General features: G+C 52.5%; 1 protein-coding gene and 1 long non-coding RNA gene across 2 annotated transcripts; one reads left to right on the top strand and one right to left on the bottom strand.

The window, feature by feature from the left end:
- Positions 1 to 36,365: 36,365 nt before the first annotated feature.
- LOC138391829 (uncharacterized) lies at positions 36,366 to 62,015 on the bottom strand. The gene is made up of 2 exons (XR_011234864.1): positions 61,918 to 62,015; positions 36,366 to 36,907 (listed from the first exon to the last, which is right to left on the bottom strand). It is a non-coding gene; the product is annotated as an uncharacterized lncRNA (long non-coding RNA).
- Positions 62,016 to 62,835: 820 nt separating this feature from the next.
- On the top strand, positions 62,836 to 69,967 carry LHX1 (LIM homeobox 1). Its single transcript, XM_069481061.1, has 5 exons — positions 62,836 to 63,705; positions 65,620 to 65,846; positions 65,942 to 66,219; positions 67,561 to 67,726; positions 68,095 to 69,967. Exons 1-5 carry the CDS (start codon positions 63,536 to 63,538, stop codon positions 68,472 to 68,474), a joined length of 1,221 nt encoding a protein of 406 aa, XP_069337162.1. The 5' UTR covers positions 62,836 to 63,535; the 3' UTR covers positions 68,475 to 69,967.
- Positions 69,968 to 70,541: the final 574 nt, after the last annotated feature.

The raw sequence follows: 70,541 nt of genomic DNA, 5'->3' as shown, positions 1-70,541 counted from the left end.
GCTGACTGTCCCCTTTGTTTCTGTTTTACGAGAAAGACAACTGAAGCTCAGAAGGCCACCACACAACTGGTAAGTGAAACTGGAATTGAAGGCCACATTTGGAGGCTCCGAACCCTGTTGTGCTCTTGCCTTCTGCACCCTGTCCCCAAGGCCTGCCCCTTTCTGGGGCATGGAAAGGAAACAAGTGGCTGATCTCCTGGGCACAGAAAAGCCAGAGCCACAGCTGGACGCTGGCTTTGGGCCAGAGCTGGGATGCTGGGCTGGGAATCTGCGCTCGGAGGAGTCCTGATGGCTCCTCAACTCCAGGGTCTTCACCTCTTAGATGGCCTTGGAGGTCATCTAGAGCAAAAGTCTCACCGGACAGATGGGCAGCTGAGAGGAAGAGTAGGGATGTGATGTGCCAGCTAGTGAATTTGTGCTCAGCTGGAAGACCTGGCTCCACGGGATCCCAACTCACTGATTTTACAGATGAGGAAACCGAGGCCCAGAGAGGAAAATGACTTGGCAAAAGGCTACACAGCTAATTGAAGTAGAGCTGGGCATCGAACCCAGGCATCTTGACTTGCGGTGCAGGGCTGTTTCCACTCTCCCATGTTAGATAGGCACCACCAGGTATAGACACTCAGAAGCACAAGTAAGGGGCCACCCAGGTGGGCCTGACTTGTGCACACTTCCAGCCTGCGTGCTCACATGGACCCTCCCACGACATTGTGCGGGACCCACTGTCCACCTCCCCACCCCAGCACCTGAAGGAGACATTGCTTGACTTGCTCTCTCTCCTCTCCCCCTCCCCCACCCCCCAGCCCCCCACCTCCAGAACAGCGCCAAGCCAGGGAGCTCCACGCTGTGCTTAAAAAGGGCACTTAATTTTTCATTCTTAAATGCTGGGATGCTCTTGTCTTCCCGCTTCACCCAAACCCCTCGGTGGAGATGGATGGGGGCGCAGAACACAGTTATCAGAAAGATTAAGCCAGGACTTGTCATTTTTTTATATCACAGAGCAGTCAGCCCGACGAGTGATGTCCTCCACTCTGCCAGGATGAGTCCAGAACCTTTAGTGCCAGTAGTAAAAAAGACTATAAAAAACACCATCGGAGAAAGGGTAATGATGAAATTTAACTGCTCCCGATCACACACCTGGGGTCTGCTCGCCGCAGAACCGGGGGGTTCGGCCACATCATCCTTTATTGCCGTGTCCTTGTCTCTGCATTTAAGGTCCTTCCACTGAACCAGAACATGTGTCCACTGCGGGAGCCTGAGGCCATCTGCCCCGCCCCACCCTTCAGGGAGCACAGAGAGAGGGAGGGAGCAGGACAGATTCGGTTCTGGGAGACCTTGGGGTCTGTGGGGCCTGGCAAAGGGGTCCAGGGGCTGGATGTCCCAGGAGTCCTGCTGAGTTGCAGCATTATGGAGGAGCTCCGGCTACAGGTGCTGTTGAAAACGGGTGGGGCTAGGCTGAGGTTGGCTGGAATTTTAGTCGCCCTCCCCATCTCACTTTTCTATGCCAGGTGCCATGTTACCTACATAATCACCACCTGAATCTTCTCATCACTCTTAGGATACAGCCCTCTGCTGACCTAATTGCTAGCCGTTTCTCCCAACTCCAGCCTCTTCTGCCCCACGAGCCTACCCCACACTGACGCTTCCACCCTCCTCTTGCTCTGTTCTAACTCTATTGGAATTCCTCAAAATAATTTGTGCTCCCCAGCCTCTGGCATTTTGCACATGCTGTTCCCTCTGCCTGGAAGCCTCATCTGGCTAACTCAGCAGGTCTCAGCCACAGCTTCCTCCGGGAAGCCCTCCCTGCCATTCTCCAAGTCTGCTTCTTTGCCAAGAGCTCCCTGCTTTCCCCTCTGATATATGTTTCATCACAGTGTATTGTCATCATTTGTTTCACTGTCTGTGAGGTGCGTGAGGGCCCTTGTTGAGAATACTATTTGGGGTCTGGGGATTTAGCAATGAACAAAAGAGATAAAATCCCTGGCCTTCGTGAAGCTTATATTCCTAAGAGGTGGGCAGACAAAGCCCATTGGCCCTGTTCAACCTTTGTGGACATGTCACTAAAGGCCTGAAAAGGACCTGTGAGATAGTGGTATTAGCCTGACTGTACAAGAGCCCATAAGTCGCCAGTTAGGGAATAGCAGGACTGGGATTCGAACCCAGACAGCCCAGGCCCAGTGGTCACTCGAGCTGTGGGGTTTCCATTGCATGACACTGCCTCCTCCTTGTGCAGCCTGCTCCAGCCTCACTGGCCTCCTCGCCATTCCTAACATGCCAGGCATGCTCTGGCCTCCAAGCCTCGGACCGTGCTGTTCCCTGTGCCTGGCACCCTCTTCCCCTTGATAACCTTAGCCCTCCCCAACCCCCACCTCCTTTAAGTCTTTGCTCAAATGTCATTTTCTCAATAATGTCTTTCCTGACACAACTCTACATGCACACTCACACTCCTCTGTGCCCCGTATTCTATATTTTACCTATTTTATTGTGTCTCCCCTTACTAGAGATCAGTTCCCTAAGGGCAGGGATTTTGCCTTTTCTGTTCATTGTCATATGGCCACTGTCCCTAATAGGTGCTCAGTAAATATTTGCTGGATGAATAGATGCACACAAGAGACACAGCTGTATCAGGCTGGGTCCCTGCCCTGAAAGCCCTCGAAGTCCTGCCAAGGGAGACGGACATTGTCATCTGAGTGAGAAGCATGTTCTAACAGAGGCATGTGCAGAAAAAGAGCAACCTCCCCCAAACACTTGTCCCCTTGGGGGGGACCTCTCCCAAGACTCACCCTTTCTCTGAACACCCTGGCCGTCTGTCTGGGGCAGAGAGTGCCCCTATCAGCCCAGGGAGGGCGAGCTGGGAGGGGAGGCACAAGCTGGGCACACGGTGGCTGACTGTGGCACAGTCACATCAGTTCTGGAGCAGCCATGGCGGAGCTGGGAGAGGAAATGGAGCCCCAGCCCCAGCCCTCTGGTGGCATCTGCTCCCATGCCCACCGTGCTCTACAGGGTTGTTCCCCTGGACTCAGGAGACCTGAATGCCAGTCCAAGACCCCACCCCTGACCCACCAAGGGACTTTGAGCAAGTCACCTTCCCTCTCTGAGCCCTATGAAACCAGAAGATTGGAACTACACAAACGGCTCCAAACCTTTTCAGCTATGAGGACCCCCTTACATTTTTTTTAATCAAAGCATCATATACATACAGAAAAGTACATCACATTCAATGATTTTTCACAAAGTAAACATGTTCATATAACCAGCATCCTGGCCAAAAAGTAAAACATTACCAGCTACCCAGAAGCCCCCTTATGGCCCTTCGCCATCCCTACCTCCCCCCTACCTCCCCTAAAGGTACAGATTATCCTGAATTTTAACACTATAGATTATTTTACCTGTGTTTTTTAACTTTGAGGATCCCTTTGTAACCTCTACAAAATGCTCTTTTGATTTTAGTATCTATGGTAGCCAGCCTCCCAGATGACTCCTGATGGTGCCCTCCTGCTGGCATTTGTGCCCCTGGGTAGTGCCCTCCCATGTTGAGTCAAGGTGGTCTTTGTGATCAATAAAGTATGGCCGAGAAGACAGCGTATGGCTAGCTGTCATAAAGGGCATGTGGCGTCTGCCTTGCTCTATTGGATCACTGGCTCTGGGGAAGCAGTTGCCATATTGTGAGCCAGCCCATGGAGGGGTCCCCATGGAGAGGAACTGAGGCCTCCCGCCAACAGCCGGCGCCAATGTGCCAGCCGTGTGCGTGCGCCATCTTGGAAGCAGATCTCCCAGCCCCAGTCAAGCCTTCAGATGGCTGTAGCCCCTGCCAACATTTGACTGTAACTTCACCGCAGATCCTGAGCCAGAGCTGCCAGCCAAGTCACTCCTCAATTCCTGACCCATAGAAACTGTGAGAGATAATAAATATTTATTGTTATTCTAAGCTACTAAGTTTAACTAAGTAATTTGTTACACAGTAATAGATAAGTAATACAGTATTCATTGATTGAGCAAATACTCAATGAGCCAAACCTCCTAGGCATTCGGTAATCCTTTAAGGGAATTCATTTTAAAAACTATCTTGATAGTTTCTACTCACACCTGATAAAAGGGCTTCCATTTTGGTTCACGACAAAGATTTGGGTCAGGCTAAGGACTGGCAGTGACTTCGAGGGCCCTGCAGCATATGAGGCCCCAGGTCTGGGCCACGGTGGGGAGATACTCAACTGCTCTCGAAGGCTCTTTTCATAGGAAAACCCTGGAATCAGAGACTTTCAGGGACCTGCCTCCCTGTCCTCACTCCTTCCATATTGTTGGGCAGTAGCACACGTTAGCAGGGAAGCAGGTTTTGGGATCAAGCAGGCCTGCGTTCAAATCCCGACTCCTCCTCTCCCAAATCATTGTAACCTCCTCAAACATGTAGCTATACTTCTCTGAATCTCAGTTTCCTCATCTGAACAACTGGAGATCAGATGCCTAGCTCATAGCTTGTCATATGAAGAGGAAACAACATGCACCTCATCCTTGTGACACTTTGGAGACCCTCGTGTCACTTTGGAGACACTTTGGAGAGAGGGCAGCTGTGAGGATCATCAGATCACAGCCTGGCTGGGCGCTCTCAGGGGCATGGGTGGGGGGCTGTGGTCCCCCTCTCACGGGGGCTGCTCCACGCGCTGCCGCACCCTCCCCTGCACTCACGTCCTGACAGTGAGTTTGAAGGGCCAGGTGAGCATATGGCCACTCGGCAGAACTTGGTTGGAGACGGGGCTGCCTCCTCTCCCTCGTTAGCGTCGCCCGGGGGCCTGCTCTCTCCTTAGCAAAGGCCTGGATAACGAAGGCCACAGCCTATTAATTGCGGTGACAGTGATGAAGGAAGAGGGGGAGGCTGTTATTTGTCTTGCCCGTAACCTCTCGCATCATTCCAAGATGAATGAAAACTCATTTTCTGCTTTGATTCAGTCTAATTTCTCTGGGCCCCCTGGGCCTCAGCGGGGGAAGGGACTCACAGCCCCTGCTGGGGAGGAATTGAGGGGAGGAGGGGGATGGGTCAGAGGTCACAGACGGAGGAGGACGGTTCCACCAGGGAACCCAGAACTTGTGGGGGCTGTGATTAGAGCATTCATTCATTAAGCACCGCCCCAGTCTGGGCTTGCCCAGGTGCCAGCTGATGGGATCCACAAACTAATCCAGTGAAGGAGGGACTCTGCTACCCATTTCACGGATGAGACAAAGGTGGTGGCTTAGAGAGATGGCTTGCACAAGGTCCCACAGTGAGTGAGGGCCGAAGCCCAGATTCAGCAGGGAGGAGAGTCCACCTAGGGCCATGGCTGGCGCTTTCCCATCACTCACGACATTGCCTCCTGCCTGCATGAACAGCTTCCGTGGAAGGGAAGGGACCATGCAGATGGGGAAGCCACCGCACTATCCATCCGCTCTCTCTCGGGGGACTGGGAAAGGGATGGGGGATGGACCTTTTTAACCATCATGGAACAAAGACTGGCCAAGGAGGGCCTTGTTGGAACAGCCATTTTCTCATTTGTAAGACGAAGCCAACAGTCCCTGCCTCCCAGGGCCACATGGCAGCTGGAAAGGGGTGATGAGAACATGCTTGAAGGTACTTCATACCTGGCCCTTCCTCTCTGTAGAGAGGGAGAAGCGAGGCAGTAGCCCCCAACCACTTGAGCTGCTTTGTCCCAGGTAAATCTTTGTCCCAAGTTAACTGTGTGTCCAGGGCTCATCTGCCTTTGAGCCCCGGTACTCGCCTGCCTGGTCACTCACTGCATCACCTCAGTCCCCTCTGATGGTCCAGCGGTCCCAGGAAACCCGGACCTTGGGAGGGGCCCAGGCCCGTGCCCTGCCTGCTAGGGTGGCCTAGCAGCTGCAGGGGAGCTGCGTGGACATGAAGAAGGTGGGAGACACCCCCGGGTCTGCTGCGGGCTCGAAGAAGAAAATCAGCAAAGCATGTTGAACACGCTTCATGTAACATCCTCCCAGGGCTTTGGGGCAAGAAGTGAAGGGGCCGCAATTGGGAGGAAGTCATAGGTGGTGCCATGCATGAATAAGGGTGTGGGCTCTGGAACCAGCAGCCTGATGTGATTCACAGCTCTGCTGGGTGACCTTGGGCAAGTTACTTTGCCTCTCTGGACCTCCCCCTTATCCCTAAAATAATCTTCCCCATGTGATTATCAGTTAACTTATGTAAGGCACTTGGAGCATGTGCTCTGCATGGGTTGGGTACAGGTGGGAGCCTGGGTTGTGCCCTGAGGGGCTACAGCCAGGCTGAGAAGGGCTGGTCCAGGGTCCTCCTGTGAGAAGTAAGGCAGCTGACTCGGCCCTGCCCCCCACCAAACTACGGAGTCCTCCCATCTGCCCCAGATCTGAATTGCAAATGGCCTTCCTTTCCCCACCACCCTAGCTGGAGACAGCTGAGTTCAGAGATGTGTCCCTGCCCCTGTAGGGTGCCTGCAGCCTTGCTCTGTCTCAAAGGGTCTGTAGGCAGAGCCCCCAGACCAGAACCCCTTTCCGGGATCTGGGGAAAGAGGAAGCAAGGCCCAGTTAGAACCACCTAGTCCGGCATTCCAGGCCTTCACAGCCTGGTCCTAGGCCTACCTTCTCTCTCTGCTTCTGCAAGAAACCGCAGCTCCCTCCTTACCCCTCCACCTCCTGCCCCACCCCTTCCTCCATAGGCTCAGTCCAAGTCCTGCACTAATGTAGGGAAGGTAGGTGACCTTTGTTGAGTGCTTATAGGTGCCAGCACTATGCTATAAGTGTCTTGGCCACACCTCCTGCAACCCCATGAGGTGTGTGCTGTTGACAGTCCCATTCTACAGATGGAGGAACAGAAACTCAGAGAGGTCACATGGCTAGCAGCGCGCAGAGCTGGGTTGCACAACCACATCCTCCATGCTCCCTCCAGAGCCCAGCTCTCAACCCTCATTCTATCCTGCCACAAAGCACACGCTGCACACAAAATACAGGCGACATGAAGTCAGGGAGCCAGGAACTGCAGTGAAGGTGTAAAAGGAGCTTCTAGAGGAAGTCATTCATTCACTGATTTGCTAGTTACCAAGTGCCTACCAGGTGCTAGGCACTCAGATAATAATCATGATGATGAGAACAGCATCAGTGATAATAACATTAGTGACAGTAATGATGTAAAGACGGTTGCTGAGCTCCTACCGTGTGTTCAGCTAGGTATTTTGTATGCAAAACTCTAATCCTGGTAGTAGCCCTGCAAGGCAGTTGTTACTATTATTGCCACTTTATAGATGAGTTAGTTGAGGCTCAGAAAGCCTAAGCGTCTCAAGTAACTTGGATTTCAAGCACCTGAGTGAGAATTTGAACCCCGCCCCCCAGCCTGTCTTTGAATAACCGCAGCAATGATGATACTGTCTAGCATTTATTGGGTACTTTCTGTGTGCCAGACAGTCTGCTAAATTCTCAAAATGACCACATAAGCCAGGTGTCCTTAGCATCTCCGTCTTACTGATGAGGAAACTGTGGCTTGGAGGTCAAGTAAACTGCTCAAGGTAAACGGGTCTACTAGCCTGTCTAGAATTAGCAGTTTAAGTACAAGGACTTGATTCTCTCTCTCTGGGCACTGCAACAGCCTCCTACTGCGACTTCTCTAGTCTCTTCTCCTCCAAACCTTCATTCATGGCCCATCGTTACTCTGCTGACAGAGGTACTGTCCAAAAACTCAATCTGTGACAGAGGCAGCTAGCTGTCCACCAAAAGATCATGCTCCACTCTCCAAAGGGAGCAGTTATCACTGGATGGCACTGCCCTGCCAGGTCCTACACTTCTCAGAGCCCTTTGCACCTGCTTGAGGCCATTGGTTACTCACCAATGGAATTCGAGCAGAAGTGAGGTGTGTTGCGCCTGGGCTAAGTGATTAAGTAGTAGTTGTACCTTCTCCTCCCTCTCTCTTTCCCTGTCTGTCAGCGGGAAGTGGGGGATTCCAAGACCTTGCAAGATTCCTCACCCTTAGAAGTTGTTATGGACTGAAGTGTGTGTCCCCCTCAAAATTCGTATGTTGAAATCCTAACCTAATGTGAAGGTATCTGGAGGTGGGCCCTTTGGGAGGTAATTAGGGTTAAATTAGGTCATGAAGGTGGGGCCCTCATGAATGGAATTAATGCCTTTATATACAGAGGAGACAGGATCTCTCTCTTTCTCTGCTCTCTGCCATGTGAAGATACAATGAGAAGACAGCAATCTGCCCAGCTATTTTTAGTTGCCCAGCTAATTTTTTTTCTGTTTTTTAGTAGAGATGGGGTCTTGCTTTTGCTCAGGCTGATCTTGAACTCCTGACCTCAAGAATTCCGCCACCTCAGCCTCTCAGAGTGCCAGGATTACAGGTGTAAGCCACCGCCCCCAGAGAAGACAGCTATCTGCAAACCAAGAAATGAGCCCTCACCAGACACCAGCTCTTCAATGCCTTGATCTTGGACTTCTAGAACTCTGAGGAGTAAACATTTGTTGTTTAAGTCACACACTCTATGGTAATTTGTTATAGCTGCCCAAACTAAGTTGAGGGTGAAAGGAGCCTGGTGACTCCTGAATCACCATATGGCAGAAGTGACCCACCAACCTGGAGCACCCATAGTAGACTGCTGTATACACAAGAAATACATGTTTTGGATGACGCCACTGAAATTTGGGGGTTTATGTATTACAGCATCCAGACTTACCCTAACAGATAATATATTCACTCCTGGTTCATACTTCTAAATATTTTCCTCTACTGGAAGAATAAAATCCAAACTTCTTACTATTGTCTACAAGACCTTTAGCAATCTGGGTTCCATCACCTTTCCAGACTCATCTCCCGCCCCACGTTGAAAAAGAAAATTTGTTCAGTCACAGAGTTTTGCTATTCCCCAGAGAACAGCATGTGTTCTTCACACTTGTGGGTGTTTGTACGTGCTGATCCTGCTGTCTAAAACACCATCCTTCTTCTCTCTTTCGAAAATTTCTATTCATCCTTCAAGACCTGTTTCATATATTGCCTCCGTATTGAAGTCTTCTCTTTCTGTAGCAGAGGAAGTTGCAACTGCAGAAACCTCCACAACTGTACTTATCAGCATGCACTGTAATTAGTTGTGCCTATATCTTCTTCTTCTTTTTTTTTTTTTGAGACAGTCTCACTCTGTTGCCTGAAGTAGAGTGCCATGGTGTCAGCCTAGCTCACAGCAACCTCAAACTCCCGGGCTCAATCAATCCTCCTGCCTCAGCCTCCCGAGTAGCTGGAACTACAGGCACGCACCACGACACCCAGCTAATATTTTCTATTTTTAGTAGAGATGGGGTCTCAGTCTTGCTCAGGCTGGTCTTGAACTCCTGAGCTCAAGCGATCCTCCTGCCTTGGCCTCCCAGAGTGCTAGGGTTACCGGCGTGAGCCACTGCGCCCAACCCAGTTGTTCCTATATTTGCCTCTGACCAGACTGTGGACTCCTCCAAGGCTGGACTTGTACCCCAACAATTTTTATATTACCAATGTCTCCTAAGACGCTTCCAACATAGAAGGTGCTCAGCAAAGAAATGAAGGTGTGGATAAACCAACAAACAACTTGAAGGGTAAGGTTTATGCTGCCAGCTGTGCAGGGTTTAGCCTCAGGCATAAATCCTCCCTCAGGGTGAAACTGGGAATTCTGCTTTCTGCCCTTCAAAGACAAAGTGATACAAGCCCAGGAGCCTAGAGGGAAAATCAACCCTGTGTCCTCTCTTATCGAAAGTCCCTGAAACCTCTTCCCACGGCCTGAACCCAGATGACCCCTTGGTGCTCATTCCTGAGACAGAGGAGAGAATGAGGAGAAATGACAAGTTCTAGACTAAAGCTGATTCATTTACCTGCTGTAAGGCCTACTGGGAGCTGAAGGCCTGGCCTTAGTCTCTTCCTGGATAGTCAGGGCTGTCTCCAGGGTTAGACGGGCCTGGGTTTGAATCCTGAACCTGCCACTACTCATGGGACGTGGACATGTTGCTCATGTCCCTGTCTGTAAAATGGGAAAATGCCGCCCGACTCACAGGATTGCTGTGGAAACCTGAAACACTCCTTCTCAGGTAGGGTTGACATTTTCTAACCTGAGAATGGGCCTCCCAGTCAGGGCCTGGGAACAGGACATCACTGGTCCCCCCGCATCCTGTCCTCCTCCCTCCCGTCCCCATCTCCACACCTGGTGGGGCCCTCTGGCTCCCTGAGAATCTCAGCTGCTTCTGCAATGAGTCCATACTGGGGGTATTTTTTTCTTCCAACAAGTTGTGAGTGGCGGACACAGCAGAGACACTTGGGGTTTCTAGTAAAGAGAGAGTCTGCGACTTGGAGAGATGGGGAGGGGAGAAGGGGGCAGAAACCAAGAAGGAAAGGAAACTAAGGTAAAACAGGAAAATAAAAGAAAAAACCAGAACCAAATGACCAAGACACTAAGGGACACAGAGACAGAAAGGCAGGAACAAAACAGAGAGAGAGAGAGAAGCAGCAAGGTGGAAAGGGGCAGCCATGGAGAAAGGGGGTCAGAGGGGAGGGGCCCTCGGCCAGCTAGGCAAGGACGGGGACAAAGCTAAGCCCCCTCGACCCCCAGCCGAGCAAGGCTTTCAGCCCCAGAGTGTTCTGCTGCTGAGAGAGAAAAGCCTCTTCTCCCACACCCGAATGAATTTGATATTCAATCAATGAAGATTAACTCGCTCAAGGTAAGGGGGTTTTTACATCCGTAAGGAAGTCAAATATGATTATGCAGATGAGGAAATTATCCTGAGACAGGAGCGTCTCATATATGATAATGACGTGGAAGGGTGGACTCCCACGCTGATTAGCATATCTCCCAGACCAGACCGAGGTGCAGGGCAGAGGTGACCAGGAGTCGCACTCAGGGCGGCTGGTCAGAGGTGTCTTCATCCTGGATGTCCCTTTCTGGAGGAGAGGACACTTCATTTAAGTCAGTCGAGACCCTAGATCCTGCCGTGTGTGTTGAAGCTGCCTGGGCCACTTGCTCATCTCTCAAATGAGCGGGCTTCTCAAACTTTGGGTCGGAGTCACCTGGAGACCCTCGTCAGCTGTAGGCCGCACGTTAGAGGGCCGGGCTCGGTGGTTCGCAGCCCTGGTTGCAATCAGAGTCACCTGGGGGCATAAAAAACCTACTAATGCCTGGGGCCTACCCCAGACCAATTAACCTAGAATCTCTGGGAGAAGAGCCTGGACGCTGGTATTTTTTAAAAAATGATTCCAATGTATAACCCGGGTTACTAACCCCTGACCTGACTGATGCCTGGAATCCTGAGAAGTCCATGGATCTATCCAGAATCCAGGGATCCCCAGAAGCCAGAGAGCCAGGCTGGGGCCAGTACAGGGGCTGTGGGAGAGGCAGGGAAGAGCAGGAAATGGGGTGAGTGCCCCACAGTGGGAGTGGGCACTGCCCTGGGTCTGCTGGGAAGCTACAAAAAACAGCTCTCGTGTATTAAATGCCTACGATGGACTAAGCCATGCATGTGTATTTTTTCCGACTTTTTAAAGAGACAGAGTCTCGCTTTGTCACTCAGACTGGAGTGCAGTGGTATGATCATAGCTCACTGTGGCCTCCAACTCCCAGGCTCAAGCAATCCTTCTGGCTCAGTCTCCTGAGTAGCTGGGACTCCAGGTGTGCACCCCCCATGCCCGGCTAATTTTTTCATTTTTTTGTAAAGATGGGGTCTCACTCTGTTGCTCAGGCTGGTCTCAAGCTCCTAGGTTCAAGTGATCCGCCTGCCTCAGCCTCCCAAAGTGCTGGGAGTACAGGTGTGAGCCATCTCACCCAGCCCTTCCTTTGACTCTTCAGTGGAGATGTTATCATCTCTATTTGACCATGAGGAAATCAGGCTCAGAGAGGCCATTTCCCTGAGGTTGTATAGTCAGGATTTGAATCTAGCTGGGTCTGACCCCCATGTGACAAAGCTCATGCTCTTTCCACTCTAGCCACTGCTCCCCACCCCCTGAGGAGGGGCCCTTGCTCAAGAAAGCTAGTGGCTGGGCCTGGGCCCTAAGGCCTGACTGAGCTGGGCGCCGCCCCTGCCTGTTACGCCCTCTCAGGTGATGGGGGGAGTGAGCGAGGGCTTGGAAGTCAAACAATCCTGGGCTCAAATCCTGTCTCTTCACAGCTGTGTGATCTTGAGCAAGTTATTACCCTCTCTGAGTGTCTATAGGCTCCTCCTGGCCAATAGAGATGAAAAGACCAATTTCACAGGGTTGCTGACACAAGGAAGTGAGGTCAGGTACCTCACGTGTGTGCCATGGAGTTGGACAGGGTAGATTTTCTTCTTTTGGGGGCGTGGAGGTTGGCCAACCTCAGAGGTCCTAGGACTCGTAACGCTCCAGTCCCACCCTCAGAGGCCCAGAGCCCCCTCTCTCTGGGGCTTTGGCAGGGTTGCCGCAGGCTCCTCCCCGACTCCGGTGCTACACCAGCATTGACCCAGTGCTCCCCAAGCCACGTCCCGGGGCTGGACCCGGGCCTGTCTGAGCTGGGTCTGTGCCCATAACCGCCACCTGCCCCACACACACAGCACTGGGACTGGTCCCTCTGCCCAGGAGCAGGAGCCCAGGGAAAATCTTGGGGTGCAGCTTCCAGCACCTCTCTCATAGCAGGTGCCCCGTTACTTGGTGGGCGGGGAGGGGTCAGCTCTGGCCCTTGAGTTCCCCTTCTGTAAGGAAAGGCAGTGGGCCTGGGCTATCCCAGGGAACCTTCCAGCACTAACCAGCCTTCTTTCCCTCTCCTAGGAACTCACCTCAGAGAACCATCCTGTGTCCCAGCTGCTGAGTAAGTCTGCACCCTACGCGCATGACCAGGTGGGGCCGAAAGTCAGCTCCGAGCCACTCACCAACCTATGCACTCCGCCCAAAAGGGGCTGCTTTTGCTAATTGTCACAAAATCACCCCGTGTGTCACCAGGGAAGAACTTTGCTTCCGAGGGCCTCCGTCTCCAGCTCTGTGAAATGGAGACAGCAATGGGTGCTCAGTGCAGGTGAAATCCCTGCCCACGTGCCTTCCCCTTTGTGAACACACGGCCTCCCCCCGCTGCCAGCCCCACCCCGCACCCCTTTGGCGACCAGTCACTCTAACAAACAGAAACCTGGGGCTGGGGTGCTGGGCACCCAGCGGCGGGGGTGTCCCCGTCCTCACCCTACCTATGTTTCTATTTCCCTGCCACTCCCCGGGATGTCCCCTGTCCAGCCAGGGCAATGGAGGATGGGGGTGAGGAGGGAGAGGCAGAAGGGAAAAGGGCGCTACGGCGGTGCCTGCTGCTCCTTGCCCGAGTGCCGAGTGCCTCCGCGATGCATTTCTCTGTCTTACCTGTTTACATCTCTGTTTTGTCTCTCTTTCCCTCCCCTCTCTTCCTTTCCTCCTCTTTCTCTCTGTCTCTCTGTCCATGTATATGGTGTTGTACTTGTGTGGACACCTGGGTGTGTGTACAAGTGTATCTCTGTAACTTTGTGCCCGTGCCTGCTGTAGAGTTCTGTCTCTTGCTCTGTGCGAGTGTGTGGTGTGTGCACCCCTGTTTCTGTGTGGGACGTGTGTGAAGCAGGGAGTTGTCTCTGTGTACATGTGTGTCTGGAGGGGAGTCTGTCCAAGCAGGGCGTGTGTATCTGTGTGTATACTTGAGTGGGTGGGTGTCAGCATGTTTGGGTGTATCTGAACGTGTCTGCATGGCTGCATATCAACGTGTGTGGAGATCTGAGTGTGTACCAGCATGGAGGGAGAGTCTGAGTGGGGATGAGTTAGCAGCGTGTACGCCTATCTGTATGCATCTGTGTGGGTGTGAGTGTGTAGGTGGATGTGTGTCTGTGTGGGTGTGTTGGCGTGTGCAGTGTGTGTGTGTGTGTGTCTCTGTGAGGGTCTAAAAGGGTGTGTTTCAGCTTACGAGGAGTGTGCATATCTGTGCACGAATTGCTTGGAGTCTCTGTCCATCAAGTAGGGCAGGCGCGTGTCTGTGTGGGCTGTACCAGCGAGTGCGGATGCGAGTGTCGGCCGTGTCTATGTATCTGTGCGTCTGTGCAAGTCTGCACCTCTCCAGCTTGGCTGGGCCCTGGCACTGTAAATCCATCAACTCCACATGATTTTGTCAATTCTGACAGCTAACTTCAACATGACGACAAATCTGGCCCCAGAGGATATTAAGCAAAGACACATGAGCCTATAATTTTCTGCTTCCACGTGTGAGATGCTATAATAATCAAAAGAAAATGAGTTTCTAACTACCCCGGCTCTTTGTGCTGTTGCCTTCATGCCGGCTGCACTAATTGAATCACCCAGCACCACTGTATCAATGGTAACTTGGGTATTGGGGGGTAATCAGGCGTGTGGGGGGGACCAGCTTGGAGAGGTGCGGGGGCTTTTGTGAAGGTCCCATCTGCCTCATGCACCAAAGCCGCCCGCCGCCCGCCTGCGTTTGGCTGGACAAGGGAGTGACTGAAGGGCAGCCCCTTACCCAGGGGAACCCGGGGAGGGGCCGCCTGCGGGAGGGGCACCTGTGCCCAGATGCTGCAGCTCAGGCCCCTCGGTCCCGGAAGGAGAACTGCAAAAGTAATAAAGATGCAGACGTCGGAGGTGGGCCTACCGGGGTTCCCTCCTGACTGACGACCCTTGTGTCATTTGATTTCTGAGGGGTACAAACACAGATTAAGCACCTTCAGGTGCCTTGAAGAGAGGAGGCGCTTGGAAGCTGTGATGATGTTTGCCTGTACCGAGTGTTCAGAGTGCTTTACCAGGCTCATCTGCGTGTCTCTTCACAGCGGGAGATATGGCTTGTCATGCCATTTGATAGCTGAAGAGACTGAGGCCCAGAGAGAGCAAGGAACTTGGTCACTTGGGTGAGGCACAGCGCTCTCTATGTATACGATCGTGGGGGCTTGAAGCAGGAAGAGAGTGTGTGTGTGTGTGTGTGTGTGTGTGTTCAAAGACCCCGATGACTTCTAGGGGTCCCCCCAACAGTCCTGTGACACAAAAATAACAATGCTCACCCCGATATAGCACTTACCACGGGCACTTACTGTGTGTTAGCATGTGTAACCCTAGCACGAGTGAGGCCACAAGGTAGACACGCAGTGATTCCTGTCTTACTGGTGCGAAGACCGGAGCACAGAGAGGCTAAGTAACTCGCCCATGGTCGTGTGGTTGGGAGAGGGTAGGATTGGGCTTTCCAGCTCAGGAAGTCTGTTTCCACAGTCCTCATTTTCATCCATCATCTGTTCTTCTTAAAGATCCAGCTGTGCCCCACATCCCTGTTGCCCCTAAAGGTTTTCTAAATTGAATCCCTCATTTTTCTCTAAGAGACATGCTCTCTGCACCCAAGGGACCATTCCCCCTGAAGCAACGCTCCAGAGTGGGTTGGAGACTCCTCTATCCGCACCCTCACTGTGCACCCCCGTGTCACTCTCCAGCTCACGCCTCCACCACTTCTAATCAGATACCACGTTTTCACCAAGTAGCTGTTACGTTCCCAGAACTGGGTGGAGAACTGAGGGCTTCAAAGAGAAGATTAATATAACTCCATACTTTTGTATAGCAAAGCTTGAAGCAGCAGAAAGAACACAGGCTTTAGAGCCAGGCAGATCTGGGTTCTGGTTCTGGCACTGTCACTGACTAGCTTATTGTTAAACATCTCTGTGGCTCAATTTTCTCAACTATAAAGTGGAGACTTTCTCCCTCTAAATCAGGAAAAGGGCAAGGATATCTGCTCTTACCACTGCTATTCCATAATGCCCTGGAGATCCTGGCCAGTGCAATAAGACAAGAAAGAGAAATAAATGACATATAGATTGGAAAGGTAAAAGAAAAAAAAAATCTTTATTCATAGACATTATCATCTTCATAGAAAGCCCTATGGATCAATCAAAAAAATACTAGAACTATTAAGTTTAGCAAAATTTCAGAATAGGAAGTCAAGGTACAAAAATCAATTGTATTCCTGCATGCTAACAATAAACAATTGGAAGTTGAAATTAAAATAGAAATGTTAATCCCACCTCACAAAATTCTTGGAAAGAGTGAAATGAAGTAATATTTAGAAGTGTCTAGCTCGCATGCTTCCTGATAAGCTTTCTTGACAAGGGAAGAAAGAGCTGAAAGAGAATCACACCCACCATCTATCCCCTCCTGTCTGCACCAAAACCACAGAGAGGGAGTGTTTCTGATATGTCCTCAATAGTTGTGCCAATTATAAATCTTAGGGCTTTATCCACAATTTGAGGGGAGCAGGAGGTGGGGAGGTGGTTCATCAAAATCCGTGACTCCCTGGAAAATGAGTTGCCATGAACACGTGAACATTGTCCATCATGTGGGCTGCCCAGAGAAGAAACTGAGAGCCACAGCCTGTGTGAGCATCTCCTCCTCTCTTTCCACCTGCTCTTTTCATCTTTATATTATTCTGCACACCTGATGAACTGGGCCCAAAACATACAACGCAACCTGAACAAATCTTAGGCCAGTCAAAGCTTGGGTCATATCCAAAAGAAACCCTAATATCCTCCAAAAGCATTGATTTGCAATGAAACCTTTACAAAACTCTTGAGCAAGCAGCAAGGCGCGGAAGGAAACTACATCATACAACAGACAGCAAAACTCTCTCAAAATCCTCTTCAGTCCTGTCTTTCCCCAAAGTGTCATAGGTCTCCACACCCCCCACCCCCTTTTTCCTTTGTCTTTCCTAAAACTCCAGCTCTGCTCTCTTGCATCCACCACTTGCTAACTGGATTGATTCTATTCTGATCCAGGTTTTGCTGCTGATGACTTTATATTCTTTCTTGGGTGGAACTTCTTCAAGTCTGTATCCGTACCTGTCACCTTGATCAGCTCAGGTGTGGGAATGTGGGGTGGGGGAAAAGGCTGTAAATATTTACACCTTAATATTTCAGCTCCTGCCTCAGCAGAAGCCTCCAAGTTGCTCACAGCCTTGTAGAGGGAAGACAAGCATAGATGGCTACACCACACCATGGTGACACTCTCCTTGAGGCTGGTCCAAAGCACTATGGATGCAAAGAAGAGACCCAGCTCCTTCAGCAGGAAGGCTTCGGCAGGAGGTGATTTTGAATCAGGGTTTAAAGGATGAGTGGGCATTCACTGATGGGGGATGGAGAGGAAAAGGGTGAAGAATGAGCAGTTACACTTCACCTCCTGGCACTTTGCATCTGGTATCTTCTTTATTACCCACCCACCCCTGATAGTCTTGTGAGATGGGTGTACACTAATAGTCCCATTTTACTGAACTGAGGGTTGAGGCCCAAGAGGAAAATGAACTTGTCAAGGTCACCCAGAGAGTAGTTGGCACAGGTAGGACTTGAATTCCAGTCTCTCTGGCTTCAGAACCCTTATGGGCAGGTGGAGGGAGAGGAGAGAGAACTTCAAATCGCCCCTGGGTGTGGAGTGGGGGGTGGAAGGAGGAGACTGTGGTCACCAGGACACAGGGATCAATGTGTACAGTGCACACCATTTATGGAAGAGATGGGAAAGACTATACATATTTGCTTATTTGTTTGCATAAAAAAATCTCTGGAAGGACACCCAAGAACGTGGGAGCGTTGGTTGCCCTTGGAATGAAACTGGGGAGCTGGGGATGACTGGGGGACTGAGGCAGGAGTGGAGGGAGACCTTTTGCTCCCCCTTTTATGCTTTTTGAAATTTGATTCATGTGAATGTGCTACCCATTCTAAAAAGATAAACTAAATTGTTCTTAAAATAAAAGAATAAGCATTGCACAGTCACATTGAAATTCAAAATGAAACAGTACCCAGCCTGGACCATACACTTGCGGGTCACCTTGGGGTCCAGGCTTGGCCCACACTGGGGCTTGGCAGGCGGTAAGGCCTGCCAAGGGGTGGAAGTCAGCGGTAAGGCCCTCTCGGCTGGCTGCCACTGCTGCCACCTTGGACGCTCCCTCTCTAGTCTGATGGGTGAGGGGCTGTCAGACAGGGGGCGGGGGGCTGCAAGAGAGACGTCCGAGATAGGACGGGACATTTGGGCAGTTGGGGCCGATTTGTCGCCATTTTCACGGGCAGACTTGCGAATTAAATGGCATGAAATTGAGCACAGACCAGGTTCCCCCCAAGAGACGGGGCAGCTCCCGCCCAGGAGGGGAGAATGCGCCAGGCGGGAGGGGTGGCGGGCTACACGCTCCGCTGCTCCTGGGTGCAGATGGAGAGAGAATGGAAGGGGGCTGGGCTCGGCTCCTCCTCCCAGGCCCTCCCTGCCTTCCGCTGTCTTCAGACAAGCCGAGGGTCTGCTGGACCCCAGCCGCGGGCTGAGCCTGGGCTGGCTCCCTTGTACCCAAGTACCCCTGGGAGTCAAGGCTGGCGGTGGTGAGCAGGCTGGAGCCCCATTCAGGGATCCCTCAGACCCTTTTGCTTGTCTCAGCATCCCTGGGGCCATTTTTGCTCCCTACCCAGGAATGAGGACTAAAAGGAGGCCCAGTGCTTCCCTGGGTGGAGAAGGGAGCTTCTATGCCGGGAAGAGGTGCCTGGGGCACAGCATCTACTGGGAGATATTAGGAACCTGGGTTCCAGTTGGGTTCTAACTGGGTGGCTCTGAGTGAGTTATCCTTTTCTGAGCCTCCCTCTGTTTATCTGTAATAATGATGACAACCACGTGCCCGGTGCTGTTCTAAGTGTCTTGTGTACTTTGTAGCAATTCATTTGATCTTGCTGATACCTTATCAGGTAGGACTGTTATCAATTACACCCCCATTTTTCAGATGAGAAAACAGATCATCTGGCCAGTGAGTGGTGAAAATGGGATTCGTATTTAACATGCCACTCCCTTGGGGAGGCAAGGGTGAGATGAAATGAGATGATGAACATTTACAGTTTTACACACGGTATGTGTGTAACCAGCATGGGCTGCTGTCATCACTGCTCCATTTGCCCTTTGGCAGAGGACGGGAAGTTTGAATGCAGAATGTTAGAACTGGAAGGAATAGTCCAGACCGTGTAGTTCACGCTCATGGACTTGACAGGTGGAAAGCAAAGGCCCAGGGTAGGGAAGTGACTTGCACAAGGTCACCTGGGCTGGGCCAGGACTGAATGGGTCAGTGACCCAAGCCCTTGCTCTCCAGGCCCCTGAGGATGTCCTGGGGCTCTGGGGAGGGCAGCCCACTTTGCTTTTCCACAAGGAGAGGCACAGCCTGCAATTTCAATTCCCGTGGGCTGTGAGTTCTCCCTCCCCAGGTGGGAGGGAAACCTAGCTCCAGCCTGGGTGGGGATGAGGGGAGAAGACAGCGTTGATTTGCCAACCTGGGCACCCCCTCCTGGGCTCAGCTTTGCCCCACAATTAGGAAGGATGTGTCTGCCTCAGCGCCAGGCCCAGCGAGCCCATGAAAGCCATGAAGAGCCCTGCAGGTGGCCAGGGGGAGGACAGGCCCCATGGTGCTTAATAGGACCTAATCTCCGCCAGTGTTGTCGGAAATGAAAATGAAAAACAGCCGCGATTTTGTGGTTTAAAAATTAGCATGTGTGCCTACATCATAAGCCCCTGGCCTGCATTACCATGCAGATTCATCCCAGGCCCAGCACGCGGCCAAAATATGTAATTACACACAGGCTCAGGCTGGAAAAGTTGCTCTCCTCTTTGCTATCTGTATAATATGGATTTTTAAAAATGAGAGCTAGATCTGGACTTTTGTGAGGGACCTACTTCATAAGGGAGGCTACCCATGGCATTTGGGGAGAGGAAGGTCTCAGCCCCCATAGCAGAATGTGATGGGGCCACATGGATATGCCCCCTTAAGAGCCATCTCCCTAGGCTGGGGGGAAGAGGGCAGGAAAGGGAAAGGCTTGCTGTAAAGTACTGTGCTCACCACACTCCAGTCCCCTTCGGTGTTCCCATATGCATTCTCTCCTCTAGTCTGCACTGGAAACCTAAAAAGTAGGTAACTTTATCCCCATTTGAAAGATGAGGAAACTGAGGCCGGTAAGTGGTGAAGCCTGGAATCTGAACTCGTGACTCCAAAGACTGTGCTCCCAACTTCACTAGGCTCTCCTCGTCTGACTGATGAACAGACACTTTAGCTCAAGTCACTGGGGGAGGAAGAACGGCGGGATGGATGCAGAGGGTGTGTATCAGTGTTCAAACATGAAGATTGAAGGGAATCAAAGTCTTTACACGGGGACGCCTGATGGTAGAAAGTGAAAGAAAAAGAGATCCCAACCATTAACACAAAAGCTGACACATAGTAGCTGTAACAAATGGGTGATTGGTGGCATGAATGGAACAAAGCCCTGAAATAAGTCAGTGCTGTTATTCAGGGTTGGGTGGTGGAGAATGTCCAGATACCGAGAGAGATGAATAAATCAATGTCCCACTGTGGGATCAATGTCCCAATCCAGAGTTGGATGGGAAAGGGAGTCAACACTCCAATGTAGGAATCAATAGCCCAGAGAAGATCTGGGTGAGGTCATCAGCATCCCATGTAGGGGATCAATGTCCCAGTATAGAGTTGGTTGAGAGGAATCAACGTCCCACCATAGGGATGGGTAAGAAAGTCAACATCCCAATGGAGAGATCAATGCCCCAATTCGGAGTTGGGTTATGGGAATTCAATGTCCCAATGTGGGAATCAATGTCCCCAATATTGGGATCAATGGCAGTCAATGATCTACAAGTATGGGTATAGCAGTCAATGTCCCAGTGTGAGATTAATGGTAGCCAAAGTCCCACGATAGGGATAGGTGGGGGTTCATGTCCCAACGTAGACACCAGCTTGCCAGTACGGAGAACAATAGGACACCTATCCATGAATTCTAGGCTTCCATGGGTGCTTTTCCTTCCATTATGTGCTCTAACGGGACAGTTCCCAGCTCCCTGCCCTTTTAATCCACTGGCTAAATTCTGAATGGCAGAAAATGTGGGGAGGGGTCAGTGTTCTTCCCCAACATGCCCTAGCCTGGTTATCCACAGTCGATCCCCCTGGAGTTCTCCTATTCTGTAGTCCATCTCCAGAGACAGCTTGCAAGTGAGTCCAGAAGGTCCCTCCAGCCCAGGAGATGCTAGTAACTTTCCAGGGATTATTTTCTGCAGGAAGACCATGCCTGGGCTCCTTCAGGCTTAGCCCCAACCAATGGCAGGCGAGATGCAGTCACACCCAGGTACATTCTTACCCTGTCGCTCTGATCGGTGTCTAAAAACCACAGCCATCCATGTTATTTAACATTGCATCTGCCATTTGAGTGATTGCCTTCCCATGTCTTACCACTGAGACAAGCAAGGCCCAGAAGAGTGAACTAGTTGGCCACAGAGAAGTGGCAGAGATGACACTAGAAGCCTAATCCCTGCCTGCCAGCTCAGCCCTTTCCCAGCAGATAATGGGTGGCATAACCCTCCCACCCCCACCAGCCTGACCTACATGGGTGCTGGGAGTGCACTGCGCAGTTTGGGCAAAGGGGTTCAAAGCATCTCTCCCCCAAACCTCCACTTTGCTGACTCCCATTGCCCCTCACATCCCCCCAAAGTTGGGAGACAGGATAAAGGCCCCTGTTGCTTTCCAGATTTGGAGATAGAGTTGGAGGGCGAGATGGCTGAAGCCTCCCAGCCTCAGCTGCCCCAGGGGCTCCAGGGGAGAGTGTGATTTTTCTCTTGCTCAGACAAAGGCTGGGGCCGTGGCATCTGTCGGCTGACTCTTGTGTCTCGCAGCTGCTCTGACAGTCAGACCCAAGGCAGGTGCCAGTTTGGGGAGGGAGGGGAACGCCCACGCACACACTCACTCTCCCGTTCTTCCCCTCATCCCCCACATGTACACGTGATGTCTCCTGTTGTCCATCCCCACCCCAACAAGCTCCCCTGTACACCTAAGACCTAGAGCTTTGGGGACAAGACCCCCATCCCACGTGGTTCCACTGCCCCTCCCCCATGTGCTTGTTCGGCCAAGCTCTGCTGCCAGCGCCCTTGGGCACCTTTGCCCAGCCAAGGAGGAGCTAGGAGGGGAGGGGGTGGCTGGCAAGAGACAGGACTCTGTGCCTTGTGGGATGTATCTTACTCGAGCTTCTCTTACTAGGGCCAGAGGGCTTTCTGGAGACCTCCTCAGAGGCTGGAGCCCCCAGTTCTCCAGACTGGGAGAAGGGGAGAGGCAAGATACACAAGCTCGCAGAGATGGGCAGACATTGCTGGTAGGCAGAGAGAGAGCGTGGTGTGTTACCAGACTAGGGGTGTTTGTGCATATGTAAGGGAACATGAGAACACACCCAAACACACAGGCATATTCATGCACATGTTCGTGTACATACAGCACATGTGCATGCATGCACACACACACACACACACACACACACACACACGGAGCCATGTGACAAGTTCGAAAAGTGTTTCAAATACCCAAACAGTCAGAACTCTGTGCTCCATCTTTCCAAAAATACTTATTTATTTATGTACTTATTTATTTAAGTCACATGACCAGCCCATTCCCCCTCTGAAAAGCAAAATTTTAAGGCAGCTGAGACTCCTCCGTTTAGGTGGCTAATTGTAAAATCTATTATTGTCCGAGTATTTTAGTTTTTATTCTATGATCAGGGAGAATATGGTAAGGGCAGCAGTGGGGTGGGGGGTGCAGGAGATGGGGGTGGTGGTGAGAGTTTCCCTGTTAAGAAGATGATGTAGGAGCAGAATATTTCTGCGAGAGCTCCTTGGTGGGAAAAAAAAAGGTATGCATTTTATCCAAAGATGCTTCTGAGCCCCTCCCCGGTGCAGTCCTCTAGACCTCTCCCTCCCCACTCCCCATCTCCCAGCCGCCTCCCTGCCTGTCCCAGGCCTCTCCTTCCCTCCCTCCCTGCAGCCCCCGCCCCTCCCCAGGGCCCCCTCCTCAGATGCAATCCCCCTGCTGTAATTTCTGGGGGAATTGCTTCATCTCGGGTGCAGATATATTTGTGTCAAGGTGCAGCTGCACAGATAGCCTTCCTCTATGCATAGTAAGAGGGTTTCAGAGAGAGAGGTTGTGCCCAGAGCAAGGCCTTATCAGAGCAAGCTGCCTGCCATTTATCTGATTCCCCATCAAATAGGAAAACGGGCCTCAGGCTGCTGCTTCCACTTTCCTTGGGAAAGCCATGGGGGGAATAATAATTTACTCCAATCTTTTTGTTTCCAGCACTCACCTTCAGCCTGACACAGCCCCGGGTCTCTCCACCAGCCCCCCACCCTGCTCCCAGCAATGCCAGCCCAGGGGTACAAGGTTGAGCCCCAGCCCCCCAGGGCCCACCCCGGGGACACCCCCCAGAAATGCCCTTGCTGGTTGAATGGACCTTCATCATGGATCAGCACAAGCTGGAGAAAATACTCTTTGGCATCAGGCAGTGTAGACACTAGGGAAAGTAGGCAGGGACCCAGTGGGGAGTGGGGGTTGGGGGGGGGAGGCTTGGCCTGGCTGCAGGGGGCCTGGCTTCCTTCCCAGCCCTCACACACATGCAGATCCCCCTGAGCACTCACTCTGTGTGTGTGTGCACTCACGCACCCTGATGCACTTGCGTTTGTCAGACTTGGCCCTGTGAGCACCCTATCGGTACTGCACAAGGACCTATCAGTGCCTTTATCTGTGTGTCTGTCCATCTGTCTGTCTATCTGTGTCTGGGGTGGAGATGAATGGAAGACTGGCGGCGGTTTCTGTTCTGTGTCACAGTCTGTGACCTCCCATCTCAGTTCACAATCCCAACAGCCAAGAACAAGCCCAAGACAGGATGACAGGGACAGTCTGAAAGGGAGTGAGCAGTGGGTGAGGGAGGGGTCCCAGCCAGGCCTGGTGGCCGGTCATCTTGCGTCACCCTCCCTGGCAGAGGAGCTGCTCCAGGGAGCAGGAGGCAGCCCATCTGGTGCAGGAGCTGCGGAGAGGTGGGGGGGGGGTTCCCCACAGGCCTGCCATAAATCACAGTTATGTGGCCAGGGGCAGGGGGCAGGCAGGGGGCAGGGGGCAGCCGCAGCAGCACAAACGCAGGCCGAGGCAGAGAGGCCAGGGTCAGGTGCGGCTGTAAATCGTCACCTAAATGCTTCCAAGCGAAGGCTAATCAGGGTGCAATGACAGAACACACCCAGCCCCACCCTGCCCCCGTGGGCACACGCATGTCTGTGCAAGCACATGCACACCCACAGACACAAAGGCATGCCCAGACATGTCTGCATACAGAGCTGTGCACACAAAGGTGTCCTGTCCCTACCTGGATGCGCGAAGACACACGTGCTTACTACTGCCACGTGGGCATGTGTTCACACACACACGCTCCCAGGAGCTCTGTACCCGTCCATGCTCATTCAGACCCGGGAGCACAAAGATCTACCTAACACACCTGGGTGTAAGCACACCCCCACAGGTGGGCATGCGGAGCGCTGAGCACACGCCGTCCAATGCCCAGAGCAAACCCTTGGCAGGAAAGACACCAGAATGAAAAGGGGTAGACATGCTTAGGGGGACCGTGCCACCCCAGCCCTGGAACCCAGTGCCCGTGTTCTCCTCCCGACCTCCCCCTGGCTGGGCCTTTGTCCTGTTCAGTAGCCTTTGTCTAGAAGTTCGTCCTTCATCTATGATGAGCTCGCACTGCTGTTCCATCTCTCCCTGCACCCATGTTGGAGTAAGGCTCACGCATTCATTCGTTTGCCAGCATCTATTAAGCACCCACTCTGCTAGGCTCTGGCAAACTTAAAGCCTAGCAGAGAAGAGAGAGACAACTGAGCAGATGGTTACAGCACATGGGGATCCTTGCAACAGGAGAGGCTAGCCCAGGGCAGTGGTGGCACAGCAGAAGGGGACAAGGAAAGCTTTCGGGAGGAAGCTATGTCCAAGCTGAGGCCTGAGGACAAGTGGAGCCGGCCAGGTGGAGAAGCGGAATGAGAGAGAGGAAGCGCCCAACCCTACTACAGAGTGTCCGTGGCAGCGGGCAAAGGCTGGAGGGGATGCATCCGGCCCTTGCCTATGGTGGTGCACCCCACGAGGCACCCACCTTTGAGCCTTGACACCAGCAGTGAGACCGACTGCACTCCCTCACCTGGACCCCCCACCAAGGGACACCCAGCTTGCACTTCCCAGGGCTCCCCTGGTGACCCTTGCACCCTGCTCCTCTCCGTGCAAAGGCAGCTGTCTGTCCAGGGAGAGAGCTGATAGCTGGACCAAGACTTTCCAGCAGATGCCACGATCAGTTGTAAATGGAACAAGGATGAGGGGCCCCAAGGGAGAGTGAGGGCAGGGCCCACCCAGCCTGAGGACAAGACCACTGAGCCCTCTCCCCCAGCCTCTTCTCTCAGGCCTCCTAGAACTTGGCAGAAATTCAGCTGGGTCTTCTCTGATTCATTCTCACTTCACAGGCTTTTCAAATGTGCTCAGTGTAGCCCTAGGACTTCCATGGAGGGCCTAGGATTGGGGTGGTGGAGGAAGGGTTCAAAAGCAGGACGTCAGGACCACCCCCTGCCTCCCACCTCAGTTCAAGACTATCTGCTTGCCTTCTCAGGATCCCTAACCTCCTTTGAACAAAGGACTCCATGTGTGAAAACCATTCATCCATAGGACAAAGTCAAAGTCAGCTTGGCACTTAGCACCCTCCCACACCTCTCCCTCCTGTGCCTTGGCCTGACAGTCTCTCGTCCCCACCACCCCTTCCACACACAGCAGCCTGGCCTCCCCCATGCTCCCACTCACCCCGACCCTTGCCCCCAGCCTAACTCATCGTTCCCATTTTTCAACGCTCCTTGAGGAGCTGCCGCAGAGCAGTACACACACTGTCTCGCTGACGTCTCCCTTATAGAAGTCTGGGAGGTGCAGCCTCATTGAGGAAACTGAGGCCCAGAGGACTTAAATGATCTGCTCAAGGTCACTGTCACCTTGGGAAAGCTACATGAAAGCTCATTCTGGGTCCAACCTGAGCCTCCGGGCACAGAATCGGTCCCAGAACGACAGTGAAACAGGGGCTTTGCCATCCTCATTCTTGCACCAAGGCTTTGAAGAAGGTGTGGGTTTCTGAGGGTCAGTGACCAGAGGAAGAAGAGGGCCCAGGCATCTCAGAAGCAGAGAATAGGGGCAGGGAGTTCTGGCCAAGGACCGGAGGCCCCCTGTGTGTCACATGCTCATAAGTGGGGGTCTGGCCTGGCCGCTGTTTACACCTTCAGACATGAGCGTCTGTGTCCTCCCTGGAGGCGGTGGCCCCCTGCTGTCAGGCAGAGCAGGAGAGAAGAGAGCAGAGGCTCGGGGCTCTCAGACGTGTTTCTGAAACCCTGGGGGCCCCAGCTTTCTTCTCATCGCTCAAGTGGGGATGATAATAGTGTCTGCCCAGGATTGTTGAGAGAATCAGCGTGACTGCGCCAGGAGCCTGCACAGAGCAGACCCTCCGCGGATGTTGGTGGCTCCTGCCTGCCTGAGCACGGGGTGGGCTATGTGCTTACGGACTGTAGAAATGGCTGGGGTGGGGATGTCACATCTTGGGGTATCTGGGGCTGTAAAGGGCTTCTTCTCTGGGCCTGGCTTGCAGGTGACATGGAGGAAGTGTGGGCAGTAGCTCCTTTTCTCCTTCCCTTACCCTCTGGCTGTCCTCTCTTGCCCTGGGAAAGGACCAGCCCCCTCGGAGTTTAAGCAGATAAAGAAGATAAGAAACATTGGAGCCGCCCCTTCCCAGTGGCGCTCAGCTGGTCAAATGTCTGCCATCTCACGCAGGGCTGTTCCTGGGCCCACACCCCAGCTGCACAGAGGCCTCTGATCCCCCTCACTGTGAGCGGGGCCAGCACCCTCCGTCACCATCACCGTCACCACCGCAGACAACAGCTGGATACAAACCGGCAGGCAGAGGAGGGAGCAGTGGACGTGGATTAGAAGGAAGGGCTCCCCTGGCCTGGGGCCCCATCCATTAGCTTCTTCAGCAAGGCCTGCGGGCACCCAGGCGGAGGCCACGGCCTCAGCCCACCACTTAACCCAGCCACAGAGCCCTGAAGGACTGAGGGATCCCAAAGCGACCGAGAAGAGAAAGTCAAGGTGGCAGGGGAGCAGAGAAGCCGGCAGCCCAGCCTCAGGCCCAGCCAGCTTTGCACCCCCAGCAGAGCCAGTTTTCTTGGTGTTGAGAAAATGGTCAGCAGCTTGTCACAGTCCACTGACTCCAAACAGCCCTCTGGAAACCTTGTTGCATTTAAATCCAAATGCAGAGATACCCACATACACGCCGGCCACTCCCCCTGCCCGTACCTTAAACACAAACAGTTATCTCCCGGCTCCGTACACGCCATGTGATTCAATTCAGCTCCGAAGCATTTATTGAGTACCTACGTGTGCCAGGCACCACAACTACAGACAGCTTCATGCCCTAAGGAAACAAAATATTCTACCAGGAGAGACAAACATGGGAAGAGGCCAGCACAGGGCTGGGAAAAGGTGCAATTACAGGAGTCCAAGCAACGTACAGAGGAAGGAGTGATGTTAGGGAGGGCACTTCGCAGAGGAGGTGATAGCTCAGCAGGGTTTCTAAGGATGAACAGGAGTTCGCCAGGTGGGTGGGGTGGCAAGGGGATTGTCATTGCCTGCCTCCTACTGACATCTCTGACCACACATCGGGCTCCTCTCCTTTGCTGACTACGCACTTTCCATGATGAGTTTCTTTCCCCCACAACACTCTGTGCTGTTCCAGTTGCCTGGAATATTCTTCCCTTTCTTCCCTGACTATTCCCTACTCAACCTAGGCTCACCTTAAAGAACTATCCTTCCTCAGAGAGAGCAACAATATCCTCTATGTCCCATTTCTAACTCTAGCACACTTAAGAACTGACTATGTGGTACCTATAGTACCTCGGACAGGGCCTTACATATTCCAGGAGCTCATTGGTTGGTTGGTTGGTTGGTTGGTTGGATGGTTGGTTGAGTGGATGGGTGGATGGGTGGATGGATAGATGGTTTGTTCAAGGCGCTAAAGGAAAGAGAACTTAGAACCACAGAGATATAGAGTACAAGGAAGTAGGATGGGAAAACTGCGGGAGAGAAAACTGAAGAGGCTGGCAGGGGTGAGATCATGGAAGGCCCTGTAGCCATGCCCAGTGCACACTGGCATACAGAGTGGATTCTAGAACATTAGCAGTGCTAAGCCTGTTTGCGATAATACAGCCCTACACTTTGGAGGGGTGGAAAGGCTGTGATACCTTCCCTTCCCACCGTAAGGGGCACAGCGGACACTCCTGTAACAAAAGACAGCTTAACAAGAGAAAAGCATGACAAATTTATTTAATCAAAGTTTTATATGACACAGAAGACTTCAAAAATAAAGACCCAAAGACTCGGGGAAAACTGTGTTTTTCTGCTTGGGTTCAGTGAAGAATGGACAGCCACGTAGGAATGTGATTGGACAGCAGGGTGATAGACTGAGGGGAAACCCAGCAAGGCCTGTGTGTCCAGATTCTTCTGGCTTCTCTGTGCAGCATTCCTTCCCCCCCTTCCACCCCAGGGGTAAGACCCTTCTGGAATGAGGGTCTTATGACCTACCAACAGACAAGGCAGGTCAGAGAATTCCTTTATGGCCAGCTCCTACACAGAAAGGTGGGGAAGTGTGGGAGAAATATTTCTAGTTTCTGTGGCCTACCTTGGGGGAGAAAAGAGAGCAGAAGGAAAAAGGGCAAAGGTCAGAGAGAGACTTTTCTTCTGAAGTCCTTCCAATGTCCTTCAGTTCAAAGGACTCAACCTGCCAAAGCACCAGATTTTGGGGAATTGTTTTCTGAGCCCCAACAGCTTCATTTTGCAAATGAGGAAGCTGAGGTCCAGAGAAGCAGGCTTGCTTCAAGTCACCCAGAGGGCAGAATGGATGGCTCCCCTGGGAGTATACCCCTGGGCTTGACCTCCTGGCCCAGGGCCCGTTCCCTGGGCACACTCTGCCCCTCCATTCCCGGAGGGGCTAGGATGTGATGAGTCACACCTTACTCTCCAAGGGTCTCCTGGGTTGAGGCTGACTCTCTGGGTAGACTGCCAAAGGCCATGTGCTGTGCCCCACCCACCCACCCAAACAGCACCTGTCCCCATAAGAACAAGTCACTGAAACCCAACTTAATCTTGTTTAATCCCAAAGGGGAGATTATTGGCCTGCGTAACCAGGAAGGGCAGGTGGGGCGGATTTCAGGTGCAGCTGGCCCAGGCACTCAAGCAATATGGCCAAATATTACAATGCTGTGTCTCTCTGTGAGTCAGTCACATACTCTGCTCCAATGGGCTTCCTCCGTGTGGGGTGGGCACATGGTGGGAAAGGATGGGGCATGGCCTGGAGGAGCTGGTAAGGCTGAGAGGGGGAAACTCGCCTCACTCAGAGTCTGTACATAAAATCCCAGATAAATATTGCAGTGGTTCCAGCTCAGGTTCAGTCCCTGAGCTCAGAAAAATGGGGAACTATGATTGGGCAATCCTGGCTCTCAGGTGCACACTAGAGGCCAGGAGGGCATGGTACAGTGATTGACAGCTCATCGAGTGAAATGGAAAGGGAGGGCGTCACTCCAGAGGAAAGGGGTGAGGGATGCTGGGAGGGATACAGCATACAGGGGAGGGATGCTGAGGAGTTGGAATGGCCGATGACCACAGCAGGCCCATCCTCGTGCTGCTGGGTGACTAGGGCAGCCCTTGGATGAGTACTTGAATATTATAATTATAATAATAGCTTTTGGAGTATGCCATGTATGTACATTTAATCTCATTTAAACTTGGAGTGATCCTAGCACTCTGGAAGGCCAAGGTGGGAGGACTGCTTGAGCTCAGGAGTTCGAGACCAGCCTGAGCAAGAGCGAGATCCTGTCTCTACTAAAAAAAGTAGAAAGAAATTATCTGGCCAACTAAAAATATATAGAAAAAATTAGCCAGGCATGGTGGTGCATGCCTATAGTCCCAGCTACTCGGGAGGCTAAGGCAGAAGGATCGCTTAAGCCCAGGAATTTGAGGTTGCTGTGAGCTAGGCTGACACCATGGCACTCTAGCCTGGGCAAAAGAGCAAGACTCTGTCTCAAAAAAAAAAAAAAAAAAAAAAAAAACTTGGAGTGAGGAGACTCAAGTTTGAGTCTCAGCTCTGCCATTTATCAGACCCTGGGCTAGTCACTGAAACCTTTTGAACCCATCTGTGCAATGGGAAGAATATAGCCCATCTTCCCAGAGCTGTCGGCAGGGTTCTCTGACAGTGCGAAGGATACACAACGTTGGGAGTAGGAAACGCTCACAGCAGCATTCCCTGATTCTGGGTGGACACAGGGAACAAGGAGCTGCTTTCAGCAAACCAAACGGTGTTCAGGCCAAAGAAGCTGTAGCAGGCTCGACCTCCAGTCTGAGCTTGACCTCCTGGTCCAGGGCCCGCAGGAAGCCCCAGGCTGGGCCCCTCCTGGCCTGGCCACTCTGCACACAGGCTAAAGAGGGGGAAAGAGGAGTTCTTGGTTTACAGGGCTGGGCAGGAGGAAGAGAAGATTTTTCATTTTAAAATGTTCTGAAATAATTCATATTTGCTTAGCAGGATGGCGTTGTGCACTGTCAGCTCTGTAATAACTTCTAGGCCTTTATTTATTGTTTTGCCTTAATGATTTCGTGTTGCTCCAGTGTCGAGAATTCTCAGTATCTTGTAACACATAATGGCAGAGAAGGCTCGGGCCGTGGAAGGCATGGGGGAGGGGGTCACGCTCCCGCACAGACCCTGCTGGTCCCTCTGAGATGACAGAGCCTAGAGCGGGAAGTGGAGGTGGTCAAGCCCTGTGCAAGGTTATCTGTGAGCACCAATTCTCAAAACACCCTATGGAGCTGATACTATTATCCCATTTCACAGAAGCATAAACTGAGCTTTGAGGCAATCACAATCACAGGCCCGATGGACACCAGGCCTGATGCACTTCTGCATACTGGTCTGTCTTCAGCTTTGGCATATATAGGAATTACCCATCCTAGAGAGACTCTAAAAGATGAGTCCCGAGGACCCAACTCCAGAGAATGGAATTTAGTAGGTCTAGGATGGCACCAGAAGCTCTGTATTTAACAAGGTGCCCAGATAAGTCACAGCCATGTTTGGGAACTCAACTGGTGGCTGAGACCACCCTAACCACATCCCCAGTTGGACCCAGCCCCTCAAGAATCATGGCCCCACAATCGATCCATATCTCTCACAAATGTCCCATCAGCTACTGCTATTCTGCTGTCGTTCTCCACCCTGTATCGCTGAGGGCTCAGACTTCCCCCAGACCTCTAGCCCCTTCTGTGAAGCCAGGGAGAGGAAGGGGAGGGCAGGGAAGGGAGGCTTTCTCGGTTGCCATGGTGATTCTCCACCTCCCAGTCTGTGGGGGGAGGCAACTTCATTGTGAGCCTCCAGCCAAGGCCTGGAGGGAAGCAAGCTGTCCTGGGCAGGGAGGAGGCAGAGGGGTGGGAAGAGGATTCTAGTCACTGGGGAGAGGGGAACAGGGGAAGATGGGCTGGGGAACAGGGAGGGGACCCCGGGCCCAGGGCAGCCGGAGCAGAGAGCCAGCCCCTCCAGATGCTGGGGCTGCCAGCCTACAGCCCAGGAGGCGGAGAAGGCTGTGTGCAGGAGCTGAGGCTGACAGGGCCTGATGCTCCCTAAGCCCAGAGCTGGCAGGAGACCCAGGGCAGGTGGTGGCAGAGATGCAGGGATGGGCGAGACAGCCAGAGAGGCTGGCGCAGGACAGAGTCAGAGCCATGGGACTGAGAAAGATCAGAGCTCAGAAGGCAAAGAAGAAAGAAAGAAAAATTTAAAAAACCAGGAGAACCCTTTGCAGACCCCAGGCCGTGGCCCGCTCCCACCCCCAGCAGGGCCCAGGCTGGCATGGCCTAGGGTCCCAGCCTGCTGGGCTGGGCTGCGCTGGGCTGGCAAACCGGATGGCACAGGCTGCAGCAGAGGCAGATGGAGCAGGGAGGGGGCCTGACCCCCAGCCCACCGGGGAATGGCTGGGATTGTCTGTTCTTTGGAGCCCTCCCACTGCCCCCCAAACCTCCTGCCTCTGGGAGCATGGCTGGGGAAACGGGAAAAAAGGGAAAAAAAAAAGAAGCAACATTTCAGAGCCAGCGTCTCCACCTCCTCCTGCTCCCTTTTGGCTTTCTTTCCCTGCCAGTGGCACGTGCTGCCGGCTCCCAGCCTGGCTCTGGCAAAGACCAGGACGCTTCTGGGGGGCGGGGGGCATGCAGGGTGATGCAGGGGAGAAGAGGAGAGGAGGGACAGACTCTGGGAGGCAACATCTTAGAGGGGAGTTAGAGGAAGGTGACGAGCATCCCCCTCCATCCGCGTGTTTTAAGCAAGCACTTACTTCGTCCCAAACCCCACTGAGCACTTTACAGGTTTTAACTCATTTAATCCTCCCAACGGTCCTAATCAGCGGGTGCTATTGTTCTAATCTCCATTTTATAGATGAGAAACTGAGGCACAGAGAGGTTGAGTGACTGGCCAAGGTGACAAGCTACTTGGCAGGGAGAGGATTTGAACACAGGACAAGTTCAAAGTTTGTGCTCTTAGCCACCACATCCCACTGTCTTTCACACACCTTGCCCACATTTTGCGCCTTTAAATTTCTTTTTCCTTTTTTGCCCCATCTTTTCTCAGCACCATGGCAGGAATGGCCACGTGCAAACACATACATGTGTGAACAGATGAACAGTCACACGCGTGACCGTTGGGGGGTCCACATGCCTGTGAAGGTATTACATACCTGTACACAAGAAGCATGCACATCCAGGCGTCCGTGTATATGTGCGCAGGCCCATTCACACGTGTGAGGCCACGGTACACACCATACCCTGGGTAGGTCTTGAGTTCTCACCTACAGAGCATTAACTGTGGCAAAATAATCCCAAACAATAGTGGAGCCAAAAAAAATCTGTTTGGCTTTGCAATAAAGTGCTGCTTGGCATATGGGGTTTCTGGCAAGACAGTTACCTTTCTAGGTTTAGCTCGGGCTGATGTGGCCTCCTGCGTGTCTCCAGCTTCCAGGAGAATGAATCTCTGAGAACGCGCCAGACGCCAGGCCCCAGCACGGCACTCTGCAGACATCCTCTCCACTCCTGCACTTGAGGCGGGTCTTGCCGTCCCATTTTACAGATGAGGACCCTGAGACGCGGAGAGTTGCCCCGTGTGCAGAGTCATACAGGGACAGTGAGGATTCGAACCCCAGGGAAGCCCGAGGGTCTGTAAAGCTTGAGTGCCTGCAGGTGGGTTGGCGAGCCAGACATGTGACTTCCCAGGCGTGCCTCATCCGTCTGGAATGTGGCTGCCTCACCGTCTGGTCACGTCTGGCCCCCGCTCTGCGGCCAGGCTGGTGGGTGTGGACGGACCGCAGCAGGCTCGTGCTGACATAGTCTCCAGAAGGCCCCACACAGGGCCAGGGCAGCGAGGTATGAAAAAGCCTTTTCCCCAGTGATGATGAATTCGATGGTGACGGCTAGGACTGCACAAAGGCCAGAGGGACGTGTCACCTGCCACCTAGACTTAGGCATCGCCATTCCTTCCGCATTTCTCCAGTACCTACTATGTGCCTGGCGTCTATTGGGCTTTGAGGACAATACAAACGAGAATCAAGCTTGGACCCTGCCTTCTTTCCAATAGCTTAGGAGAACAACTTTCAGGTATGGAAGTAGCCTTAATACAAGGTTAAAAGAAACCTAAACGCTGTTAGAGAAATGCAGATGAAAAGTGAGAGGCTATTTCCAGTTGGGAGCATCACGGCTGGAGAAAGAGGCTTGTAATGGGCTTTGGAGAGCGGGTGTGACTCGATGTGGTGATGGAAGAGAAGCGGTTCTCAGTTTTCCGAAGAGCACAGTTCAAGGCACAGGATGGGATATTGGCAGGTGGGCACAGGAAGATCAAGGAGCTCCATTGTTCTGTGGCAAGACCACATGAAGGGAGTGGTGGGAGGGGGGTTGGGGACAGATGACAGAAGATCTTGAGACCCAGGACAAGGAACTTGGACTTTATAGACGATAGGGAGCCACTGAAGATTGTTGAGCAGGGGAAGGCCTTGGGAACTGTGTTTCATTTAATCTACACTAATCTGCAGTTGTGAACAAAGTAGTGGATTGGAATATACATGCCTGCATGCATACACATACAGGTATATCCTCAGAAATGCGCAGGACACATGTGTACACAAGTGTACATCCCAAAAGCATAGGGTTAATTCCTGAGCCCTGCTATTTTAAAATTTTGAATTATATTTGTTTATTTGAATAGGTAATACACTTGTGGTATCTAAAATTTAAATGGACCATAAGAGAATACACTGAAAGGTAAAGCTACTTCCTACTCTATGCTCCAGGCCCCCAGCTCCCCTGTCTAAAAGCAAGCACAGTGGCCAGTTTGAAGGCTTCCTTTCAGAGATGTTCTGGGCTTAGATAAGCAAATATCCAGCTGGAATTTTATTATATACATTTTTCTGCGCCTTGCTTTTCTCATTTAATTAATACCTTGGAGATCCTACACATCAGTACATGGAGAGCGGCCTCGATCTTTTTAACAGCAGTATCCTACTCCATTATAGTTGGACATTTCCATTATTTCTGCTCTTCGCTCTTACCAAAAATGTTGCAGTGAATAACCTTGACCATATGTCATTTTGCATATTCATCTATTCATTAATTCAACAGGCATTTATCAAGCACCTACCATATGCTGGGCATTGTTCCAGGTGCCAGAGATAGAACAGTGAACAAAACAGGCAAAAGTCTCTGCCCTCGTGCGGCATACCTCCTAGCGTGCACGCGTGGGTATGTCTTCAGGGTACATTCCTAGAGGTAGAATCGCCAAATCACTGTGTCCGTGCATTTTTAAAGTTTAGTAGATAAAGCCAAATCCAACCCCCTAGAGAGACTGCACCAATTTCCCCTTGCAATGGATGAGAGTGCCTGTTTCCTCCGAGCTTTTACCAACAAAGTGTTATCAAACATTTTGATCTTTGCCAATGTAACAGGCGAAAGACGATTGTAATTTGAATTTGCATTTCTCTTATGATGAGTGAGGTTAAGCATCTTTTCACATATTTAAGAGCAATTTTCAGGCCCTTTCCTGTCAACTTTCTGATATCCTTTGCTCCTATTTCTGTTAGGTTGTGGATCTTTTCCATACTGATTTGTGGATTCTTTATCTATTAAGGAAATTAGCCTTTTGCTCGCAATATGGATTGCAAATATTGTTTCCCTAGCTTGTGATGTGTTTTTGGGACTTTGCTTATGGTGTTTTTTTTTTTTTTTTTTTTTTAGTGCAGACTTTTAAAATGTGAAGTAAAATTTAAGAGGAATTCTGTGGATTCTCAGCTTTGCCTCCTGATGGTGAAATGTTTGCTAGGTTGAGAGAGATACAGTCACAGGAATGTGATCTTGGATTCCACTAACAGGAGCACAGATTCTAGGCAAAGGAAGGTGACAGTCCTACCCTTTTCTGGTGCCCTGTCTTAAAAGGTCCTTGGACAAAGGACAGCAATCTCAGAGGAGGGCAACCAAGATGGTGACTAGGCTTTAAATAGAGTTACATAAGAACTGGTGTGTTTGAGCCTAGAGCAAATCACTGTCTATGAATATCATCTAGGCTATGGGACTAGCCTCATGATGCAAAACCAGCACCTATGATATAGATTCTGAGAAGCCAGGTGCCAGGTAATGGGGCTCTTTCCCAGGCACAGCTGTCTGAGGTAAAATGGCCTGCTCTGTGAAGAGGTAAGCTCCTCATCACTAGAGACGTACAATCCAGAACTGGATGACCACCTCGAAGATGCCAGGGGTCAGCCCAGATGCCTTTCAAAACTCCTTCCAATCCCGAGAGCCCAGCATTCTACAAGACCACAAGGAATCTTTATATTCCTCACAGATAAAGAAAAGGGGGTGAGAAATTGGCATGCATTGTATATCTACTTTGTCCCAGGCACTTCAACACATATGACCTGATTTAAAAGGATGAGGACCAGGGAGATTGAGTGATTCACCTAAGGCTGCACAGCAATCAAGAACTGGGACCCAGATCCCTAGACTCCAAATCTAGAGCTCTCTCCTTGGACCCACCTATCCCTATTGAATAATTAATCACATGTTTAGTACATACCCATTGCATTCCTACTCTGAATGAACACTAGTGTGGACAACGAGAACACATTATATGCAGATTATTAGTAAGGTCACAGGATCTTTGCTCTGTGGAAGGTCGCTGCCTAGTGTGTAAGTATGGGTACCATCTCTGCATTGCTTGACTCACTGTGAATGGTGCCACTGGAGTTGTACAGTGTGGTAGCCTTGGGTAGACCAGTAATGAAAGATGAAGCAATTCAGTAAGTACTATAATAAAATCATGCACAAGGTGTCATGGCAACACAGAAGGCATGATTAATTCTACCAGGGAAGGAAATCCAGGAAAGCTGCACAGAGGAGGTGATGTCTGAGCAGGGCCTTGAAGGATATGGAAAAGAACAAAGGGCAGAGGAGACTGATGTATATATTCATCCCACAAACAATTATTGAGCAGCCCCAGCTTGCCAAGAATTGATGAGTAATTCCTAGTCCAGTAGGGGAGACAGACAAATCACCAATAAATTGCCATGAGTGTAAGCGCAACCACGGAAACATGCTCACGGTACAAAACTGGTGATAACTTTTTCTGGAATAAAGTGAGGGGTCTGGGAAAGCTCCTGGAGAAGTGATGCCTGAGATTTTTGGAAGAAAAACAGAAATTTTCCAGGCTGATAATGAGGAGTTGGGAGAGAGGGAAAAGCATTCCAAGCAAAGGGAACGGCATGTGCAAAATTTCTGAGTCTTGAGAGATCATTCATTCTATCTTCAGGTACCCAAAGCAGATCTGAAAGGCTTCAGTGTAAAATGTTGGAGTGGTGGGCAGCCAGGCAGGAGGTGGAATTGACATTCAGGCTTTTGGGCAGGACCTACCAGGTTTCCAGATGAATGGGAAAACCGCATCGGTGTGCGTCGGGATTTAGCAGGCTTAGCCACCTTCCTTTCAAAGCCATGCCCCAGATTGAAAGCTGGAAGAGAGAAAAGTGTGAGCCACAAATCCCCATCTCCTCCCCACCGGCTCTCCAGTCCCACCGCTGCGACCCCGGCTAATCCAGCCTCCTGGCCCATCTGACACACACTTCCACTTAACATTTTGTTAGCGACTCTATAAACGAGCTCTCCCTGACCTTCAATCCCTGGCTAATTGCTGGTTTCATGTACAAGACTAGCTTAATTTTACGTGATAATTACCTGAGAGTGGCAATACATATGGCATTGCATGTTTGAAATGTCAGGCCTGGAAAACCACCAAGTGGCCATAGTCAGGGGCAAAGGGAGGAGGCACTTGGAGGCGGCAAGGGGATACAGGAAGCACCCAGTGCAGACAGAGCTCCGGAGAACTGGGGCCCTGGCCTGCAGTAGGGCCCAGAATCCTTGACGGGCATGGTATACCCAGGGACACAGGCCAGACAAGCAACACATGAATTTCACAGTCACACGCGCACATGTACACATCTTGGAGAAACACGGACCAGGTCAAAGTTATGGCTCATATATGTTCTTCCTTACCCTTTCAACAAATGCTCACTGAGCCCCTACTATGTGCCAGGCAGTGTGTAGGAACTTGCACTGGTTTCAAACCCCCACCCCACCCAGGGAGGGCAGAAACATGTGGAGGGCATTGTTGGGTTATCTCGGTTATTTGGAGGGATGCTATTGGCACTGCATAAGCAAGGCCCAGGAATCCTAAATGGCCTGCCAATTCCCAGCAATAAAGAATTGGACACCCTAAATTATTATTATTATTATTTTTTTTGAGACAGAGTCTCACTCTGTTGCCCAGGCTAGAGTGCAGTGGCATCATTGTAGCTCACAGCAACCTCAAACTCTTGGGCTCAAGCCATCCTCCTGCCTCAGCCTCCCCAGAAGCTGGGACTACAGGCACATGCCACCATGCCTGGCTAGTTTTTTCTATTTTTAGTTGCCTGACTAATTTTTTTTCCATTTTTAGTAGAGATGGGGTGTCGCTAATGATCAGGCTGGTCCCAAACTCCTGACCTCAAGCAATCCTCCCACCTCAGCCTCTCAGAGTGCTAAGATTACAGGTGTGAGCCACTGCGCCCAGCCTGGCCACCCTAAATCCCTGTGCTGGCTCTGTTAGGAAACCCTCATAGCTAAGCCAGGGCCATGGCCTTGAAGAAGCTGGGTGGCCTCTGCAGTCTTGGAGCTCACAGCTGGGGAAGGACGGACAGTAAGGGCAAGGGATTGTGATGTGTGAGAAGACAGTAATGAGAGGGGACCCGGGAACATGCAGCAGCTGAAGTGACAGAGTCCAGGGTTCAGAAAAGACCTCTCTTAAAAAGTGCCATTTCATCGATCTGGCACACGTGGGCAAAAAAGAAAAAAGAAAACAACAACAACAACAAAAAAAAAAACGTGCCATTACAGAAATAAGCAAAACACAAAAAGAACTAATACGTTTTGATTCCATCATGTGCCAGAGCAGTCAAATTCATAGAGACAGAAGCAGAATGGTGGTTGCCAGGGCTGCGGGTAGGGGAGGGAAGAATGGGGAGTTATTGCTTAATGGGTACGGGGTTTCAGTTGGGATGATTAGAAAGTTCTGGAAATGGATGGTAGTGATAGTTGCACAACAATATAAATGTACCTAATACCACCGAACTGTACGCTTAACAGTGGCAAACATGGTAAATTTTATGTTATGTGTATTTTACCCCAATTTTTAAAAAGTGTCATTTCAGCTGCGTCCCGAGGGCTGGTCAGGACACGGCGCATTCGTTCATTCCCTACGCAATGCTTGAGCAGCACGGTCAGGCGCAGGGCTGGAAGAACTCCCAGCCCCTGCACCGCGGGTTGGATGCACAAGGCCAGGTCTCCGCCTCATGTGCTGCAGTCCAGCAGGCACGAGAAGCACATTTCTCTGCCACACGGTAGAATGAGTCCAAAGAGTGGGACCGATAAACTGAGCAGAAACATGCCAGGGAGGGAGGCTGCATATCCGGGAGGACTCAGGGAGTGAAAACTGTGTGGAGAAGTGGCCGTGACACAATCTTGAGAGGCTGGCAGCACTTGCACAGGCCTAGATGGCAGTCCAGAAACTGCCTCTGTCCCCAAGGCAATTGGGGGGAAAAGAGCTGTTTACTGTAGGGATGGAAGACCCATGTTCCCCCACCCCCAGCATCTCCAGTGTCTGCAACGGTGCTTGGTACGAAGATGAATGAATACAAAACAGTATCTGTGTGTATCTACGCCACGTGCCACACACCTGGGTGTGCACATGCCCTGCAGACGGACGGCTCAGGTTCATGTTTTCCTCCCCACTCCAGGGAACAGGACAAGGCAGGCAGAGTCCAGGGCCCCATGGAGCATAGGCAAAGAAGGAGAAAAGGGTGTCCCTGGCCACCTAGGAGGACCCTTCCATGGGTCCTCAAATGCACACAAGCCACAGGATAAGGTAAGAAGCACAATCCCCAGATTAAGGTGAGTTCTAAAAGCCCCTTTAGCCTCCTCACCCGTGGAATTGTGGACTCCTGAGCTGTGTTGGAGTAAATTACTTGCTTAATGAGATTTCAATTAACAAAAACAAATTAAAAATCACTTGGTAATTAAGCTGCTCTGAACCTCACCAGCAGCTCTCCCTCAGACCTCAGATTTCCATGGGGAAGGAGCTGGGAATGGGGGTCCACTCGGACTCAGACAGCAACGTTGCTGGGGCCCACCCTGCCCTCCCACCCCAGGAGCCACAGCATCCTGGAGCCAAAGGTGGATGGGAGGGAGGGGCCGTTCATCGCAGGCAAAGTGGGCTCTAAACTGAAATTCAAATTGTATTTCACCCTGCCCCTTGGTGCTGTGTGACCAAGGGCATGTTAATTAACCTGTCTGGGCCTCAATTTCCTCATATGTGAAATGGGGATAATAATAGAACCTACGTCACTGGGTTAGGGAAAGATAAACGAATGAATGAATGTAAGGATTTAGAAGACGGCCTGTCCCATAGCAAGGGCTCTTAACTCACTTTATCCTGTGTGGTGCTACAGGGGGACTTTTCCAGCCTTGCAATTTGCACCGTCCTGATCTCCAGAACCCTCCAGGGCAGCCCTGTTTCTCGGAGGTAGGGAGTGAGGCCCTACCGCAGGGGTTTCCTTGGTGACGTTTCTCCAAGTTCTGTCCCACTCGGGCGCCCATCTCTTCCCATCTGAGCCAGCAACTCCAATCTGGAAGCTATAAAGCTTTCTCCTCTCCCGTCTCCTGGAGAACAAATACTCCTGTCCCTGGGTTGCAAAATCATCCACATTTTCCCACATGAGCGTCCTAGAACGTTAAGTGGCGCCAGCATCACTGGCCCCATTCCACAGATGAGAAAATGGACTAAACAGCTTCCCTGGTGGTTGAAGGAGAAGAACAATGCCCAGTGCTGGCAGGAACACGAAGAAGCCACACTCTCGTCCCTTGCTGATGAAACTGTAACAGCTCAATCTTTCCAGAGGGCATGAAACCGAGTAAGTGTGTAATACATGTAAATGATTAATGTTTTAAATGATTTTTTTTTGTTTTTAAAGTTTGTAGCACATACACTTTCGAAGTTACTAAAGCAAAAACTACACGAAGACTTTTGTGACAGTTATATATGTTTGCTTTATATGTAACACGTTTTATTTATAGGTATAGATATAGTTAGGTATGCACACGTGCACACACACATACACACGCCAAATGTTTTCTCTGTGGGGGTGGAAATGGCAGATAGTTTTGGTTTTATGTGTATTCATTCACTCGTGCAACAAATATTTTTAGTGTCCATGAAGGGCCATTGTGAACAAGACAGCCTTGAACCCTGCCTTCAGGAAGCTTGCAGCCGGGTACAACGAGGCGGATTTATAGAGGAGGAAGGGCCCGGACTCCCTCGGAAGCTACTACAGCAGGAGGCAATGGCAGGGGGCGGGAAGGGTCTGCAATAAACATTTATTTCTTTCGTAATTGGATGAAAATAAAACAATTTATATATTTTTAAATGAATCCCAAGGGTCCCATAGCTAGTTAGTAACAGAACTGAAAGTAGACCTAAAGCCTTCTGGCTCCCAGGCAAACGATTTTTTTTTTTTTAATCTGACACCAATACTCTGGGAAGTTTGAGCAGCATCCCGATCTTAAGTAAAAACCATCTCAAAATGGGCAAAGGAGATGTCTGACGGAGGTGGCCCTACCATCTATGCGCCTCGTGTCAGATGGAGGGGGTTTCCTCGTTTACACACCCACGGGAGATGGAGGGGGTTTTGCTCACGCACAGGCACGTGCGTGCACACACACACACACCCCACGCCAGATGGAACGGACCATGAGTATCTTATCACCCATCCTCCCTGGAGGAGGAGTCCCAAACACTTCTGGTCTCAGCAGTCCCACTGTCCCCGCCTGCTGAACTCTAGTGCTGTTTCCACCCACGCTGGCTCTGCCTGCCACTGGGAGTCCAGGCCAAGGGGAGAACAGCTCAACACCCAGAACCTCCCACCCGCTGCTCCCTCCCACCTCCCGAGCGGTGCAAATCCTGCAGGGCCCTGCCCCTGCAGACCCCTCTGCCCTGGGGAGGGCCAGGGCAGGAGCCATCCTCTAAGTGCCCAGTGGGGTGAGGGCTTCGGCCCATGAGATGTGTTGTCTTCTCCTCTACCAGACTTCAAGTAATGTATTTTGTGCTGACTTCAGACAATCAAAGGAGGAGGACACAGAGTTGTACTTTCCAAGTAGCTGGCAACCCTTAATCAATGTTAATTGGCTCTAATTAGCATATGTTAATTAATGATATTTACTACAAATTAAAGGTATGAGTGCTCCCAGAGGGTTTCCTGTTCATCCAATTAGTGCCAATTAGTTGCAATTAACACGTGTAAATGAGATTCCATTGAACCCAAAACAAACAGCACAGAATCTCTCAGATTCCCCCTTGCACCTTTTCAGTCAGCCAGGGGAGGGCAGGGGTGGAGAGGGAAAGGTGAGGAAGGGAGAGGAGAGAGAAAGGCCCCTGGGCTGACCTCCTAGAGCAAGATGCTGACTCTGTGCACCAGGAATGGGAAAAGGCAGAACCAAGTCTGGCCAAGCAAGCCCCTGGGCATGCGTGGTTACCCCTGGCTGACCTTACGGGGCTCCTTAGAAAGGGCCCCCACCTTGAGGTGCCTTTGAGGGCTGGGGGCCATCACTTGGGCATCTCAGAACCTGCCAGAGCTTAACCCAGTCCATGGCACATACTAGGTGCTCAGTAAAAATTGGCTGAATTAAAAGTTGGCTCCTTTGCATCGAGGTCCAATATCTTTAAATATACAAAATTAAAGGATGCATTGATTTTTTAAAATATGCAATATTCTGTTCTCCATAAGGTCATCCCAAGGGGTCTACCAAGAAGCAAAACAGTATTTGCCTCTCCAGCTGAATTCAAACACACACACACAAAAGAAAAAAAAAAAAAAAATAACAGTATTTGCCTCTATGACATAATTTTAATATAATCAGTATATGTCTACAGAGATTTTACTTTACTTGTAGTGTTGCCATTTCCTAACTCTATTTCTTTTTATCTCAACTACTATCTGAGGCCCAAACCTCTGTCATGGGTAGAGAGTCAGCCAGAGGGGGCCACCATGAACCATAAATACTACCCCAAAGCCTCCACCACACAGAACCTTCTGGGAAACTGTGATGGAAGATACAGTTCCCATAATTAACACACTTTCGCTACACCAAACTTTTCCATTAAAGTTGGCTTTTGTTAATTTTAAATATTGATGGTTTACTGCGTGCCAGGTGCTGCCCCAGGACCGGGTGATACAACAGTGACAAATCACAAGTGAATCCCGGCCCTCACTGGCTCCCCTTCTACCATGTACTATTACCCTCCCCGTTGGCATTTCGGTGTATCTAGAGTCAGAGAGACTTAGGTTCGTATCCCAGTTCTGCCTCTCAGCAGCTCCATGTGAGTGTTATTTAATCTCTGGGCCTCAGTTTACCTATCTATAACATGGGTATAATAATACCTATTGTACAGTCATATTATCAGGAGGATTGAGCTCCCTCTTCCTTGGGGCAGTATTTGGGGTCAAGCCCCAAGGAAGGTAGGAAAGAGGGAGGTAAAAGCCAGAAGCCCACACGTGAAAGTCTGAGGATGTCATCCTCTCCACATCTGGATCAGCCACCCAGGCTGGCCCTACAGTCCCTCCCGCCTGTGCCGCACTTCACAGTTTATAAAGCTATTGCACAACCAGCACCCCCAGCAGATTCTCATCACCCCCCTGCACCCCTGCTGTGTTTTGAGAGTGAGGCAGGTCGGAGGTGGGCTTAGAAAGGGGACGTGCTTCCTGGGTCACACAGGCTCTGACTCCTCCTGGCGTGTCCTCCTTCATCCAGGTGGTGAGAGATGTGACTAGGATGCAGAGAGGGTCACTCCAACTGGCCAGAGGCAGGGACTGGCCCACTCGTGCCAAGACTCAAGGTGGACCTTGGCCCATCAGGGCTCCAGGGAGTCTGCAGCTTGGCAAGGCTGCCTCCAGGTGAGAGACATCAACATCTGTAGCTGTTGCATCCCCTCCCTCAGCATCTCAACACAGCTCCACCCGTAGGACCTCCTGGAGGGTGTTTGATCCTTTCAAATTGCCTTGGTGTCCCCTTCTATAAAGCCAAGGAGTCTGTTGAGATGGCTTCTAACACCCTCTCTCGGACCTGATGTTCTAGGATCTTGGATGTCCGCTGCAGAGCATGGGCCCCCTTCTACAGGACACGCCCTGACACGCTCAACTGCCAGGCAACTCCCCAAAGCCTTGGTTTTCCTCTTCCCCGAAGATGGACCCCTCCCATCTGTGGTGGCCTGATGGGTCCCACCCACCCTCAGTCCTTTCTCACTGATTGTAGCTCATCCTCCACCCCCATCCCAACATTTTCTTGGATAGTAATGAGCCGCCAGGCATGGTCCCCAAGAGACCAGGCCTTGGAAAAGTTCTCCCTCACTCTGATCAGACCAAAGTTGATTTGGAGGCCAGTGGGTGGAATGGAGCTGATGGTGTTTATAAGAGCTCAGCTGGGTTACCTTCAGGGAGGTGGTGTGCGGCTGCAGGATGGATGTCTGTGCTGGTGCCTCTTGGGACCCAGTATTTCTTCCCTGCCTCTGCACCCCACCTCAGGGCCAGGGGGGCATGCTAGGGGAGATCTGGAAGCAAGTAGGAAAAAACCTCTTCTGACTGCCCTTCCTTCTAGCAAAAATAAAAGCACCCCCGTTGGATGCCTGCCATGTGCCAGGCCACTGCTAGGCCATCTACTTGCATTATTTCCATTTAGAGGCGGTGGCATCTGCTCCGTTTCATCTCTAGGTGCTGTGGGCATCTTGAGCTGGGCCTGGCTAGCTTTGGGACTGATGATCAGCCAGTTTTGACCGTGGAAGGTGCAGCGGGAAGGTTGCAGAAACAATGAGGAAAATGCTGCCTGCTGTGCCCCCCCACCTACCAGCAGACACACACACACACACACACACACACACACACGTACCCCTCTCCTCTCTCTTGACCAGACGGATACTGGCTCCACCGCCTTGGGCAGAGGGTAGATCCAGGGAGAAGCAGCTGCCACTAAGAAAGCCAAGTGTAAAAAGCTAAAGAAGCCGGGGACACTAAGTAGGGTGAATTCTCAGCTTTCAAGGACAAGAACATTGTCTCCAAAACAGCAATTCTGGGTGCCCAGGAAACTCCAGGGTGCAGAAAAGTGACACTGGCAAAGTGTCTGCTTCTTATCCCACTAATGCCTCTTGAGAAGTGATATCTCTCTAAAGCCAAAGTTCCCGAGATGAGGCTTAACATGGCCACTTTGGGGGGGAGAAAAAACACACCTCGGCTCCAGGAATGTAACAACAGAAAATAATTAAGGTCTAATAAGGTCAGTGTTCCACCTTAACACCTTTTCAGTTCCAGTTAAAACCTCTACTAATTTGCCAAGAAAAACCAGCCTCACTTGGGTCTTATTATTTGAATCACGTCCTGTCTCTTAATTTAAACGAGAGACTCACATAAGGATTTTTTTTTTTATTTTAAATTACAATGCCGACTTTCTTCCAGTTGATTACGGTATATGACTCTCCGTTGGAAGGCCATTATTTTTTGCTATGATTTACAAAGCATTTAAAGCGAAATCAATGTAATAAATATCGAAGTATTGTAATAGATAATTCCATATATTTAACTGGAGACACAGCGCAGGCCTGGTTTGGGCAGTCAGGAGACGGGCAGGGCGAGGATGGGGTAGGGGAGCCACCTGGCAGTCGCTCATTTCTTTTCTCCTGCATTCATTTAACCGGGATTCACTGAGCCCTCCCTAAGATTCTGCACCCTGAACATGGGGCTGTGGGAGTTGTGGGGTGCCCAAGATGTGTCCTCCAGGGGCCACGGACTGTTTGGAGATACTCCCCTGCAACAGCCTGCTAGTAAGTACTGGAGGTCACCAGACAGGCGGCCACCACCAGCACTCTGGAAAGAGCCATGATGGGGGAGGAGGAGTTCACCAGAGGGAGGGGGTGGGGGCTGCAGGTCAGAAAGGCCTTCCCTAGCCTCTCCTTGCTTCTTCATCCCTTCCCTCTTCATCCCCTCCTCTGCCCTCCTTTCATTCTTACCTCTTCCCTCCCTGGGCTGAGCTCTGGAGGCCACTGGCTGCAGCCAGCTGGGCTCAGATCAGGACAAACAGCCCCAGGTTTGCAGCCCCGAAAGCCCACCATGAGGGGAGAGGTGTGAAGGGGGAGATGGTGCCAGCCTCCATTCACCCTCTCGGTGGGTGCTCACCCCCAGGGGCAGAGCCTATAGCAGCATCTGCCGTGCAGGTCAACCTGCCTACCTGGGGGCAGGGGCCAAATTTCAAGCTGCCCTCCTACCTGTTCCTTGAAAAGGACCGAGGAGCAGGTCCCTTTCCAGCTACTCTATCACCTGCAGCTCCATGGGGAGCACCCCTCCCCTTCTTCCTGGCCTTGGAGTCTGTGTGTGGAGGTCACACGCATCAGCTCCCAGGTGGGTTGTGCTCCCAGGTTCCTGGCTTGATTCAGAAACTCTCTCTCACCAATGAGGGAGGCACATGTGGGCCACCGGCTGATAACACACCTCCAACGCAGGCAATGTGCTCTGTCCGCAGCGCCATTTGAGCACTGAGGAGATCTTAACAAGGGCTTTGTGGACTAGACACTGCAGGCTTGTGATGGAGCACACACGCACACTCTTAGCAGATCCCAGAGAAGGAAGACGTGTTGTTCCTTGCCTTCCCACCCCAAGCCTGAACCCAAGCCCCAAGTCCCTAGCTCTGAACAGATTTCACCATAAATTTCAGGAGGGGACGCATAGAGGGAAAGGGAGCAGAGAAAGGAGATTTACAGCGAACTTGCTTCCTGACATCTCTTTGGCCCATCCCATAAAATAACAATATCACCAGATAAATCACACAGAGTCTCAGGGGACCTTACCCTTGTCCTTGTGGGGTCTTTGGAGGGAGTCAGGGGGGCAGGGTCAGGAGAATCCACCCAGCTGGGTTCTCCCTGGCAGCATCAGTTCCAGTTGGCATGAGGGGATCTCAGATCTAATCCTCAGGATATGTATGGAGGGGGAGTGGGAATGGGGTAAGGCAGAAGACCATTAGCTGTCATCACCCAAGAGAGAGCATAGCATAAGTCTGTGGTTCCCAACCCCTAGGCCACGACCCAGTCCTGGTCCTGGTCCATGGCCTGTTAGGAAACAGGCTGCACATCACCGCCTGACCTCTTCACCCTACCTGCCATGACACACCCACCCCTACCCCTGGTCCATGAAAAAATTGTCTTCCATGAAACCAGTCCCTGGTGCAGAAAAGGTTGGAAACCACTGGCATAAGGGATTCAGCATGGTCTTTGAGCAAACCCCAGTGCAAATTCCTAGCTGTGTGTCCTTGGGCAAGTTACTTCACCTCTCTGGGCCTTGTCTTACTTGTCTGCAAATGCAGGGCATAGAATATCCCCGACAGGATAGATGTGAAGATTTATTGAGAATGATGTATGCCAAAGCTGGCATATGGTAGGCATTCAGGCTATGGGGCTATCATAGCCACAGCTGCCTTCCCTCCTCTAGGATGCAAAGCACTGGCGGTGTTTCCAGGAGAGGGGATTGAATGCCGGGCTCTCCACAGGGACACCACACTGCCCCTCTTCCTCCTTCCTTTCTGGCTGTTGTGTCAGCATCAGCCTTCAAGGTTAGAAAGGCAGGTCTCCATCAACTCACAACGTGACTATCAGCAAGTTTATTCCCCTCTCCAGCCTCAGTTTCCCATCTATAAATGACAGGATGGAATGTACTTCATCTTTAAGGCCCAGTCTCCCATAACACCAAATCCAACAATCAGGACCAATTCCCAACAGCAACCAAAGGGAGTGGGCAGGACAGAGACACTGCGGGTGGTGAGGCCAACTGAGGCTGGCGTGGTATATAGACCAGGTGAAAGATGTCACCTTCCTGGGAAGGGACGGAAGGGCTCCATCTGGCTGGTCCTACAACCCCGACCACCCCAAGTGTTGATTACAGCCTGGATGGCCATCGACATGGTCTGTAGAATCATGTCGATGAAGCTTCCTGAGGTGGGAACTGGGGGAGGAGGCTCCATCTACCTCACCCCTCACACCTGCAGCGAGCTCGTGCTTCCTTTCCGCTGGTGCGGGGAAGCCTGGGCTCCAGCTCCAGCTCCGAGGACTGTCCCCAGCGTCTGCCCTCGCCTGCCCTTTCTCCATCCAGCCTGCCTTCCTTTCTCCTCCCACGTTTCCTTCTCCTTGTAGCTGATGTCTTCCTCTCTCTCTTCTTCCTTCTCCATTTCCTCCCATTTGCTCCTTCCCTGCCTGCTTCTCTGTCCTATTTCCTCTTCCTCTTCTCCCCTCTTCACCATTTCTTTCTTTTCATCCTCCTCCTGGCCCTTCTGCCTGTTCTTCCACCTCCCTTGTTTTCTTCTCTGTCTCTGATTCAGGGGAACGAAGGTGGTCCTATCTCAGCGAGCGAGTGAGCGGGTGTGAGGGCAGGGGGTGGAGGGGCGCGCTCTGGCCTGAGGCCCTCCGTGTCCCTCCAGCCTCAGGAGGATCAGGAGTTCACCCGCAGGGCAGCTGTCAGCGGCTCCGTGGATGGATGAGTGAAAGTGTAGGGGGTGGGGGAGGCGAAGGTGCCTGGGAGGGAGCCAGTCTTTAAATAAAAATGAAAGAAGTGGGTGGATGAAGTGATGGGGCTGCTTAATAATACGCCCGCCCAAGGCACCTCTGCCACGGACGGCCCCGCCCACCTCCTTCCAGTCCCGGGCCCCTGTCCCCATCCCTGAAGTTTCCCTCAGCACAGAGGGCTGTTAGTTTCTCCGATCCTTTGGGCAGGCCAGACAGCAAGTGATACCCCCAGCTCCCCAGACCCCCTACCCAGCCTCCTTGTGTCCCATTGAGGGTCGGCTGGGATTGGGACCCAGGGCAGCCTGCTCACAGAGTGATGTCTGGGCAGATTAGCGCCCCAAAGCTGGCAGCCCTATTAGGAGGCCTTTGTGGGGGAGGGGGCCAGAGAAGGAGAAGGGGATTTTCCATTCTCTGAGCAACTGGATTACACAGCCAAGGGATCAGGGAAGAACCGCTCTTTAAGCTGTCTCTGCCCTGGCTCTGCGCCTCTCTCGTGCTCAGCGGGGATCTTAGCGAGCTTTGCCTGCTTTGGGGGTGTCTTTTGGTGATCTGAGGCAAGTTTGGGGGCCAAACCACGTCTCAAAGAGGGGACGAGCTTGCCACCACCCCCACCACCCCTCACCTTTCCAAAGACCCCAGGTCTGGAGGTGGACCTGGAAGGCGTGACTCAGAAAGATGAAGTGACTTGCTCTGAGTCACACAGCAAGTGAAAGCCGAGATAGTTACCTGGCTACAGACTGGGTTTATGGGTCTATGTTCTCTCCAGAGTGGGCCAGAATCCTCCTCCTATTTTGTCTCTCTGGCTGCAGGGGACCAGACCATAGTGCATGGTGGAGAAGACGGGAGATGGGGAGGAGATTAGGTTTAAAGAACCCAGAGTCTTAAAGCCTAATCTCAGCCTGACCACTAACTTGCTGTGTGGCCTTGGACAAACCACCTCCCCTCTCTGAGCTTCAGTTTTCTTATCTGCAAAATGGAGATAAAAACATCTCTGTCAGAATAGTTCTGAAGGTTAAAGAAGACAAGGTACTGGAGAGCAAGGTACTGCTACGTACTGGCTGCTCTGTGAGTGACAGTGAAGCAGACTGTCACCCAGGAGCTATGCCCACTCCCGGGAACAAGAGACTCTTCTACAGGGCCAAGTAACTGGCTCTTCCCACCAGCGGGGCAAATCCATCATATTCAGCAACTATTGGCCTCCCCCACCTGGTGTAAGGTTATTGGGGGGTCACGACCCCATACCTTGTATCTACTTTCTAGAAACAGCCCCCTTCACAAGAGGCCCAAAGCCCCCCACCCTAGCTCTGTGTGGCCCCTGAAGGCCTTTTGCTGATGAAGTGGACATCTCTGACCTTCCTGATGGCCTATGCTCCTTCCAGCCAGAAAGTGTCTATGATCCTGTGACCCCTAAAAGCCCTGCTTTGCTAATGGTTTTATGATCTTCCCCACAGAATTCTCTCTTTGCCCTCCCCACCCCCAAGTCCCCTTTCAGTAGGTCCTAGTCAAAATAAACAACATTTATGACCAGAGCAGGATTCAAGGTCTGCATTGCAAACAAATGCAGAGCCCTTTGAAGGTGCCTGGGGAATCCATCACATCCTGGGGTGTGACACTCCCCAGGCCCAAGGGGGGCTGGGCTGGGAAGGGGCTCAAGCCTGGGAAGCCAGGCTCTGGGCTCTGGATCTGGGTTTGGAGTCCGAGGATCCTGTGCTGTCCCTGGGGCTCCCTCCTCGGCACCAAGCCCAACCTCCATGCAAGGGAAGGAGGGAGGAGGGAGAAGGGGGACTGGACATGGCATGAGATGTCCGCTGTGACCAGCAACCTCTCCTGCTGGTGTGCAGGCCCCCTTGGGGGCCAGGGCTTACCTTGGTACGGCATCAGGGAAGAAGGAGATCAAACAAAAGGGAGGTGGGGGGAATAAAGAGGTAAGCAGAGAAACAGGCAGCAAACAGGAGCGGATGAGAGGGTTGGAGCCCAGACCCCCAGGGGTCTCAGACCCCTGAGAATGAGATGCCTCTGCTGGGCTCACCTTTTCCGGCAGGTATGGGCATGGAGCAGGTTTGTTTTCAAGGGGGACCGGCTCTGCCTGGGGAACTGTTGTTGGAGAATATTAATGTAGGATTCCCAAAGGCCCGAGTCTGAGAGCAGCTTTCTAGGACACGCAGCGCAAGGCTTTCTTCAGCCACCACACCAGCCTCCAGAACTGGGGCACGGGCCTGGGGGCTGGATTGTGACTCAGGGCTGCGGGAGGGAGAGAACTTTCCTCCTGAGGGCTGTGCCTTCTCATTTACCCTGCTAAAAATATTATGCTATCCAACAGGTGGGGTGAGGCGCTAGACAGGAAATATGTCCATGTAGCAAAGGCATCTATTACATTTATCAGGTACCCACGTATAGCGTTTGCATATACGGCATATAATTAATGTTGGATGAGTGAGTCAGAGAGGAAGGGATTGGAAAGGAAACAAAGAAACAGCTGGAAATGTAGGTATGAGTTTTTCCAGGATAAATGTAGTTTGTTCAAAATTATTCTTTCCCTAAATGAAGAATCATTTTAATAACTTTTTATGACCTTTGCATGACAAGCAAATTTATAACTTTTAGCAAAGAGTCCTGGTGCCCTGGTGCTTCGGATATAAAAGGCCCTCCATAGCATATAGAGTTTTAGGGCTTGAACAGTCTTGGAGATCCAATGGGTCTCAACCTTGGTTAAACATAGAATCACCTGGGGGGGGCTTTTGAGAAGATAAGATGCTGGGACTCACCTCCCAGAGATCTGGTCTAATCGGTCTGGGGTGGAGTCCAAGAATTGTATTTCTTAAAAGCTCCCCAGAAGATTCCACTGTGCATCCAGGATTGAGAACCACCCATCTAAGGCTGATACTTTACAGATGTGGAAACTGAGGTCCAGCAAGCACGTCACCTAGATTCACACAGCTAACTGGCAGCAGAACCAAGGCCAGAGAAGCTGATCAGTTATCCTGACTCTTACATACCTCTCTGACATGTTTGTTAAATGAGCAAATGAAAGATTGATCCTCTTTTGGAGGTACTTCTGTCTGCACAGACCAGCTACCCACCCTACTCTCCCACCCCCACATTTTCATGTTATTTTTATCAGAGGCTAGACAGGCTGGCATCTTGACCCTGCTCCTCCAGGCTTCCCATTCTGAAGGGCTCAGGGTTAACTGTCCACCATGGCTGTTGCTCCATGGTCATACGGAACGTGCCAGTGAATGTCTGTGTGCTCCCAGAGCAGGGCTGGAGGAGTAAGTGTGTGTGTGCAAAAGTGCACATGTACACAAATGCACATTTAGGTCCAGAGCATTCTCCTGCAAGTGGGCACACATCCTTCCAGGCACATCAGCACTTGGCAGTTAGAGCACTTCCATGTGTACATATAAATATCCATGTGCAGGATGACATGCATGTTGACTGTTAGCATCCATTTCTGCAGCAGTATAGGTAAGTGTGTGAGGAAATATGTATAAATGAACCAAAGACTCTGAAATGTGTGTGCTGGTACCTGTGTCCAGAATTGTGTATGTACAGAAAGCTAAATCTACATTTACAAAAGCTACATTTATATTTACCAGCAAAGACACGTATATGAAAATATGTACATGGCTGGCTGCCCGTGTGACTAAGTGTGACTGGCAGTCTGCGTGTGCAGGGTACAGGTTTATGTGTGAGAGAAAGGTTTCTGCTGTTTCTATCACATTTCTCCTAAGTAATCATTGGGAAATATATGTGTCGGAAAACTGTATCTTTCATGCTTAAATATATCTCAGCATATATAAATGAAACATGATATTGTGCCGACTGAGATGCTACACATTAACATTGTTTATCATTGATAGAATTAAATAACCCATGCAAGGCCCTGGCAGCATTTCTCACAATTTTATTTAACACTGTTTTGGCCAAGCAGCATTTGGCAAGCACACACATACATTGTAGATTACTGCAACAAACGCACAATTTGTAGGTTATAATACACAACATATGAGAAGTATAACAGAAAAGTGTCATTTAAAAATCCCACCTGTCCCCATATTTCTTTGGGCTCACCTTCTTCTCCTTCCTTCCCCAAACCTGATTAAAACCCATCCCTTCACACTTCTCTAGGAGGTCTCTGCATTTGTAGCAAAGAGCGATAAAGTGCAGGGTGAGGGTTTGAGGTAGGGGAAGAGATAACACTCCAAGACCTGGTCTCTGGAATGTGTCTGCCCCTCCTCAGTCTGTCAGAGGAAGGCCCAAGCCCCAGCATGTGTTAAAACAGGGAGACCAAAGGAAGCATTTTTACAGGTTCTGCAGACCCTCAGCGCTGACTGACAAAGGTATTCATTCAGAAGGAGGAAATGGAGCATTGCACTTATCAAATTAGTGGTAAATTCTTCATCAAAAGATTTCATAGAAATGCTCCCCTGCTTTTCTTTTGTAAGGGTTGAAACTATACACTTCCTAGGGCCCAAATGAAAACAACGTTGCACACATAGTTATGGGCCTGCCAGCTCACCTTCCAAAATTGTGTGCTGGCCAGTGGACTAGAATGTTGGCTAACTTATGGACAGCCGGAGGGAAAAGAAAAACTAAAGAGCTGGGAAAGCTTGGTCTTCTTCTACAAGACCAAACTGGAACATGAGCAAGAAGATGGTAGAACCACAAATGAGGGACATATAAGCTAAGAAGGTTTCCTTAGCAGCCACTGGGCAGCGATGAGACATCGCATTTAGTCCCCAAAGATTATGAATAAATGGCACTTTGTAGGTCTTTTCAAACTTGCCCCAAACTTCTTCATCTCCCAAGAGTCAGGCCAAGATCCCACATGGAACCTCAAAGCTCTGCTCTCTAGGAGTCTTGTTTTTAACCATCTCCGGGCTTCATTTTGGCACGACAGTACCTAGATTGAGACGAGGAACTCCTCCCTATGCCTGCCTTCCTGCCTCCTAAGTTTCTCTCACTGCCTTTCCTCCTACTGAGACCCCTTAGACTATGCGGTAAAGGGGGCCAAGTCCAATTTAAACAGCAATTGGACTCACCTTTCCCACCCCTGCTCCCCAAATCCTCAGCCACCAGCAATGAAGTCATCAGAACTGTCTTTTCAGACAGCCCCCGGTCCCTCTCCAGGGATCAGCATGGATATCAGCCAACCTGCTTGGGGGACAGCTGAATGCCAGCACCTGAAAGTGTCGTAGCATCTTCACATTGCTGAAGTCAGGAAGTTGGCTCATCGGAGCCCAGTGCCGTGGGATGTCTCCTGAGTGAATACAGAAGAAAAAAAGTTTCCTAATGTTTGGATTCAAAGTGAGAATGGTGGAAAGCACTCATCAGTGTATGTACACCCCCAACACACACAAACACACACACACACACACACCCTGTCCACGCAGACAAAATCATGAATCATCTCCGTGGCTGAACATTTTAGCGTTCAGTAATATTCTGAGGCCCAAGGTTTTCAGCCAAATCCCAGGTCTGTGCACAAGGACACTGCATAAATCCCTCCCCTTATGAAAGGCCAGTCTGAGCAGATGGGACCACTCTTAAGTAAACTGTGCAGCCCTCCCCTCATCCATCTCCGAAGGAGCGGCAGGGGGCTGGCCCTACCCACCTCCAGAGAGCAGAGAGCGGCAGAAGCTGTTAATTCTTGAGGCTAATGTCCACATCTCCAACTTATCTCTCTGAGGGGAGGTGTCCGTTTGACCACACACTCCTCCCTTCCCTCCCGCAAGGGGAAATCAGATCTTGAAGTCAGACTGGAGGAACTGCCCTGGGACAAGTGGTGGCCCGGAGGTGGGAAATCCAGTATGAGCACGGGAGAGCCGCCAGGGCTAGGAGGGAGAGGCAGAAAGGCTCCTCAAACCCAGTTTCTTTCAAGGCTAAGTCTGGGGAAACAAACCTCACTGCAACTCCACTTTCTGGTGACCTGCCTCATTAATATTTATTAAACAAGAGATTTTTTTTTAAGAGAAGAAGAAAGGGCCAGATAATTAAACACTCAGCGGAGGTAGATGGCATCAGGTAGGCCGCAGCCGAGGCTGAACGTGTGCCCTGTACCTTCTACCTCCCCAGCCCCTGCTGCTGTGTCAGGAAGACACGAGGCAGGTGGATGGAGAAAGAGACAGACTCGGGCACTCCAGGTGCTCACCAGGAAATGCATGGACTGTGAAATTACACCAGGGCTGGACAACTTACCACCACGCTGGAACCCTTGGGGTACTGAAATAATTAACTTGCTAATCAGCTATACCTTGCTCTTTCCTTTCTTCCTGGAAAAAAACAATTGCAAATCGCCTCCCCATCAGGTTCCCATGTCAGTCACTTGGAGACAAATGATGCTTTTGAAGAAATTACGCTCTCTGTCGCCATGTAGACTGAAATGGGTCACACCAAGTCAGGCCTCCTCCTTCTCCCCCACCCCTTCCCACCAGGCCTCAGGGGGCACACAGAGACAGAATGTTTCTGGAGATGCAGGGTTTTTTCCATCCATGGCGCAGAGCTTTTCCATCTCTGCTAAGCTTTCTCGCTTTTGGTCCTCTTTAGCCTGCTTGCTGGCGCTAAACAGCCAAGATCCATGTGGAGAAAAGAGGACTGATTAGAATCGTAATAATAATCCCTGGCATTCGTCCGGCTTTAGCGTTCACAAAGTGTTTTCACACATTATCTCATTCGGTCAGAGGAGGTCGGAGCTGGAAGGGACCTCAGCAATCATTTAGCCGAATCCCCTCTTGTTACAGATGGGAAAACTGAGGCCCAGAAATGTTAAACGTCTTCCCCAAAGGCCAGAGACAGTGTGGCCAGGTCCCCACACTCATTGTCTAGGGATCCTGTGCTGTCCCCAATCCTCCGAAATGATGGAAAGGGCACAGTCACCTTTTTGTTCCACAGTAGATAGGAACGAAGACATCTAAAAATTAAAAGAGTAGGACATGAGACTGAATAAAAGCAGCTCCCGTAAGAAATGGCTTGGGGGAGTGGGAGAGACGATTCCTCTAAGTCCTGAACAGAATATGTTAATTAACAAACTTCCCCCTCTCTTTGTCCCCCTAGCCTCCCCACTTCTCTCCAGATTTAGAAATACGAACATGATGCAGTTTGGGATCTAAGGCTTAATTCGGCTGCAGGTCCCGGGGGTAGGGGAAGGGAGGCTTTTCTTGGATTCAAATCTGGCACCTACATTCCCAAGGGTTCACAGCGTGATGGGCCTGTGTGTGCATATGTGTGTCCACTCAAGACATTGGATTTAGCAGTGAAAAACAGGCATCTTGATCCTTTCACAGATCAGATGATTTGCAAATTAATGGCTCTTTTCCCCCAAGGCTCTGAGGAGGTTAAAAAAGATTTCTGGTGAAGGGGAGAAAAAAGGTGGAAAAATATACAACGGGGAAAGGAAGCAAAACTGACATTGCATTGTGTCAGGAAAACACTTCCCCGTGAATGGTGCTTGTGTGTCTGGACGTGGGTCTCTGCATTTCCATGGGGCTGTCATGCCCCAGTTGCCCGAGCCTGTTGGAAGGTAAGCGGTTCCTTTGTGTGTTCGTTTATTACTAAGCCCAACTCTTTTCCCTCTAAAACTCCTTCTTCTCCCTGTTGAGCTGACCATGCTTCTGGATTTATGAAGAGAGATGTTTTAGCAGAAATCCCCCAGAGTGTCCCATCAGCCCTAAATCCCAGGCCTGCTCACCCCCCCAAGACCCCATGACACACAGCATGCCAACACGGCTTCCTCTTGCCTATGCATTAGCCATCCATTGTAGCAACCTGACATCTCTCACACATAAAACCGTAAGAGAGAAATAAAATATCTGTCTCTTGGCGAAAATAAAGCTTTGCCTCCCTCCTGATGTATAGGATATAAAATAAAGCCGCGGCTCCAATAGTGGCTTTTCCTTATGCCGGAGTTGCCTTTGCACACACGGAGACAATGAAGACGGATGGTTTGGGACGAGGCCCAGCCTCCTGGGGCCGCCTTCACCCTCTTTTATTATAGTCTCTCCCCCCCTCCCTGCCTTTTTCTTTCTTCTTTACTTTCTTTCCTTTCTGCTTTGGATTTGCCTTTTATATGCCCTTCTCTTTCTTTCCTCTGGAACTTTATTCCTCTTGCTCACTTTCCTTCTACAGCTTGACACAGACAGTGAGGAAGGAGCCAAGTTTCTCATCTTCTCAAGCACGCCGCCATCGCCATTGCCTCCCCTCTCCGGGCCCCCAACTCTCCCTGGACCACCAGCCTCTATGACTAATTTTGCTGTTACTGCTTGGGGATTTGCTTTGGTCAAATGTACAAATGTTCCCAAGGGACAATTAAAAACGTGTTTAGTTGGGGGGGTGGTGGGCGGTGGATTTTTTCTAGGGAGGTGCCCTTCCTCCCTCCTTCTACTCCCTGGGCTGGGAGGTTTATAGATCTCAGCATTTATTTATTTAGCCTCTGAGGAGGCCAACAGAGCAAAGATGCCACCTCGCAGGGGCGAGAGTTGACATTCACCTCCCAGAGCAGAGCCTCAAAGCTGCATCACCAGACAGAAGGGGCCTTGGACCCCTTCCAGCCAACTCAGCTACCAAGGTCCCAGCGGGTCCAACACTATCCCCAGTCCTGAGAACTAAGGGTGCTGCCAGGAAGCCTAGGGCACCCTCCCCACACTAACACAGATAGACCAGAGCTGTCCCCTCTCACAGTCACACGGGTAGAGACTGGCCACCTTCTTGCCCTCCCACACACGCAACACTCTTTCCCACAGTGTACAGTGTCTACCTTTTTCCTCCTTTGTCCCTGGAGGCCTCACCCTTGCCAGGTGGCAACTGCTCCCTTCTGTGCTCTGTGTCTGAGTGGGTTTGTCTCTAGAAGCCTCTCCCCACCCTCGCCCTGACCTCATCCCTCTCACTGCTCTCCTTGCACCCACGCCATTCAAAACCTCATCTGCTCTGTGGGACTGCAGGACACATCCCGGATCCTGGGAGGAATAAGCAGTAACTGAAAGGAGGCGGGTGCAGGGTCTGGGCCCCTGGGGGAGGGACAGGGGAGTGGGAGCTTTGGTATTGCCTGGAGGTAAGAAATGTCCAGGGGGTGGGGTTCAGCCTCTGAGACTGATCTCCCCAAGTAGAGGCCTGACGAAGGGCCTCAGAATATGTAACCAGGTCCCCCTAATCCGAAAAGATCTTTATCAATGCTGCCCAAACCTGGAGGGGCAAGGTGCAACACCTATTGAACTCTGCCCAAAAAGTGGGGGAGGGCAGGCTTAGAGCTGCCAAGTCCCTACGAAACTCAATAGCAGTCCCAAAGGTTGTTAGCTTTGGGGTTCCCCTCTCACTCTCTTCCTCTCTCCACTTGGTATCTCTCCAGATATCGGCAGTGACCACCACCATTAGGTAAGGGGAGAGAGTCAATTAGAGAGAGGATTAATTACTCTGAGGCACGAGCCCCGTTTGTCTTCCTTACTGGGTGTGAATGTGTGTTCAGACAGAGGAACACGGGCACGCACCCAAATACACATTGTTGTCACGCCGTCTTAGACGTTTTATTTATTTGTTGGATTCCTGCCCAGAGCCGCTCACACGCTTTTCCACGGGCGCCGAGTCTCCCACCAAACACGCCGCCTCCTTTTCTCCCGGCTGCGAGCGCACCCGCCACACACCGCACCCCCTCTGCGACCGCGCGACGCCCCCGCGGTCCTCGGCTCCGCGCCTCTCCCCGCCCCCTTTTTTGTTCCGGGATGCCTTTCGAGGCCTCTTTTCCGTTTCTTTTCCTCCTCTCTTCCAAGCATTTCCCCTACTTTTCCACATTCCTTCTCTTCTTTCCTCCGGGTTTCTGCCCTTCTCTCCTCACTTCTCTCTCTCTCCTCTCTCTCCTCCCGCTCACCCTCTTCCTTCTGAGATTATCCACCTCCTGTCTTTGCTCAGCATCTGAGATGACCACGCTGGACCCCGCTGTCCTACCCGCCCCCTTCCCCCATGCCCAGGGTCCCTCCAGCCCTCGTGGGAAGCCAACGTTGTTTACCCAGGCCGAGCGCACACCGTGACGCCCCAGCCGGATGCTGCCCTTTCCCGGCCCCGCAGTCCCTGCCTCGCCCACCCCCGCCCACCGCCGCCCAGGCCCGCTAGGCTTGGAAAACGTGGCCAGGGGCAAAGTGCACACTGGAGCAAGGTGGCAACCCTGCACCTCAACTTCTCACCTTCAGTAGTGCCCTGACCGAGGGATCTCGGGCAAGCCCCTAACTTGGGCTTCTTGCCCCGGAAGTGGAGATAATTCCAATCCTTCTCTCCCACCCCTCATCCCCTTACTATGCGGTTCAGGGAAGATAGTGATACAAACTGTAAAGTACTGAACACAGTGAATCACGTCCACCAGAGAGCGATGGGTGAGATTAAGGCAACCTGAGTCAAGAGGGAACCAGAGGAAGGAGAGGGCGGGAGAGGTTGGCGATCAGATCCGAGGGACCCCGGCCAAACAATTCCCTGCGTCGCATTTACTGCGGCCTCACCGAATCTGTGTGGAGTCTGCGCTGCCTCCGGGATGGGCAGGGTCCAGGGATGCTCTCGTCTGGCTCCTTCCTCTCTCTTCCTGGACGGGTGTGGCTGGCTGCGCCGATTCCCGCGGATCCGCACAGAGCAACCACCTAGAGCCGGCTCCGCCCCAGGCGCCTCCTTTCGCAACCTAATGGCCCTTTTCTGGGGTCCGTGGGTTGGACAGAAGCGTGATGGGAGAGGAGGGAAGGCGCCAGGGGCGGCCGCCACTCTCGGGGTCAATAGCAGCTGCGGTGACTGGGTAGGCTCGGTCCTTGGGCCGCGCAATCCACCCGGGAACGTCGTGGGAAGGAGGGAAGGTGGGGCTCGGGACCAAGGAGGCGGCGGGAGGAAAGGGTGTGCGGGAGGGGGCGCCTTCAGATCCCCAAACTGCAGGGCGACTGGGGAGGGCTGACAGAACCCTCTCCACTCCCAGTTCCGGGACAGGCTCCCTCCTCTCAGGCTGATCCTCAAGGAGCTTCTCAGAAGAGAAAGCTGGGCCTTGAAAGCCGCTTCCTGGGCCCTCTGGGGCCTTTTCCGAGGGTGCCTGGCAGAGGGGTGGAAAGGATTCTGCGGTCACTGAGCGATGGACCTGCCCTGAAAATGACCCTCAGGGCACCTCTTCCAGAATGTATGCGTCCTGGGGCGATGTAAGTGGTTGTGGGTCTGCGTGACTTGGAGGACGTCGGGTAGGGAAGCGTGTGTGTACTTGAGGACGCAGACAGTGTCGGTGAAGGTGAGGAGGGAAGGCTGGTGCTCACCGCTGGACCGGCATTGGTTTAAATGAAGAACTGAGCCGAGCGGCTTCGGAGGCGAATTTAGAAAGCTCGGTCAGTTTTCTCTCCGTGTCTCTGCGACTGATTACGTTTTAAAATAAAAGCTCAATGAAAACGAAAAACAACATTAGTCTAGTACGCTGTCCCCGTGGACGCGTTAAATCTGGACTTTAAACCTAGAATCAGGAGCCAAGAGGTGCACCTTGCCTTGCGCTCCCAGACGCCCTCGTAGGCGCAACGGTTGGCGCCCATGGACCTGTTTACTGCGCCACCTGGACACCGGGACAAGCAGAACCCATGCCCTGGACCCAGTGTCCTGTCCTCGCCCCCAATTCCCCTACTGCGCTGGCCCGTCTGTGGGGAGGGGCCCCCTTCCCCCCACATCTATGTCCCAAGGTCCCTGCACCCCTGAAAGGATGGAGCAACCTTCTTTTGCCCACCGGAGAAAGGCGGCGGGCCTCGGGTTCGGGAAGGACCGGCAGCCAGGTCCAGCTGTCGCCCCGTAGGTCCCCACCGACCGTCCCCCACCCCATCATGACCCCTCTGCTTTGCATGAGAAGGAGCCCAGCTGGGGCAGGGGCGGAGGCGAGCCACCCGGGGCGGGGGCCACTACTATAGATTCCAGAAAGGGGCGGTTGAGCCAAGGGCGCTAGCGGCGAGAGCCCGGACAGCTGGCGTAGGGAGAGGGTAAGGGCTGCTTGGCTGGACCGGCTCCTCCCCGCGGGCCTCACTCTGCGCCGCGGGCTGGGAGGCGCCTCGGGGTCCAGGTGGAGAAAGTAAGGACCCCGCGCTACGCGGCTCTTAGCACCTGCTGGGGTGCCAGGATACTACCGGGTACCGCTCGGCTCGCTCCAGGAAGTGTCAGTTTCGCAGGAGGAGCGCGAAGCGTGAAGCCAAGGCCAAGCCCATGGAGCCCGCCAGCTAGGTCGTAGAACCGCCTCCTCTATCCCATTCCCTGCTCTGCCCTGAGCCCGGGCCTGAGAGAGACCGGTGGAGGGGATTGGGTGCGCGCGAGTTAACCAGTTAACCTCTGCGCTGCCCTGGCCAGCAACTGGGAGCCAGAGACCAAGTATGCATGTGCAGGGGAGTGAGAAGAAAGCTTTAGGGGCCCGACATCCAAAGGTCAGGACGGGGCGGAGCACCAGAGTCGCAGTGCGGGTCCCGGCCCGCTTCGGTTTCCAATGAAAAGGTGACGCTGGCGGCAAGGTGGGTCTGCCCGCGGGCGTCGGCGTTGCTGGGCACTGCGGGTGGAGTCAGAAAAGGGGCGTTGGCAGAGCCCTAAAATCCCATCGAGCATCAGCCATTAAATTCGCTGTAGCGACCTCCCGGTTCGTCCGAAGAGGGTATGCCATTTCCAGAGCCGGATTCCCTGCCAGCCCAGGTTCATCGCAACTGCGTTTCCGCCAGCATTTCTCCCAACTCAGCTCTGGAACCCTGTGTGGAAATCCTGACTCCTGCATCGCGAGTGAGGTCAAAAAGCCAATTCAAAAATACCAGCTACTGCTAGCTGGCCGCCCACCCTTACTTCCTTCCATATTAGGGCCAGATGTGCCTTTCCAGCATCCTCTCCCCCCAAAACAAAAATGGGGAACAAAAGTGGAACCGCTCAACCCTACCACCTTCGGACTCCACTTCGGAGAAATCCCGGTTAAGTAAGCATAGAAATTATGCGGTTGAAACAATAGAGTAACTCTTCGAGGCGAAGGCTCTCAAGACCCGGATGCGTCCACCAAGTCAATCACCCTAGTCGGTGGTGGTCCCGAGTTCATACCCAGAGCGGAATTAGGGAGTTACGGGCTCCCGGAATAGTGAACTATGGAGGGCATGGTTTGCTGTTGTCTGGGGAAGCTGGTGCCAACCCCAAGCCTGGAAAAGGGGACTACTGGAAGCTGAGCACACTGCACACCCCAAACTACTGCAGCCTCTTCGAGGCGCCTGGGCACCCCCGCTCCGGCCCTCTTCCCACCGTCACTATCGCGACCCCCCAGACGCCCCAGGAGTCCCACGGCTTCCCGCCTAGTCGTTTGTTTTTGTATGTAAAAGATGTCTCCGGATCAGTTTTCTCACAACTTCTCGCCAAGGTTGCAACTCTTCACCCGAGGCGCTTCCCCACCCACTCCTTCCTCCTCCCGGGGGCCGCGCCTCCGGTCTCCCCGCCCCCACCAGGAAACCGCCCCAATCAACTTTTCAAGAGCGCGCTGCGGGAGGCAGACACCCAGATCTCCCAGAGACTCGGACCCTGTGGACTTTGGATGGATTGGGGGAGGGGACACAGAGACAGGAGGAGGGAGATTCTGCTGCCAAGCCCCCCTCCCCCTCCAAAAACGCGCGCTGTGCCGTAGACAAACTTCCAGGTCAAGAAAGCAACGGGGGAAAATGCCAACACCCGCTGAATTGCAAAGCCAAGTAGTGCTGTGGGGCCGCCTGGGATTCCGGGACCCGGCAGCACCCCAACCTTCACCAAGGCTCGGTTTTGGATTACCCCCACTCTCCTGCAGAACTCTGGCATCCGCCTGAGCCTATTCCCGCCCTCTCTCAGTCCCTCCCACCGAAAACAACGCCTTACCGGAGCAGGAGGGGGCCCAGGCACCGCGCTGCCCGCCGCCCGCGTCGCGCGAGGCCGCGGGTGCCGCCGCCACTGATCCTCTAAACGCGGTCTCCCCGCACTCTCCCTGGCCGGGGGATGCAGAATGGTTTACAGAGGGACCGCGAGGCGCTGATTGGTCACAGGCCGCCGTGACGTCGGCGGGCGCTGCATTAAGGCGAGGGGGCTTCCAGAGCTCAGCCAACAGCCAGGAGCAGTGACCGAGCCGCCGGAGCTGGGGAGAGACGCGCCGGGGCGGCGGACTGGGCCAGGAGACCAGGGACCGAGGGACGCGCGCTAGGAGAGAGCCAGCAACAAGCCGCGGCCCGGGCGGCGACAGCGGCGGCCCGCGCCGAGCTGTTCCAGACGCCGGCCTACTGTAGCCGCTACACCAGGACATTTTTAAAAACCTCTCCAAGCTGCCCTCCTCCTCCCCGACTCCTCCCGCTGCAAAAGGAAAAAAAAAAAAAAAAAGGAAGGAGGATAGAAAGGAAACCCAGATTTTCCACCACAAGGAAAAAAGAAAAAAGAGGGGCAAAAGGAAAAGGAAAGAAAGTGGAGCGACTGTGGGGTTAGACCGAGGCAGCGGAGCGTGGGCCGAGCGATGCGGGGCTGCGCGCCCAGGCGGCCGCGAGTTGTGACTGGAGCCACGATGCACGGCCAGGCGCGGTGAGGAGCCAGCCTGTATTGCCTCCCCGAAGGAGCCCAGGCGCAGGGAGGGCCGCCCCGAGGACACGGAGGCCGCCGGGCAGGCCACCGGCCGAGGTGACTGGGCTGGGGCGGTGGGGAGCGAGCGAGTGCGCCTGGCTGCGTCCGCCCAGAGTTGTCCCTCTCTGTTTTCGATTGACACAAACACTTCTCCAAAAGGGGAGAAACCTAAGCAACAACAGCAGTCAACAACAAGCTCTTCCTCCTACCCTCCCCTTCCTCCCTCCCTCCTCGGCCTGTCCCCGCCCCCTCCCCCAGGCCCAGCGCGTCCAGACCCGCTGCGCGATGCCGGCAGTTTAGGATCCAAAGCTTCTCTACCCGTTTTGTTCTTTCCTTTTTTAAAAAAGAGGGGGGAAATCCCAGTGGTGGGCAGCCTGGCACGCACACACTCGCCCTCATACCCCGACAAAAGCAGATGCACTTTGACTTCTGACAGCTCTACCTCAAGCCCGAGAGAACTCAGCAGCGCTTTTCCCGCAACCGCAGCTCGCCGAGTCGTCGTCGTCCTCTCCGTCTCCGTTTTATTTATTTATTTCCATTCCCGCCGCCGTTCTCGGTGACCTTCACTCCTACGCGGGCTCTGGGCAGAAGGGTCGCATTCTCGCCCTCCTGAGACTCCTTTTCCTTGCCGGGGGAGCTGAGGTGGTGCTGCTCCGTGCGGGAGCCCTGGGACTCCCCGGCTGCACACTTCACAGAGGCTCCCGCCGTCCCCCATCAGCCTCGTTTCCCCCTTTTGATTTCCTGGTGCGGGTTTTGGCTTACGGGGCTGAGTGTGTCTCCTCTTTTTGGAGGGGCTGGGGAGCTCGTGCCGGTCATCTTCGGGAGTTATCCCCTCGGCTCTACTTTGCCCCTCTCTCTCCGGGCCTCACCAGACCAGACCAAACCAAAGACCATGGTGCACTGTGCCGGCTGCAAAAGGCCCATCCTGGACCGCTTTCTCTTGAACGTGCTGGACAGGGCCTGGCACGTCAAGTGCGTCCAGTGCTGTGAATGTAAATGCAACCTGACGGAGAAGTGCTTCTCCCGGGAAGGCAAGCTCTACTGCAAGAACGACTTCTTCCGGTGAGTACTTCCCTCCCACGCCTCTGTTGCTCCCTCCCCGCGGGCCCTTCCCGGCCAGCTTTGGATCAGAGGTCAGCGTGGCCCGGCAGCCCAGTTAGGAGCTGCCTCTGGAAAGGGCAACCAAGTCCTGCAAGCGCCCGCCTCTTCGCCAGCTGGCGCGCTGGGCGCTCGCTACGCTGCCCTGCTTGCGTCCTGGAAACTATGGATCTGGTCTTGGCTGCACGTGCCTGGGAAGAAAGGGTCTGAGCCCGCCTCGGCCCAGAAGCCCCTTCAAGCAGAGAAGAGACAGGGCAGCTTCGGGCACTGTAACTCGCACTCCGGTCTTTACCGGAACCAAGCTCTGCAGCAACTGTATTCTCCCGGCCTCCCGGGTAGCTCGCCCTCCAGGCTGAGCTTAGATGCCCGGCTTTGCTCCCTGCCACTGCCTTTTTTGACTCTGAGAGGTCTTGGCGGGAACCGCGGAGCCTTTTCCGCGGAGTGTCCAGGCCATCTGTCGTGGCAGCGGCAGGAAAGAGCTCGGCCTGAAGGCAGAGCCTGCACGCCCAGGGGTCTACACGAAACCCGGACCGGCCTGTAAGCATAGGCCTGGGCAAACTGCTGCACAGCCCGCGAGTTTTTTCCTGCTTCCCTGGCTGCGGGGGTTGGCGGGTGGTTCGGCCTGGGCCCAGAGCTGCTTCTGACTCTGAGAGGCGGGCTGCGCTCCTAAGCACTGCCAGCCACGGACCCCCACCTCCTTGCTGGAATCCAGGGAAAAGCCCAGACTCCGCTTGTTGGAGCCGAGGACTTCTCCCTACTCCCCTTCTCTGTTTAAGCATTTTAATTATATTCTCTTAGACTCACTATTTTGCCACCTCATCCACACAAACACACAAGGCAATGGAAAAGAACAGGCGCAAAAGCAAATTGTAATTTCACTGTGCGGGTTTGAAATCGCCCAGTTTACTCGGATGACTTGGTCTCTGCTTTTCTCAGAGTTTGTGGTGATCAAACGGGAATAGGAAGGAGGAGGGATTGAAGCCACCCAGGCCGCTTTGCCCAGAGGGACAGGATACGCTGTCTCCAATGCCGCTCCAGGATTTGTGGCTCGGGTTTTGGGAAACCATGGAGCAAAGCTCTGTGCACCCTTGTAGTGTCCGGAGGAAGCCCGGGCTGAGCCTCTGAGCCTCAGCCGGCTGCGCGGAGTTTCCTCGGCAATGACTGGATCATAGCTGGAAGGCAGCGAACCATACCCGCTGCCAGTGGGTCCCTGAGGCCTGGCTTCAGAAAAGCGCGGCAGGGTGCCTAAAGTGGATTCAACCCCGCCGGGGCTCCAGTTTGCACCAACCTTCCAGGCTTTGGGCATGAACGTGGCGGCGGTCCAGCTACCGCTACCGGGGCTCTCCGCGCTGTTTGTTTACAAGCCGCGGATAACCTCGCCAAACCCCCGCCGGTGCGAGGGTCCTTTTGGGTTAAGAGGCGACGCTAGGAGAGAAAAGCGGCGCTCCAGACGTGTTTATACGGAGCTCTAATTCGAATCTGACTTCTGAATCTAATCAGAAAATAAGTGTCCCCGTCCCCCTTTCCGGATCGCCGTCTTGTCGCGTCGCCTTCTTTGGCGATGCTTCTTTTCCCCTGCGATAACGCTGGGGTTTGAGGCTGGGGTTAGGGGGCAGCTTGGGCCCCTCGTTCTAACCGTGTGTATCTTCTCCCTAACTTTTCCCTGCTGCCCCGCGCTCTCTCCTGCCCTCTCGCCCGTTTAATCTTTATTCTGCCTCTTTTTCTTTTTGGCGTGCACTCGCTCTCTCTCCTTTTCTTTCCCTCCTCCCTTCTTCCTCTCTTTCTTCCTCTTTCTACTTATCTCTCTCCCACTACCATCTTTCCCCCGGTCTCTCTCTCCCCCTGTCCCTGGCCAACCCGTGCCCCCAACCCCCGCAGGTGTTTCGGTACCAAATGCGCGGGCTGCGCGCAGGGCATCTCCCCTAGCGACCTGGTGAGGAGAGCGCGAAGCAAAGTATTTCACCTGAACTGTTTCACCTGCATGATGTGTAACAAGCAGCTCTCCACCGGCGAGGAGCTCTACATTATCGACGAGAACAAGTTCGTCTGCAAAGAGGATTACCTAAGTAACAGCAGTGTCGCCAAAGAGAACAGCCTCCACTCGGGTGAGGCCCCAATTCTCGGCTCGCTAGGGGCAGGCGGGGCTGGGGGAGGAAGGCTCGCCAAGGTCCCTGCTGACCTCTCCCTTCCCTCTTCTCAGCCACCACGGGCAGTGACCCCAGTTTGTCTCCGGATTCCCAAGACCCGTCACAGGACGACGCCAAGGACTCGGAGAGCGCCAACGTGTCGGACAAGGAAGGGGGCAGTAATGAGAATGACGACCAGAACCTGGGTGCCAAGCGGCGAGGTCCGCGCACCACCATCAAAGCCAAGCAGCTGGAGACGCTGAAGGCCGCCTTCGCCGCTACGCCCAAGCCCACGCGCCATATCCGTGAGCAGCTGGCGCAGGAGACCGGCCTCAACATGCGAGTCATTCAGGTCAGGCCCCTGGTAAACCACCCCGTCCCCCAGAGGCCCACACGGCCACTCTAGGCACCCAGGCTGAGCCCGGGAAAGCCCAGAGTCGAGGAGGGGAGTGAGTCCGTGGAGACTGGGGGTGGACAGAAAGGGGCTCAGACACATACAGACCCTGCTGGATCTTTGAAACCTCTTGTGATGTGTGGAGCATCTGGAAATCCCTCTCCTTTCCAGTCCAACAGACATGATAGTGGCAACAGAGGGGGAGGGGCAGGGTGCTCAGCATGATGCTGGGGTAGAGGCACCGTTGAGCACTATGGCCAGAGTTGGGACCCCTTTTTCTGCACACACAGTTCAGGTTAGGCAGGATGGAAGAGGTCTCAGTGTCCACCTGAATCAGTCAGTTCCTCTGGCTTCTGCACAACCCCAACTTTGTGGGTATCTTGCCCCAGTTAGTCCCAGATCAAGGGACTTCCCCTCCAAAGAGAGGGGTGGTCCTGGATTGAAAGGGAGGTGGTTGACCAAGAGTCAGCTGTGCCTCAAACTGTGGGAATGGGATGGGGGGAGGGCAGCTGGGCCTGTGCTTTGGGAGGAGGCGAGATCACTTGTGTTTCCGCCAGCCCAGCCGGAGTCTCTGGCTCAATGCTGGGTGTCCGGTTCACAGTGCCTGGAGGCTGTTTGAGGCTGTGGTGGATGAGGCTGGGAGCCTTAGTGTGTAAGTGCACATGTGTGCAGGCAGCCCTCTGGGGGAAGCCCTGAGGCCTACAGGAGGCTGTGCGAATCTGTGTGCATGCATGGGAGGTTGTGTCTGTGTCATTATCTGTGAGATGCTGTGGATAAGTATGTTTGGCATTGTGAGATTGTGTGTGGGTGTGAAAAGGAAATTGTGGGTTTTAGTGTCTCTGTCGTTGGGAGACTATCAACAGTAGGCTGTTTATGTGTCTCTGCCACTGTCGTGGGTGGGGGTGGTCCCTTCATTACAAGAGTCCATGAAATGGAAGCTCGGTGTGTGTCTGACACTATTTTGGAGAGGTTTAGTGTCTACGAGTGTACAGCCCCCCTCCCCAGAACCTGTGACTGGGTTAGTGTCTGTTAGAAAAAATGCGGCTGCACCCCGACTGCCTCACGTCGGACACGGCGGCCTGTCCGGGTCTCTTTAGGAATCCCGCTCACGATTGGCTCAGGGTCCGCCCTGCGTGGTCCTACTCAGAGACCCCACGACCACCACTACCATACACATCCAGACATACAGAGCCGGGAATCGGCACCTGGGCAGTGGAGGGGTGAAGGGCTAGGCCCGGCTGGGCACCCGGGGTCTGGGGTGGGTCTCCGTCGCCTCACCTGGCGGCGTGTGTGCTTCAGGTCTGGTTCCAGAACCGGCGCTCCAAGGAGCGGAGGATGAAGCAGCTGAGCGCGCTGGGCGCCCGGCGCCACGCCTTCTTCCGCAGTCCGCGCCGGATGCGGCCGCTCGTGGACCGCCTGGAGCCGGGCGAGCTCATCCCCAACGGCCCCTTCTCTTTCTACGGAGGTGGGTGCGCGGCTGAGTGGCGGGGCGCGGTCAGGTCGGGAGTGGCTTCGCTGGAAGCGGGTGGCCGCGCGGGAGGCACTCCTCGCTTTCTGTAAAGAAATGGAGAGTCTGGGAGAGAAAAGGGCCGAGGCTGGGGAGGAAAGCAAGGGGAGGGGTGAGACGGAGGGCAGAACCCCCGACCCTGAATGAGGAGGATGGGCAGGTAAGGAGCAGCTCCTGGGTCTGCGCCAAGCCTCCTCCCCGCTCCCAGGCCCTCAGGGGCGCGCCACAAACGCCTGCTTCCCGGAGTCGCCCTCCCCAGCCCGCTCCGGGCGCGCCTTGCCGCCCTTTCTGTCCCGCCTGACATCCTCCTCCCCGCCGCTCCGCAGATTACCAGAGCGAGTACTACGGTCCCGGGGGCAACTACGACTTCTTCCCGCAAGGACCCCCGTCCTCCCAGGCCCAGACGCCAGTGGACCTACCCTTTGTGCCGTCGTCTGGGCCGTCCGGGACGCCCCTGGGTGGCCTGGAGCACCCGCTGCCGGGCCACCACCCGTCGAGCGAGGCGCAGCGGTTCACAGACATCCTGGCGCATCCCCCCGGGGACTCTCCCAGTCCCGAGCCCAGCCTGCCCGGGCCTCTGCACTCCATGTCGGCTGAGGTCTTCGGGCCCAGCCCGCCCTTCTCGTCGCTGTCAGTCAATGGCGGGACGAGCTACGGGAATCACCTGTCCCATCCCCCCGAAATGAACGAAGCGGCCGTGTGGTAGCGGGGTCTCCCTGGGTCCGCGGAGTTCGTGGTTGTACAGAAATGAACCTTTATTTAAGAAAAATACAAAAAAGAAAAAAAAAACATAAAAAGCAAGCCCCACCCCCTCCTTACTCCAGCCTTGACAACCACTCCCCGTCTGGGGAGACTGGATGGGAAAGGGGGACAAGAAAGGGGATCCACATCGCCTCGAGGTGGGACTGGGATCCGTGCACTGGCTGGCAAGGTGCAGAACTGGGCTCCCCAAGGGAAATGCAGACCTCTCCCCACCTCGCACTTGGACCGGGATCCGCGGACAGACCCCTCGGGAGCGTGTGCCTGGCAGGCGGGGCGGCGAGAAGACGTCTCTGGCAGCCGCAGGCGGCAGGCAGCTCTGCGTGCTGCCCGGAGCCCTGGGGAGGGAGGCGGTGAGGCGCAGTCGGGGGAGGGGAGGTGAAGCGGCCGGGGGCACTCCCGGGCCAGCCAAGAGGTTTCTAGCTCTGGGATACCCCTTATTAGTGTTGTCTCAGAGTTCAGCAACAGTGACAACAAACTCTTATAGCTTCAGAAACGCCGACCTGCTGTGCATCAGGTGGGACTATATATATATTTTTTGTCTATCTGGGTTTTTGGTTTTTGTTTTTGCCAAAATTGCAACATTCTAAATGTAAAGCCCTCAGTATCAACTCTTCTACCTTTACAAAACTACACACACACACACACACACACACACACACACACACGGACACTCTGGATAGGACGGTCTCCAGCCAGACCTCAGTAAAATGACTTGAAACATCAGCTGTACAAAGAAAAGTATTCTACCTTCACACACAGAAAGTTTTAAAAAAAAAAGACTATTGAACTAAAAACAGTCAACTGTTTACGTATAATGTTAAATTCAGGAGTTCAGTGTTTTACTAATATATCCTGTTTTGAAAACCTCTTGTTCAAAAACAAAATGTTTTGAGCAATCAACCAAAATTGTTCCTTTTCTTTTCCTATAGATGTTCTGACAGATTTGCAGGGCTTTCGGCTCACTGTGCTAGTATGTAAAAAGATGTTGTTTACACGAGGCAAAGAGAAAACATGAGATTCAGACAGTTGCCAAATAGAATAATTATAGCACAAATACTGTAAAGGTGCCTGGCACCAGCAACCTGAGAAAGTGTTAAAAAAAAAAAAAGTGTTACAAGGTTTAAAAAAAACATCTTTGCTAATTTTTAGTCCTGTTGAACATTCATGGAATTGTTAATATGACTTATATAGACCCACACAGGTTTTATTTTTGTGTCTTTAAAATAAAAGTCCAAAATATTTAAATTTTATGGTCAAATATGCAGTCAACAGCTGCTACTTTTTTCTTTATATATTAAATTTCTCATATGTCTTTTATTGTTCTAATAAACCTAAGCTTGTGTGACCTCCAGTGCATATTAGACCATTCACTGTATGAAAGAAAACATGTTGAATAAATTTGTGAGTTTTTAATAAAAATAGAAAATCTGATGTTTAGATAATTGGTGTGTTATTTGATGTTTTCAACAACTAGAGGGGAGCCCTGATGCGGAGCGGAATGGGCCCTCAGAAGCCAGGAAGAAGCAGAGGCAGGATTGGGGTAATATATCGGTTTTTGCCCTGGCTATGGCTGAACCCTTTTGCTAATGCCAGCCAAGCTTCTCTCCATGGCTTCCTGCTGATATTAACTACAGATTTGCATTCTGTGGATTTAACTGATACAGTTGAAGAGATGTTTGCTGATAAGTTAATATAGAATCTGAAATAGAAATCAAATCCATGGCTAAAAACAAGTGGTCCCAGTCTGTGATTAGACATGAGATGCAAAGCGTTTTTTTCTCCCCATCTCCCTGCACATGCAAAACCAGGCTTGTGAATGTCAGATACTTGTAAATATATAGTTAGAGGTGGTCCTTTTCAGTTTCAATTCATTTCCCGTAGATAATCCTGCTTTCTAATTTCGTGGTCTGAAAGATAACGTAAAATGAATGTACAGTACAGTTAGAAATGAAATACTTTAATCCCTTTCACAGAACTGATATGAAATTGTTGTTTTATGGTATTTGTCACA

Source organism: Eulemur rufifrons, chromosome 9 (assembly GCF_041146395.1).
Source record: "Eulemur rufifrons isolate Redbay chromosome 9, OSU_ERuf_1, whole genome shotgun sequence".
NCBI classification, from domain to species: Eukaryota; Metazoa; Chordata; class Mammalia; order Primates; family Lemuridae; genus Eulemur; species Eulemur rufifrons.
The sequence above is the reverse complement of the archived record's forward strand: the minus strand, read 5'-3'. Positions and strand labels throughout refer to the sequence as shown.

Excerpts from the sequence above, each read along its gene's own strand:
- LHX1 (XM_069481061.1), top strand. The coding sequence starts at position 63,536 with ATGGTGCACTGTGCCGGCTGCAAAAGGCCCATCCTGGACCGCTTTCTC. Across the intron at positions 65,847-65,941 it reads AGAGAACAGCCTCCACTCGG|CCACCACGGGCAGTGACCCC; the intron begins GTGAGGCCCCAA and ends CCCTCTTCTCAG. Across the intron at positions 67,727-68,094 it reads CCCCTTCTCTTTCTACGGAG|ATTACCAGAGCGAGTACTAC; the intron begins GTGGGTGCGCGG and ends GCCGCTCCGCAG.